This window comes from Lynx rufus, unplaced genomic scaffold (assembly GCF_022079265.1).
Source record: "Lynx rufus isolate CCGP_SWC_20201006 ecotype Redwood Valley unplaced genomic scaffold, mLynRuf1.p SCAF_2, whole genome shotgun sequence".
Taxonomy (NCBI): Eukaryota; Metazoa; Chordata; class Mammalia; order Carnivora; family Felidae; genus Lynx; species Lynx rufus.
Window position 1 is genome coordinate 204958570 of NW_025814834.1, and position 70167 is coordinate 205028736.

Sequence of the window (70167 nt, forward strand, 5' to 3'; positions counted from 1 at the left end):
GGAGAGCCAAGAGAATCCTATCTTGGAAAAGATCAGTTCCACGTGGATCTATCAAGTACCAGGCCAGGAGACTAGGCAATTTGGGTTAGGCTTGGCTCTGCCATTAACCAGCTGTGTGATCTCAAACACAGCTCTTTACCTCTCAAACCTGCTTCTTCGCCTGTGGGCGCTGTTGCAGGGCTCCTGTCCTTCAGTGGTGCCCCCCATACCTGGTGCGGAAACCCTCCCACTCCTCTTTCCCTGTTCTTTTTCTCCCCCTTCACACGGAAGAGAACTTCCATACATCTCCATCGCCCACATACACATCTGCACCCACATATGCAGCCTCCCAGCTTACTACCGTACCCCAGCCACACTGCCGTCCAAATCTAAACCCTCCCACTTAGTCAAGGCTGTTGCTACAGCAAGTGTCTCCCTCACCCACAGCAATTTTTCTCTCTACTGGATTTCCTCAATCACTGGAAAAAAGTTGTTTCTCCCACCTTTGTCCCCTTGGGCAGCAAAACTTGTCAGAGTTGTTTCTATGAGCTGTCTCCAGTCACTGTCCTCCTGCTCTATTTCAGCCCACTCTCCTATCCCCCTCCAGCACCGCCCCAGTCCCGGTCACTAGGGCAACCCAAGTTTCTTGTTTTACCTGATGCGTCAGCAGCACATCCGGCCCTCCTCCACCACACTCTCACCTGACTCCCAGGATACCAAACACTTGCCTTTTCTCCAACTTGCCCGGTCCCTCCTCTTTGGTCTCCTTGGCCAATCAATTCCTTTTCTTTTCCCAGCCGTCCTCATGCTGAAATACCCTGAGGTTCGGTCCCGGGCCTCTTCACACTCACTCTCTTATGATTTCACCCGGTCTTCAGACTGTAAATTCGGGTATCTCTACACTGAACACCCCACGTATCTGCAGCCCGAACTCCAGCCTCCAGGCTGCCTACTCAACATCTCCCTTAGATGATTAATAGCCACCTTGATTAAACACGTCCAAAATGGTACTCCTAGTTTTCTGTCAAATCTACTTTACATACTGTCTCATCTGAATTAACAGCGGCTTCGTATTTCCTAATGCTTAGGCCAGAAATTTTAGTCATTCTTTTCTTTCTTTCATAGCTCTCAAACATTCAAGGAAATCTTAATGTAAAAACAAAACAAAAGTCCTAATGGTTTTCCTTTAAAAAGTATCCATTACCCGACCATTTCTCACCACTTCTAATGCTCCCACCCTATCAGAGCCAACCTGACTGCCTGGATTAAGTTACTAAATTTTCCTGCTTCTGCCCAGGCCCCCCAAATTCCAGTCTCAATGTAGCAGAGTTGTTTTTGATGCTTATTTTGGGGGCGGGGGGGAGAGAGAGAGAGAGACAGAGAGAATGAGCAGGGGAAGGGCAGAGAGGAGGAGACAGAATTTGAAGCAGGCTCCAGGCACAGAGCCTGATGTGGAGCTCAAACTCAGGAACTGTGAGATCACAACCTGGGCCGGAAATCGATGCTTAACTGATGAGCCACCCAGGTGCCCCCCAGCAGTTAGTTTTAAGTGGAAGTCAGATCACGTGATGCCTCTGTTCACAACTCTGGGAAGAGTGATTCGTTTCATTCCCAGTAAAAGCCAGGGTCTTTCTAATGGCCTACAAAGCCCTACACAAACTGCCCCCATGGCCCCCTTAGCTCTCTGACCTCATCCTCTCTCGCTCCGCCATAGCCATACTGGTTGCTGTGCTGCAACCTCCTCCTCCTCCGGCTGATCCCTCTCTGGGAAGCTCTTCCTCAAGGATCCCTTTCGCCAACTCAGCTCCTTCAAGTCTTCTCAAACCTTACTTTTTCAGTGGAGCCTATCAGGACGAGCCCTCCCTACCCCTTACCCTACTCCTTCTTTTCTCCCACAGCCCACATCATCTTCTGGCATATGATTGTTCATTGTCCATCTCCCTCTATTAGAAGGGAAGCTCCATGAGGGCAGCGGTCTTGGTCTTTGTTCACTGATATACCTTAAGTACCTTAACAGTGCTAAGCATCTAGTGGGCACTCAAAAAAGTTATTGAATAAATGATTTTAGCAGGACACATGTTTTTAGACAGTTCACAGGTTTATTTTAGCACATTAAAAAATGTTAATATAATAAACATGTCAAGTCTGTAAGTTCAGTAGTGACAGGTTCTTTTAGGACTTTTAAGGAAAACATCTGGTGAATAATAGTATTTCATAAGTAATCTGAAGGTGATACACAAATTGAGAAACTCTGCCCTCTATACAGCACAAATTCAAATCCTTTGCCACTCTAAAGGGACTTCACAGAGCAGGGGTTGTATCCTACAATCTTAAAATCTGGCTGTGCGTACAAATCATCTAGGAAGCTGACTGAAAATATATTCCTGTGTTCTTTTCTAAGGTTTCTGGGGTTGGGGTCCGGACTCTGTATTTTAAATAAATATTTCACGTGATTTTCCTGTTAACAGTCCAGCATTTGGCAAGGATTAGGTCTCAGGGACTGCTGACTCAGATGATCACTGAGGGCTCTTCTAGCTAAGAAGTTCTGCTTTTATTATTGAGACATGATTGACTACACTGTACAGCAACATTTTTTAAACTGCATATTTAATGGGTTAGAACCAGCATTAGGAAAAAATATATACACACAAAAGACTATAAAATGCAAATGCATGGCCTATGGTAAGGATATTGTTTCATGAACCATTTTTCAATAGTGAGTATGTGCATAATGGTAACATATTTAGTTTTTATGTGGACTGTGGTTTAAAAAAACTTTGAAAGCCACTGCTGTTGAGAACAATGAACCTTAACCTTCCCTGTGTAAGAATGCAAATTTCTGAGCTCCTCTAAGTTCAAGTGTGAGTGGAGCTTAGGAATCTGCATTTTTAACAGGTAACGAATGGAGACGGCCCTAGCCCACACATAGAGCACTGTGCTCTGTGAACTTATCCAGTGCTCTTCAATACTGGGGAGCGGGGTCAGGGAGTAGAATTCCCTCAGGGGGAACAAATCTCAGCCTCTCATTTTTGTAGTGGCCATAAAGGATGATTTGGAAAAGCACAGTTAATATCACTCTACTGTCATATTGGGCAGAAATCTATTTTCCTATTTATAACATTAGAGAGGGCACTGGATTTTTTTCTACCTGAAAAGTGGGGGAAGGAGAAGGAACACGTACTTTTTGCTCACTTAGCAGCAAAGACAGTATCTGTTTGGTTCAAGGTTGTGCTTTACCTAGGTTAGCACTCAGGCACGTTGAATGAATGACGAGAGAGAAAAGTCCTGAACTGAACAGACAGGAAGCTGTAAGTGGTCCCTCTCCAAGTTGCTGTCACTTCCAAAGCCCGGTTCTTTTTTTTTTTTTTTTTTTTAAGATTTTACTTTTTAAAGTAATCTCTGCACCCAACGTGGGGCTCAAACCCACAACTGAGATCAAGAGTCGCCCACTCCACTGACTGGGCCAGCCAGGCATCCCCTCAAAGCCCGGTTCTTCAGATTTTAGGGACTTCTTGAAAGAAGGGGAGTCCAGCAAAAAATCCCCTGAACCCAAGCTTACTCAGTAACTTTGGAGGAAATACCCCCATCCTCATCTTTTTCTTTTTTTCTTTTTTTGTACCAGGAAAGAGTAGCACTCAAACCCCAGAGTAAAACTTACATTTAAGCCTACCATAGCACACAAATGGTTCTATGCAGGACATTTACATACAACAGCTCCTGCTATATGCCAACTGATTTATACATACTACCTTAACTCTTGACAATAACCCTACGAGGCAGGTATTGACTTATTTTACACAAGACCCAAGGCCCAGAAAGGCTGGCTGACTGGCCTAAGGTCTCACCCAGGTAGTAAGTGGCCATGTTGCTATCTGTGCCCAATCCGAGGAACGAGCTGGTCTGGAAGGTTAGACACCGCAAACAGTGAGACACAGTCTCCTGAGAGATTACAGAACATCAGTTACAACATGTCCACACTCCCCATTTTGAGGAACTGTGTTCCTTTAATTGTAACTCAGGGGCACCTGGGTGTTTGTCCCTATAGACTCAACTGCTGACAAGTAAAGACCAACTCCAATTCTGAGTGCTGACCCTCCTTGGGGAACTTGGGGGACACAAGCTAGAATGATGAACAGCATTTTGTAGTCGGTCACCTGAATTTCAGGGAAAAACTGATGGAAGTATATTTCAAGGGGCAGATGTGTGGTTTAGCCTTATTACTTAAGAGCTATGTCTGGAGGAGCTAGAATCTGGACCCTCTTGTCTGAAGACTGGCTCCATCACCACTACTGTGATTCACTTCCCTGTGCTTCTGTCTTAATCATTGTTAACAGCTCACAGAATTATGAAAATGAAACGCACTAATAGATGCTTGTCAGAGAATCCTGACCAACTTCCATGAAAGCATGCCTCTCCCCTGGAGTTTGCTTGGATGACCACTCCCAGAGCAACCACCATCGTAGGACTATCTGCTTTGGCAGTTAGTGGGACTCTCCATGGAATTGAGCCTATGCTATCTGCCAGGGACCTGCAACATACTTGAGATGCTTAAATTCTAAATTGTGTGTGTGTGTGTGTGTGTGTGTTTAATGTTTATTTGAGAAAGAGCAGGAGGAAGGACAGAGAGAAAGAGAGAACGAATCCCAAGTAGGCTCCTTGCTGTGCGCACAGAGCCTGATGTGTCGACCTCATGAACAGTGAGATCATGACCTGAGCCAAAATCAAGTCAGATGCTTAACTGACTGAGCCACTCAGGCATCTCCCCACGCCCCCGAATTCTGTGCTCTTATCCACTATGATATACCATGTAATGTTTGAACAGAACCAATCTTTAAAAGCAAAAAATAGAAATTTGTTGTAGGAAAACACTTTCAGGGGCAGTTACCATGGCATTAAAAGGGTTAGAATTCTTGTTATCAGAGCAGTACATTCAGCAGGGTAACTGAGGGGAGTCTAGAACAGCATTTCTTCTTTAAGTTGTTGAATGCCTTTGCCTCCCAAGCTACTTCAAACTCTAAGTAACTACTGACATTAATCCAAAAGCAAATTAAATCAGTAATGATAAATATAATTACATAACACCTGAAACTCATGTTATATAAGGTCCTCAAGTGATACAATCACAACTGATCACTTTTGTTCAGGTTTGTGAAAACATTAGCCTTCCTGCACCTTGAGCAGAGTGAAGCTCTGTCCTGGTGCCCCCCGGGTGCCTTAAGCTGGATTCCCCTCTGACAACCACACACTGCCGTTTCCATAACAAGCTGCTCTGCAAGTGGTTCTGTACCCCCAGGCACCAGTGAGGTCCCTAGTGACTGGCAGCTTAAACTACCTGTGGTGGTTCCAAGGCCCTGAACTTGCCACTCCCCTAGAAAGCCCGGACTCAGCCACTAGCAGCCTACTCACTGTGGTCTTTACCTACCAGTTGTCCGGAGCACAACCTACATGTGAAGTTGAACAGACTGGGACTAGCAGGTGGTTAAACTGCACAAAAAGGCCAAAGCACAAAATGAGAAGATAAGGGGTCATGCACAAAATCTAGCAGGCCATTCTGTTCTAGAGGGCCAGAGAGCTTGCAATTTGCCTTGTGTCACCTGCCTATGGTCACGATGCTAGCAGGGGAAGCAGAGCAGAAAACAGATCACATTTCTCAACTATACCACAGCATCAGATAACTTGCATCAGATAAGATGCAAGGACCTTACAGATACCACACCGTCAGCCAAAACGAGAGAGAGCCTGTACTGGCGCATGGAGCAGTCTTATGGAACTAACATTCCAATTATTTAGCATTGGCTGTACAGATAAGGCAACATATCCTAGACCTCTAAAAGACGGCATATTACATTAAAATAAAATTTAAAAGGGGGGGCACCTGGGTAGCTCAGTAGGTTAAACATTCGAGTTTGGCTCAGGTCTTGATCTTGCGGTTTGTGGGCTTGAGCCCCACATCAGGCTCTGTGCTGACAGCCTGGAGACTGAGGCCTGCTTCGGATGGTCTCCCTCTCTCTCTGCCCATCGGACACTCAAAAATAAACATGAAAACTTTTTTTGATAAAAAAATAAAGACAGCATATTACAAAGCCAGCATAATCATATGAGAATACACTTGAGAAAAAAAAGCACAAATTAAAATTGTACCTCATTTCCTCTCAATTATGTTAAAAGTTAACATTAGCTATGTTTGCTAGTTTCCAATGGGGGAAGAAAACCTACTGCCCTTAGTCCTGTGATTATCACGTGTTTTTAAGTTATCTGGCAGAAACACAGTCCTGTGGGGATTGGTATTTTCTACCAACCAGCTCAAAAACCGTAACATATCCATATACATACACCATTCTGAAAAATGTTGGTCACATCTTTAAAAAGAACCCTAGACTACTCTTATCTGGATTTTGATCTCTCCCCTTTGGTCATCCTATGTGTAAGAAAATGCCAAGCACTCTGGTACAACTTAAGCAGTTTCCCCGTTTCTGCCCCGATTCCTTTTAAAAGTCTGTCTTGCTGCAGCAATTATAATCTTCAATGGTAGGCTGTGATCTGGCCCTTCACTAGCCTGATCTCATCTGCTTACTACTCACTGCCACTTTTGCTCTCTAATTAGTCTCCTTGCTGCTTCTCAACCACACTCGTACCTTCAAGCCTTTGCACAGCTGGCTGGCCCCATCACCTGCTCAAGTATCAGGGACCACCCTGTATCCATCCACATAGCTACCTGTACAATTATCCTGAATGGTAGAATGTTGGACACCCCTGACCTATAGGCCTAATACCAAGAGCAGCCCTACTTACAGGGATAATTGAAAGGCCTCCCTCATAAATTTTCAAATACCCCAGGATGGGGACAGATTACTGTCCTGGATCGAGAACTCTGTCGTAAACAATAGCTGCAGGAAGAGAACATTCACTCAGCAAAGTAGCATCCAGTATTTCTTGGCCTGGTACTGGGATACAAACAGATGCCTGCTAGAACACAACCTTATTCTGAAGACAACCACAATGTAACATGGGGCAGAGGGCAACCTAATGTCAGTCCATGTTTCCATGGACAGCAGCTGAAGAAATCAGAAAAACCACCACACAGCAAGAACTTCACAAAACTAAATTTATTAAAGAAATTTCCTTAGGTATTATGTCCTCCCTCCCTGTTTTGGCATTAGCATGTGGGTAGTTCCTAGGCTTTAGTGTGCACATACAAATCACCTACAGATCTTGTTAAAAAGCAGATTCTAGGGGCGCCTGGGTGGCACAGTCGGTTAAGCGTCCGACTTCAGCCAGGTCACGATCTCGCGGTCTGGGAGTTCGAGCCCCGCGTCAGGCTCTGGGCTGATGGCTCAGAGCCTGGAGCCTGTTTCCGATTCTGTGTCTCCCTCTCTCTCTGCCCCTCCCCCGTTCATGCTCTGTCTCTCTCTGTCCCAAAAATAAATAAACGTAGAAAAAAAAAAAATTAAAAAAAAAAAAAAGCAGATTCTAATTCAGTAGGTCTGAGGTGAGACCCAAGAGTTTTAACAAACCCCAAGGGAACAGTACCACTTAACAACAAGTGAATAGATGCCAACTCAAACTGTTGTGAATTTGACAACAGTCTGACATCCGTTTGGAAGCCAAGCTTCTAACCAGGACAGGGGGCAAGCTTTCTGAACACCAAAGCTCTAAACTGGTTAGTAAAATCTCCCCACTAGCCCCAGGGCACATGTTCCAGGACTCACCCAGAATACCACTGAGAGCTGGGACTAAAATCCGGTCAGATCACTAAACTCCCAAGGGTCCTTTTTCTACTAGGCCAGGAGCCCAGGCAGTTTCATTTTAAAACGGGAAGTCATGGGGCACGTGGGTCGCTCAGTTGGTTAAGCATCTAACTTTGGCTCAGGTCATGATCTCACAGTTCTTGAGCTCAGGCTCTGCACTCTCTGACCGCCCCTCGCAGGATTCTCTCTCTCAAAAAGTAAAAAAAGGGGCGCCTGGGTGGCGCAGTCGGTTAAGCGTCCGACTTCAGCCAGGTCACGATCTCGTGGTCCGTGAGTTCGAGCCCCGCGTCAGGCTCTGGGCTGATGGCCCAGAGCCTGGAGCCTGTTTCCGATTCTGTGTCTCCCTCTCTCTCTGCCCCTCCCCCGTTCATGCTCTGTCTCTCTCTGTCCCAAAAAATAAATAAACGTTAAAAAAGTTAAAAAAAAAAAAAAAGTAAAAAAAAAAAATAATAACAACAACAAAATAGAATGGGGACTCAACTGAATACACATGGCAGGACCAAATCAAGGATAGGCAGGTTTTACTGCTAAACAGGAACATAAACATAAAAACATACAGATACACGGCAAATGGCTAACAGTAAAGTGCACAAGGACGGTGGTGGCATTAGAGGGCCTTTCATTTTCTACATTCTGTATTTCTGGAACAATCTATCTTTTTACAGTAGGCTCCATGCCCGACATGGGGCTTGAACTCACGACCCTGAGATCAAGGCTTGGTTGCTCTATGACTGAGCCAGCCAGGTGCCCCTCTGAATTGCTTTATTTAAATGAAACAAGCGTTATGCTCTCCATCTCTGTACCATATTACTGACTTCCCATGGCAGCTAGCACCCACGAGCACTAGTTAGCTACATGTTCACCAACAGTTTGTTCTCACATGTGTATTCCAGTTGTAGTTGTTATTCTAATTATAGAAGTTAGGACAAATCAAGTCCTCCCCTATAAAAATAAAGCTGAACCACAAGAATCACTCCTACACAAGTTTCACTGTTTACAAGGTGATAGCCCTAGCCCTAGAGTCAGACTGAAAAGTGAAAGCATACTGATAAATTTTAAGTGAAACAAAAAGTATATGGTAACACGTTTCATGATTCTCCACTTTAAGCAACTGTATCTGATCTCACTAAGATTTTATTATCAGGAATACAAAAATAATTATGTTTTCATAACAACTTAAAAACACCAAATAATCTCTGGGTTTTAAAATAACTACAAACGCAGCTAACAAATTAGAACCATTTAATGGTAGTGAAAAGGTGGCCGGAGAACTGAACTCAATAGTCACAAGTTATTGAACTAAATTAACATGCTCAAAATGTAAACCCTAAATTGAAAATTATGAACCATCAACCAAGTACTGTGTCTAATGGTCAGAGAAATGGTGGCTTTTGAATGTCACTGATTCAGTGACACGGAAAAGATAAGGAAATTCTACTTTCACACCAAAAGAAGAGCAAACTTTGATAAAAGGTAACATTTCTCATATACCAAAACACAAAATTAACCCTTTTTGAGCACGGTGTGCCTGGTACAAGTCTAAGTATTCTAGCCGTATTAAACTTTAATCTTTAACCTCTGAGGGCTATCACTTGCCACCATGATACAATTGAGAAACTGAGGCAGAGATTAACTAGTTTAAGGTAACATAGTGGATAAAAGGGAGGACAGGGAATCACATCCAATTTGGCTCAAAGACCGTTCTCTTCTCTGCTTATATTGCCTTAACAACCCTATACATCCTCATTTTAAAGGAAAACTGAATCTGAACAGTTAAACCAAAATTTAATCCCAAGCATCACACGCCAAAACCTGTGATTTCCTTCAACAGATACAAGTGCTGGTATAATCTCTAGTGAAGAGCAGAATTACTGAATAGAGGGAGCTTCCTGAAACATGGGAGCCCTGCATCCCACCTTTAACCAAGGCTCTATATTCAAACCCCAGCCCCAATCATACCCTCCCCTCTAACATCAGTTTCCACGTGACTACCGTACCACCACCACAGCCTAATAACAAGGGTATGGTGAGCACAGGCAATGCTGCGAAACTCAGGCTTCGATCTGCCAGGAAACACTGGCATCCAGAGGACGACAGGGTTGTTACCAGCTATTCCCATTGAAGCTTTAAGTGGCTTGAGGTCCAGGGACTCGAATATGGCCAGGCTCCTTTCACAGAACACACAACAGTAATATATACATTTCACTGAAAAGTTTTTATTGGCCTTTTGGATAGAAACGGGAATTTATTTGCCAGGAAGGATGATCCCATCATACTGAAAGAGAAGAGATTTTATTTTTTCACAACAGGAGGCAACAGCAAAGATTGCAGCAATGGCTAACGTTTGAGACTCCAAATCTGACACATGAATTCAGTTCTGAATCCCACATCCCTTCTAGACTGAACAGGAAGCTGGCCAGTTTTAACAACTACTACATTGTGCTCAAACTGTGCTTGACCCTGAGAAAAGGGGGCTCCTATTAAAGCCATATTCCTCCCCTTCCAACGACCTGCATTTATGGGGATGGGGAGAAAGCCTGATTCTAGGTGTTCAAACCACCAACCCTGGAAGCCCACGTTTGCCAAGTTGCCCAAATATACTACCTTTAAAGAAACTACCCACCAAATGGTGCTGGATTTTGCACCCCCAAATCCCAACTCCAACACCACATTCCACCACTTCACCTGAGATAAATCAGCTTTACCTTCTGTTGGAACCAGCGCATGGCCTCCTCTTTGCTGATTCTGTGTTTGGCCCCAATGCAGCCTGTCCTGCGCTTCTTGTCTGCGATGCTGAAACCTGGCCTACCCAGCACCTGTCCCAGGAATAACCAACAGTCACCTAGCCAGCTCAGAGTCAAGAGTACACGGACAAGACTCACACATTGGAGACTGATCATCAAGACTCATTTGGTGGCCCCAGCGAATTCTGGAGCAAGAGACCCTCGATCTCAGGGTCTGATAAAACTGTTAGCAGCATCCAGGACAACATACCACACTTTAAATCTGCTTTGGAGGCTGGAACTTGCAAGCACCTCCCACCCTCCCTGCCTGACTTCCAATGGTAGCTAAGGATTCTCCACCATCGCTCCCCAGTCTCCAAAGCACATTTTTAAAAGAACATTAAATTAAAAAAAAAAAAATCTTACTATAATATATACATTATAGAAAATTTCAGATTCTGAGAAGCACAAAGAAATAGTTATTCGTTTTTTCTGCTTCAGTTCAAAAGTGCTTCTTAAAGTCTTGCTTCTCCCAAACTTCCTGTGATCACCAGATTCTCCTTAGCATTTGGATATTCAAATCTAATGCGGGTGCTGCCATTACTCAGGTTCCACACTAGTCAGGACTTCTGGTTTTTGCTATTTAGTTTCACGGTTGGACAAACACACAAATGGTCATTTGTACATTGAAATCCCTATCCTGACTGAGCAAACAGCCACATCACCAAACATGTATCTACGTCCTCTGGATGGAAGCCACCCTACCTTCCCTAAGGGAAGGAGCTGGGAAAGAGCGGCCTTAGTTAGTACAGCCAACCCACACGCCAAATACAGCACCAGAACTCACTCAAATTTTCAATTCAGTGGGTGGAATAGTTCCTTCAGCCTCTAAGTCGTAATGGTGCTTGTTAGATCCTAGACTATAATCTTCACAATAGCAGCATCCCGTCTATCTAGTTCAGTGTTGTATTCCTACACCTGCCACAAATGAGGCACGTCTTCCCAAGGGGGACAACACAAAGCAGACAACACTCAAAGCTTCAATCCAACATCGTAACATCAAGATAGCACATACGAAATAAAGGAGTAGGCAGAGTCTACTCTCCTCACAGACCAGGACGGGAAAAGATTAAATATCCATACCACATAGAAGTCCAGGCCATAGATACCAATGCTTGGGTCATATTTGATCCCCAGATCGATGTGCTCCTGGATCCCAAAACCAAAGTTTCCAGTATCGGAGAAGTTATTTTTTCTTAACTCATACTCTCGCACCTAAGGAGAAAAATGCAATTACACCCTGTGTCAACTCAAATTCTCCCAAAATTACTAGCTTAGTCCACAACACTCAGCACCCCAGAGATACGACTCGATTAACTTGATCATGGATAAAATCTTATTTTCCCACAACACAAATCACGTCACAACTGTAGATTTCGTAGAACTTTCCCAACATGTAAAGGGCACAGAGGAAAACCCAGAGAAATCATTCAGAGATCAGCCTCACCTTTAGACCTTTCTCCAGGATTTCTTCTGCCTTGGCCCCACGGACCGTGCAGTGGACAGCAATCTTTTCATTTCTCCTGATACCAAAGGATCTAACGGTGTATCTAGCTGCAGGTAGGGAGAAACAAGGAGTCAGATATCACACGTCCACCCCACTCACCTCTTCCCCAGAACATCATCTCCAGGTCTAAGAGACATGAAGCATCCATCCACATCCTAAGTGGTGGCATTCTAACTGGTGTCGCCCACATCTGTTTCATCCTTAACACAGAAAATAGATTTTCCAATTCCAAGTCACTCAGTCGTAACTTCAGCAATTAAGAGCTTCCAAGTCATAATGTCGAAGTCTCAGGAGGGGCCAAGTACACGGCCAGAATAGGCCACTAGAAAGGAGTATGACCATTGTGTTCTAAACAAAACATTATTGATAGTAGCTAACATTCTCTAAAGTCTTATTGTAATATCCTCCTATCACAGATGAAGTTCTGGGAGGTTAACGTGCCCCAAATAAGAGGCAGGCTCTGAACCCATGAACTTGCCATATTCCAGTATCCTAAAGCAATGAAACTTCAAAAACAAAAAAATCAACACAATGATAGTATCTACACTGGGCGTGGCAGGCAGCAGGCATTTCACACAATTCATTCACTCTATCCATCACAAGCTTATTAACATCCCCTCAGGCCAATGAGGAAACTGAGACCTAAAAACGCCAAAGTCAGACCAGCAAGTGATGGAGCTACGAGCTGAACCCCATTAGTCTAGGTACACAACTCTGTGTTTTACATTATTTTTTAAAAAGTTTATTTATTTTGAGGGGCGCCTGGGTGGCTCAGTCGGTTAAGCGTCTGACTTCAGCTCAGGTCATCTCACGGTCTGTTGGTTCTAGCCCAGTGTCGGGCTGTGCCGACAGCTCAGAGCCTGGAGCCTGCTTCAGATTCTGTGTCTCCCTCTCTCTCTGCCCCAATCCCGCTTGCACTCTCTCTCTCTCAAAAATAAACATTAAAAACAAACAAAGCTTATTATTTTGAGAGACAGTGCCAGTGAGCACGCGCATAGCAGGGGCGGGGCAGAGAGAGGGAGAGAATCCCAAGCAGCACATGGAGCGCGACGCAGGGCTCGATTTCACGAGATCATGACCTGAGCAGAAATCAAGAGTCCACCACTTAACTCACTGAGCCACCCAGGTGCCCCACACAACTCTGTTCTTAATGTAGCCCCTAAATTCTAAATGTGAATCAAGCCAAATACCATTTACTGCATTCCCAACATTTCCACTCTGCCTGTAAGATCTCTCCCTGGACCAGTCCTAGCTTCATCCCTCCTAACTTAAAAACCTGGTATCCCAACACCAAAACCAATTTTGAAACGAGGATATGTCTGGGGTACTGTAGGAAGCTAATGCTTTTGAGGGATACCAACTGTCACTTGCAAAACGGGGCCCTCAACAGGCTGGAAACCTAATTTATAGGAAACACCCAGGCATACTCGGCCACCGGCCCTCTCCCCTGACTGCCACTGCTCACCTTTGGAGAACACAGGGGTCTGGCCTGTGAGCTGCTCCAGCACCTTGGCTGCCCTGGTCAGTCTGTCTCCACTCTCCCCCACACAGATGTTGAGGCAGAGCTTGCGGATGCGAAGTTCCCGCATGGGGTTCTCCTTTTCACCTTGATCCTGCTGCAACACGGGAAGCGCAGCAGTCAACACACAACCCCGCCACAGCTGCGAGTCCAGCATTTGGATACACAGCATTACCGATCTCTGCTCATCCCCATTCCTAACGGAGGCCCTAAGGGTTCAAAAAAGTCTGGGAGGCACCAAGGCAGGCAGCTCGGGATCTGGTCTCTTCCTCGACGCACGGAACGGGTGAATGGAAACTCAGGACGGGTATCGGGAGTTAAAATTACAGGCAATGGATGAAGCCCAAGGGACTCAACGTGTAAGGTGTCGGAGCGCGTCCCCATTACAAAGCTAATGGGGGAGAAAATCGAATTGAAAAGCTGGGGAAACGGGAGACACGTGGTTGTGCGACGTCCCCGTTCCGTTCCGAAGCAGCCCAGCGGCTGCGGCAGAAGGCGAGCGCCTTCCCCAAGCGGACAAACAGGCTGAGGTTCCCCAGCGCCGGGGAGGTCTCAAGTCCTCAGAACGGGCAACAGGTCCTGACACCGCGTGCCAGCCCCTCCGTTCGCTCCGCTCGCGCTCCCTGCAGCCTACGGGCTATGCTTCTGAGCCCTCCCGGCGCCTGCTCCGAGCCCGCTCCTGAGAGAGCGGAGGGGAGGCGACAGGGTTCAGCTCCGCGCCCTGCGCCCGCATGGCTCTGCCAGTTTCGGCACGGCCAGCACTGCGGGCTCCCTTCTCCTCCGGTCGCGGACCAGGCAGCTCCCGCGGGCTCGGCCGGCCGTGGATGAACGCGGATGAAGGGAAGCAAACCGAGGGCTCAGCTACTCACCGCCATGGTAGAGGACAGGAAGAGAAAGTGGAGCTTCCGGCCCAGGGCCTTATGGGTCAGGAGGCGGGCTCTTTTCCCAGGCCAAAGGGAGAGCTGAGGGGCAGCAGGAGGGGCCCGAGCGACGCGACGCAGCGTCCGGCGAGGCCTGGTGGGAGCTGCCGGCAGCCGCGGGCGACGCCGGCAGGCCCCCGGGACCTGGGTTTTCCAAAAGCGGTTTTTAAAGCTCCCGAACGGACTTTTCATTGAGCTTCCGGTCTCCGTTGACGCTCTTCCCTCCCCCCAGGCTCCGGACCTGGTGGTTCTTGCGTGATGAGACTTCCAGAACTACATGAAATCAATTATGCAAACTGTGAAGTAAAAATTTTATTTTATTCGGTAAAAATGTGAACAAATGGAATGTATACAATTAGAACAGTGGTGGCTTAAGAGTCCTGAGCTGTGGAGACAGGCAGCTGTGCTCCTATCTTGGCTAGCTCATCGCTATGCGACCCAGGGCAGGTTACCAATTAGACCTCTTTCAGCCTCAGTTTCCCTCGGCTTTAAAATGGGTACCTAGGGGCGCCTGGGTGGCTCAGTCGGTTGAGCGTCCGACTTCAGCTCAGGTCATGATCTCGAGGTTCGTAGGTTCGAGCCCCGCGTCGGGCTCTGGGCTGACAGCTCAGAGCCTGGAGCCTGCTTCCGGTTCTGTGTCTCCCTCGCTCTACTCCTCCCCCCCCCCTTCAAAAACAAACGTTAAAAAAAATTAAAAGATAAAATGGGTACCTAGATCATGTGCCGTTGTTGTGAAAATCAAAGGTAATTGCGTAGGGCACGCAGTAAGCTTGCAATACGAGGTTGCTCTTAATATAAACCCACTATAGCCAAGCAAACTTACACACTCCGCCCCCCCAAAATGTGTTAGACACGGTGTATAGTCAAGAGTCAACCTGCAGTCACAAAAAGGGCTTGCAAGATCGGTCTCTGACGAAGGCTCCAATCGCAAACAGTAATAGAGCTTCCTGGTTTACGCTAAATCCTCAATATCGGGACTCAAGGGGCTGCCAGGATCCACAACGGAGGTAGAATCTCGAATCAGTCAGTTTCTTTAACAGGAATAAATGGACAGAAGGCTTTGGTGGCAAAAGAGACAAGCCTATTACTGCTGCCATAATTCCCTTCTCCCACTGCTACAGGGGAGGTAAAATCCCCCAGGCTCTCCTTGTTTTATCCAGTAGGGTCAAAGGGGACTTCTGGGAAGTGGGGTTGAGGGAGGAGAGTAAAAAGACCCCTCGTCCCCCTCCCCCCCATCAGTCACCCCTGCACCCTTGAGCTTCCTCCAAGCACCCACTAGCTAGCTCAGAGCTGAGGCCTCAGTCAAACCTCTCAGAGAGACCAAACCAAGGGAGGGGCGGCTCCAAAACTTGGAATAAAGAGACAAGATAGCTTAATGCAACACATGATCCTGGGTTTTCTTTTGCCGTGAAGCATGTTTTTGGAGTAACTGGTGAAATCTGAGTTAGACCTGCAGATTTCAGAAGTGGGCCCATGTTAATTTAACACCCTCATGCTGATCACTTTACCTTGGTTATATCAGAATATTCTTTTGGATTTGAGAAATACACCTGCAGCATTTGCTGTAAATGGCCATTGTGTCTGCAGATCACTCTCAAATAATTCAGGGAAAAAATGTGGTAAATAGGACTTGGGGATTCTGGGTGAAAGAAACCTGGGGTTTCTTGCAGCTTCGTAGCTCAAATTGTCAAGCTGAAGTTAAAATAACCTGAGGGAGACATGTACCCTGCAGATCTAAAACAGAGCTTGCCCTACAAATCGCAGGGCTCACTCTCCCCCTGCCAACTTTTTTCCAACAGAACTTCCCCAGTTCTGGATGGTGCTATCCCAGGATAGTGCTCACTTGCCTCCAGTGCCCACACCATGTTAATGAGAGTAGCTAATTACCATGCCCAGCAAGCACCAGCTTGCTCAAACTTCAACATCCCTGTGGAGGCCGACATTGTTTTCCCATTTTACAGATGAGCAAGGCACACAGAAGTTTAGTAACTTTTATAGACACTAAAGTCAGGCTGTTTAACACTAGAGTCCTGTTCTAGGAACTGATGAACTTGGCCGGGGCCAAAAGCTGCCCTGGACTTTTCTCTTTACACCTTTTCCTCCCTGTGGCCCCAGCTCTCTGGTTCTTGCACCAGTCAGGCACCAGAAGGAAAGCAAGGGGTAGAGTTAGACTGAGCACCCCACCTGCTTCCTCCTTGCTTGCAACATCAAGGCCAACAGAGGCGGGGGCAAAAAGTCTTGGTGTGCTTTATTCCCATGCCTCAAGCTCCTCAGCAAAAAGAAAACTGCATTAGCAGGGGGCAGGTTTAAGACAGTTAAGGCAAGAGAAGAGTAAGTCCAAGGCTTCTCCTTGAGCCCATTCTTTTCCAGCTGTGGCTCCTCCTGGGCTGCTCCTGGCCTGGAAAGGCCTGAAGTAGCTGTCACCACTCACTTCCTGGCTGCTTTCATGGCAGATTTGGTGACTTTGCCACCAGTTGCTGCTTTTTTCTCCACAGCCTTGATGACCCCAACCGCCACCGTCTGCCTCATGTCACGGACAGCGAAGCGACCTAGGACACAGGACATGAAGAAACAAATGGGGAATGCTACCAAGGCAAGAGCTAGGACACTTGCACGGGAGGCCAAATAAGTAATACCCTAAATTATACATATGAGTGCATTTAATTTTCATGTCTCATAGATCTCCTATCTACTTTATAGTTGGGAAAGCTGGGGGAAAGAAGGAGGTCACTCTGCTGTGATGGTTGAAAACCCAGAAAGTCTCAAACCAACACTTACATTCTTAGCCACTGGACTGTCATCCCATTTCCATAAGTAAAGGTCACAGGGAAAAACTTTGCTTTTGGTGCAACTCACCAACCTACCATACCGATGCTCCAGCTGCCAACCAGCTAGCTCTTTCTCTGTGCCCACCACAACAACCCACAGGACGGATCTCATTTACATTCAACTGTGAATCTGGCAGATGCTTCTCCTAGGGGAGGGGAGTTCTTGAATGCTCTCTGACTTCAAGTGGTGGAGGGAAAGGCTTATGGCATCTGGCTTCAACCTCATAGTATTTTTGGCAGAGATAGGAAGTACTAGACCAGCTTTGTAAGATTCATGTGGCAGCCTCTGTGGCCCGCCTCTAAAATTAGCCTTTTGAAATTCACACTCTGGGAGACCCTGAAGGCCGGGGCTTGTTTGTTTATAAATCTCTATCATCTGTGGGGTGCCTGGGTGGCTCAGTTGGTTGAGCGTCTGACTTCGGCTCAGATCATGATCTCACAGCTCGTGAGTTCGAGCCCCGCATCGGGCTCTGTGCTGACAGCTCAGAGCCTGGAGCCTGCTTCCGATTCTGTGTCTCCCTCTCTCTGCCCCACCCCCCACTTACATTCTGTCTCCCTCTCTCAAAAATAAATAAACGTTTAAAAAAATTAAAAAAAATCTCTATCATCTAGCACAGAATAGGCACTGTACAAAAGTGCCTACCCCCTATACGTTAGAGTTCAGAACATTCTAGGTTAATTGTTCAAACCTAGCCATGTATAATATACTTGGGGAATCTAAGAAACAGACTCCTAGGCTGCAGCCCTGACCAGGTGAATCTATCAGGGCCTGAGCCACTGGGTTTAATAGCGTCCGTCGGTGGTTCTGATTATCCGCCAGGTTTGAAAACCACTGCACTAGAGAAGATGGAAAAAGAAGATCCCTAATAATCTCTGCTTTATTCACCTCCTCTGGATCAGAGTGTCTCAAATCGATATGCATCCCGATTACCTGGGGATATTGTTAAACCGCAGACTTGAGTTCAGCAGGTCTGGGTGGGGCCTGAGGCTCTGCATGTCTAACCACCTCCCAGGGGATGCCCATGCTGCTAGTCCACGGACCCTGCTTTGAGTAACAAGGGCTCTAAAGTGGCCCCTGCCTTGCTGTATGACACTAGACAAAAACCATTTTCCTTTTTTGTTGTTGTTGTTGTTGAGCCCCTCTAACCTGGAACTCAGGTCCTTCTAACCAGGTTCTGCAACCTGGCTTGGATGTGACACATTGGCTAACTGGCTCCCTGGAGCCAGGAGGAGGATGGGGCAGCCCCACTAGCCAGGTGCTGTCAGGACTTACCAAGGGGTGGGTACTCTGAGAAGCTTTCTACACACATGGGCTTTCGTGGGATCATCTGAACAATGGCCGAGTCCCCAGACTTTAGGGCTTTGGGATTATCTTCCAGCTTCTTGCCTGAGCGCCGGTCGATCTTCTCCCTGAGCTCTGCAAACTTACAGGCGATGTGGGCCGTGTGGCAGTCCAGAACTGGTGAGTAGCCAGCCGCAATACTGCCAGGGTGGTTGAGAATGATCACCTGGAACCCAGGGTGGGATGGGAGCCGGGGAGGGGATTAGCCAAGCATCCTCCAAAGGAGGCAGCCCTGACCAGCCAAGGGGTCAGGCCCCTTGGACACATTTTAAGTCATAGTGAGCATTTGAACGTTTATTGAGTATACCAAGTTCTGTGCTAAGTAGATCTCATGCATTCCGATTTAATTTTCACAGCAGAGAGCCTGAGTAACTTACCCATGATGGAACAGCAGGCAAGTGGCAGAGCTGGGGGTGAGTGACACTAAAACCAACACATTTGTACGTTATTTACGTACTACTTTTCCCCACCATTCAGAAGATGGATTATAATAGCAGCTAGCTAACTTGTTAGGTGACCTGTTGGCCCCAGGTCAGCTGTTTTACATATCACCGCCTCATTTAATGTTCCCAAGCTCACTACAAGGTAGCACCAGCCTCCACATGCACAAGTAAGAATGTGCCAGACTTTGCATCTAGAACAGCCTTCACATTCTAACTCTGGGCCAAGGAAACACCTGAGAGCTCTAACGTACAGATTCCCAGGTTCCACCCATGTCTATTGCATCACTTCCCAGAACCACTGAGAAGAGTGTTAGGAATCTGCATTAAAAAGTTATGAGGGGGGGCGCCTGGGTGGCGCAGTCGGTTAAGCGTCCGACTTCAGCCAGGTCACGATCTCGCGCTCCGTGAGTTCGAGCCCCGCGTCAGGCTCTGGGCTGATGGCTCAGAGCCTGGAGCCTGTTTCCGATTCTGTGTCTCCCTCTCTCTCTGCCCTTCCCCCATTCATGCTCTCTCTCTGTCCCAAAAATAAATAAACGTTGAAAAAAAAATTAAAAAAAAAAAAAAAGTTATGAGGGTGGGGGGAGGCGCCTGATGGTTCAGTCAGTTAAGCTTCTGACTTTGGCTCAGGTCATGATCTCACGGTTCGTGGGTTCGTGAGTTTGAGCCCTGCGTCGGGCTCGGTGCTGGTAGCTTGGGGCCTGTAGCCTGCTTCAGATTCTGTTTGCCCCTCCCTCACTTGTGCTCTGTCTCTCAAAAATAAATAATAAAAAAAAAAATTTTAATGTTTATTTTTGAGAGACAGACCGAGAGTGAGTTGGGGAGGGGCAGAGAGAGGGAGACACAGAATCTGAAGCAGGCTCCAGGCTCTGAGCTGTCAGCACAGAGCCGGAGGCGGGGCTCAAACTCATGAACCATGAGATCATGACCTGAGCCAAAGTTGGACACTCAACTGACTGAGCCACCCAGGCACCCCTGGAATCTGCATTTTTTTTTAATGTTTATTTTTGAGAGAGAGTGTGCGCCAAGTGCGCCTGCAAACGCAAGCAGGAGAAGAGCAGAGAGAGAGGACAGAGGATCTGAAGCGGGCACGGATAGCAGTGAGCCGGTGGAGATCATGACTTGAGCTCAAGTCCTAAGCACCAGGCGCTAAGTCCCAGCCACCCAAGCGCCCCAGGAGTCAGCATTTTTTTTTTTTGAGTCAGCATTTTTGTAACACTCCCCAGGTGATTCTAATCCACCTGGTTTGAAAACTGCTTTAAGACATCAAGACCATACTGTGGAAGCTAAGATCAGCAGAGTACATTGTTTAGTTAAAGGGCAAAGTAGCAAATAAGCTGCAATCAGGATCCTAACCCAGACAGTTGGACTGTACCTACACTGCAGGTCAAGAGCCTAGCATGGAGCATATGCTCAGGGCCCACTTCCTGAATGACCCAGTGGGCCATTCTTCTCCTAGGACAGTGTGGCTGTCTCAGGAGGACACCCCTTAAATGGTCCTCCTCACCTGGGAGACGAAGCTCCCCACCTCTGAGGGCGGGTCATTCTTGCTGTCTCCTGCCACATAGCCCCGCCTGATGTCCTTTACCGACACGTTCTTCACATTGAAGCCCACATTGTCACCGGGCAGGGCCTCAGCCAGGGCCTCGTGGTGCATCTCTACAGACTTGACCTCCGTGGTGATATTGCAGGGGGCAAAGGTCACCACCATGCCGGGCCTGAGGAAGCCTGTTTCTACCCGGCCCACGGGCACAGTGCCGATGCCTGGGGGACAGAGCAACCACAGCCGTCGGCAGCCAGACCTCCATGAGCCCCCAACCCCAAGCACCCCCAAGACAGCATGTACTCACCCCCAATCTTATATACGTCCTGCAGAGGCAGCCGCAGGGGCTTGTTCACAGGGCGGGCAGGGGGCATGATGGAGTCTAGCGCTTCTAGCAGGGTCATGCCCACCATGTTTCCTTCCTTCCTGGTGATCTTCCAGCCTCTGAACCAGGACATCTGGAAAAGCCACCAAATGTGCAGCTCACTTAGGCTTGAGGGAGCCTGTCCCAGGTGCCAAACTGGTTTTAACATGAGACTTCAAGCAATTTTTTAATGCATTTTGAGCCTCAGCTTCCTCATCTATGAAACGTATCCCCACCTACCTTGCAGGCTCAAGTAAAACACAAAAGGCCACATGCAATCCACCAAGCACAATGTTCGACATGTACTAAACACCCACTAAGTGGTGGCTATTCCTCTAAATCTTGTTGTTGTTGCCCAACTTGAGCCAATATTTTTAGGAAGCAGAGATTCCTAGAGTCTGATTAGCTCTTGGGTCTCATTCCATCTTGTCATCCCACAGATGGGGAAACAAAGGAGCAGAAAAAACATACAGCAGAATTAAGTAAGCATCAGGAGCGAGAATGAAGATACAACTCAAATACTCTAACACTTACACCTTCTGAACACTAGATATTCCCCAACATCTTAGGCCAGGAGAGCGTTATTGAGTGTGAGGCCTTCTAAAAGGATAACTAAGTATGACAGTACATCGTATGCATGCCTTTTAAGCAGACACTTTATTTACTTCTCTAAAAACCCTCGCCAAAGCTCATCAGAAACGTCATCTTTGCCTGCAGAGATGTATCAGTTAACTGGAAATCCAGGACAGAGGAGGTACAGAAAGAGCCAAGGAGGTTGATGTGAAAGGCCAAGTGAGCAGCCAGCCATCAAGCGGCAGAGCTGATCGGCATGTGGCCTTAGCTCAGGCCTAAGGCAAACTGGTGGAATCCCAGTCACATGTCTCCTTTCCGGTCATAGACCCTTGAGAAAATCCCTAGGCTTTGAAATCTCAGTCTACCATCAGTGTTAAAGCAATGGCAGCCCTTACCTATTGATTAAAGGCAGGACATGGGAGAGGTGCCCTGGCCTTGGAATCACACACAACAATCTCTCAGTCCTTAGTGAGACTCTCAGAAGAGAGAGGAGCAGGGACTGCCGTGGGTGAAAGGGTCGGTAAGGGGGATCAGGGATGGCTTTGGTGGGTAGGGAAGAAGGCTCCAGTCAAGTAAGCCCTCTTCTGTGAGGGAGAAGCAGAGCTATGCAGCACAGAAGCCACACAGAACACGTCTTGCCTAATGGACTAAAAAATGGGTGACTCAAGGAATAAAGCTATAATTTCTATTAATACTCAACTCTAGTAAGCCGGGGGCGTGGGGTGGAAGGGAAGCAGGAAGCTTTGAAGAACTGTAATAAGCATTTTTATATAAATAATTCAAACGTTAAAAAAAAGAACATTTCCTCTTTTTACAGAGGAATAATTGAGGATCAAAAGTAGGTTGCCCAATGCCCAAACAAGAAGTTGATAAGGAGGCCAACGCCCCACTCAAACAGAACCTCATTGTGAGGATAATCTCTTCTATTAGTTTGATGAATTTGGACACTAACTTGGCTCTATGCCAACTCAGAGGCCTGCATAATAAGCCTAGGAGGTCAGCATCACCCCCCATCTTAAAAATGGGAAAACTGATGTCTCCAATGTCACAGGTATTTCTTGAGAGTGGAGGCTAAATCCTAAATGTACTGTCTAGTCCACTGACTGCATGTTTTGTTCTTTTAGCATCTAGAACATACTAGGTGCCCAATAAATGCCCGAAGGGACAAGAAGATAAAATCCCCTTATTTCACTAGCTGAACTATGTGCTAATACTTGGGGAATGGGCACCAAAGCTTTAGGTTTCTGTTCTATGGTCATTTTAGAAGAGCCCGCCTTCACCACCCAATATAGAAGAACTCTCTCATACCATGCCCCCCTCATCCTTAAGTTTTTCTTAGCATTTGTCATCATCCACTATATTACCACCCCCCTGTCTCTCCCACCCAAGACCCAAGACTGCAGTGCCATGAGCAGGGCTGGGTCTCATTCCCCAACACACCCTCAGCACCAAGGACAGTGCCCAGCATGCAAATGTTGAAGTACCATCCAAGTGAACACACTGCCAATGGTAGTTCTAATCTTTCCTAAGGACGGTTGGGCAATATGTGTCAGAAGACTCTAAAATAATGCCTACCCTTTGTTTCAGTAGGAATTTATTCTAATTAAATTATCGAGGACACATGCAAAGATTTATTTACCAAGATGATTATGGTGGTTTTTAACAAAACAAGAAACCATATTCTTGGAAGCTGGTGATCTTGGGCTATTATTTAACTACACTGTGTCCCAGTTTTCTTATTTTCCATGGGAATAAAATGCGTTCTTCATGGGGTTGTGTCCATTAAAGTGTTTAGTCTGGTGTCTGGCACATGGTAATTTCTCAAATACCATTTTCATTTAATAAGGATATGGCTAAACTGTACCTCTGTGATCTGCAATATAAAACACCCATTAAGTATTAAACAGGTTTAAATGGCAAAGGAGATTCTAAACAAAGAGTTTCTAGAAAAATCACATACAGTTTAAGTCCAGCTGTGAATATCTAGAAAGAATTGCATGAAAACCAGGTTATCTATAAGCTATGGGATTGCAGTTTATGCTTCATATCTACATGAAAGGCTCATTATAAAAGTAATGTCTAACATTTTTACAATCAGAAAAAGGTTCTGATATGTACATGTGGAGGAAACGGCTAAGAATCCTCAAGTCAGTTATAGAAAAGGTAGGCTTTAGGCAGTATCAGTGATAGATAGCAGTTAGCATTTGAGTTAGCATTTGAGCACCAACTGTACGCATGAACCCATGTGGAGTCTGTCACCTAATTCTCACAGTCCCATGAAAGGAGTCCTTAGGCAGAGAGTATTAATTCCTCTCTTACCCCTTTACTCTGGGTGAGGGAGAAAGCTGGGGCTTGAACCCAGGTCTGATGCCAGAGCTAGACTTCCTTTGTAGGGAGACACTCATTTAAGAATTTTGAACTCTGTTAGGTTCCAGGATCCATGAACACAGTGACCATATCTTAGACACATTTATATTGCCCCCACACTTCCTAATCTGCCTTGAGAGGTAGCTTAGATGCCATAGGCATGGACTAGAATTCTAGACTCTGCTGGCACTGCTTAACAGAACTTTCTGCAAAGGTGGAAATATTCTGTAACTTCCCTGTCCAATATGGTAGCCCCATATGTTTGTTGGGCACTTGAAATGTAGCTAATACAACTAAGGAACTGAAATGATTTCATTTGGCTTAACTTTAATAATTTAATAGCCACATGTAACTACTACATTGTGCAATGCAACTCTGTGCTTACTCGTTGTATAGTCTTGAGTAATCTCTGTTTATCTGTAAAATGGGGATCAAATTATGTAACCCTTGGGGAAGGAGACCCTGCACAGTGATTGGCCCATAAGCGTGCTAAAAATGCTGGTAATTCTAGGAGAAGCTCAAAGATTTGAGTGGGAATGTTGCATTGAATTGGCCCTGTCCCAGTCAGCTCTCACCTTGTTGCTGGGTTCTATCATGTTGTCTCCATGCCAGCCGGAGATGGGCACAAAGGCAACAGCCTCAGAGTTGTAACCGATCTTCTTGATATAGGCCTTCACCTCCTTGCTGATCTCCTCAAAGCGTGCACTACTGTAAGGAGGCTCCGTGATGTCCATCTTATTGACTGCCACGATGAGCTGCTTCACACCCAGCGTATAGGCCAGCAGTACATGCTCACGGGTCTGCCCATTCTTAGAGATGCCAGACTCAAACTCACCTACACCACTTGCCACAATCAGCACAGCGCAGTCTGCCTGGCCCAAGTGACAGGGGCAAGAAGGCCCAGCTCAAATTTGGCCTGGGACACCCACTGCCCACCCCCAAAGCAGAGCCAAGACAACTCTAGTGGTACCTGTGAGGTGCCTGTGATCATGTTCTTGATGAAGTCACGGTGACCTGGGGCATCGATGATGGTGATGTAGTATTTTTTGGTCTCAAACTTCCACAGGGAGATGTCAATGGTGATGCCACGTTCCCGCTCTGCCTTCAGCTTGTCCAGTACCCAGGCGTACTTGAAGGAACCTTTGCCCACCTGGTCCAGGAATAGGAGGGAAGACCCCAGGGTCACCCCTGTATCCAAAGCTGCCCATGAACCAAGAAAGAAGTTCCCAAACGAGTTGAGAGTGAGAGGGATGGTAACAGGGCAGTCAGTGTATGGAGATGCCTTTGAATCTTTCAAACAATAGAATTTATTACTTATATAATTTTTTCTTTCAGAGCATGTTTTAAAGTCAGAGTGATGCAGGGCCAAATGACAGAGTGCCTAGGCAGGCATATGGACCACTGGCACATGGTCAGCAAGCCCTCAATCAGTAGTAGCAAACACCTAAGTAATTCTGAGCATGGGCTCAGTGCTGTTTTAAGCATTTAACATGGGTTATCTCATTTAATCTCCCAACAACTCAGTGAAGTTTTATTATCTTCATCTTGCAGATACAGTAACAGAGAAATTAACTGACTGGCCCAAGATCATATAATTAATAAACAGCAGAGTCAGGATTTGAACCCAAAGCATCAGACTCCAGTTCAAACTCTCAACCACTACCTTATGTTAAAGGTTAAACCAGTATCTATGGCTGATAATTACTCGTGACACCCTGGAAAAGTTGAGCTTCGTTCAGCACTGGTGAAAATGAGACTACCTAAAGGTGGTAGCATATTCAAGTTAGCATGCTTGTTCAGGGAATACTCTACCGCTTGCCAGCTCACGGGACCTGGGCATCTGTTCATTTTAGCTCTAATTAGAGGGCAGAGTGGAGAACAAGAAAGACCAGAGACCAGGTGGCACCCCCCAGGAACACTAACTAGGTTATTAAAAGATAGAATTAGAACCCAGGTGTCCTAACTTTTGTCACTGTAGGAACGTCTATAAAATCCATTGTAGTTAAGAACATTTATTAGATAAGCAGCTATCAAAGAGTGGTCCGGAGACCCTGATACCTTTTAGAGTTTGCAAGGCCAAAACTGTTATTTATAATATGAAGACATTATTTGCCTCCCCCGCCCTCACTCTCTCACCATTGTGTAGTCTTTTCTAGAGGTTACATGACATGTGAAATCACAACAGACTGATTGCAGGTGAGAATCCAGCTGTCTTCTATTAAGCCAGGAGTTAAAGCTATCAGCAAAAATGTAAAACAGTGCCACCCTCCCAACATTTTCTGTTTTGGAAAATAGTTAAGTATCACACTTACTCTGTATGAAAAATATGTTAACATATTAAGAGTTTATTACTATTATTTTTAAGTGAATTAAGCATTTTTTGAGAGAGCGCACATGCACGCAAATGGGGGAGAGGAGCAGAGGGAGAGAGAATCCCAAGCAGGCTCCACACTCAGCTTGCAGCCCTACACAGGACTCGATCCCACAACCCTGGGATCACGACCTGAGTGGAAATTAAGAGTCAGACACTCAACCGACTGAGCCACCCCGGGCACCCCAATGGATTAAGCATTTTTAAAACCTCACTTTCAAATTTGAATATCATAAATATATAATTCACATAAACTCTTTTGGGTGGCTTTAAGAATGTAAAGAGTTCTTGAGACCAGAAAGTTTGAGAACCACTGCATCAGACCATTTGTTTTTTTCTATAACCCTGGTTATGCTTCTGTCATATTGACTGTGGACCAGTCTCTTTCTCAAAGTTCTCAAACTTTCCTTAGCAGCCCCTGGCACATAAGCGCTCCCACATCCAACTATACCCAAGGAAGCCAACATTAGGAAAATAGCTGGTGGCACTGATTTATGACCTATTGCTTTCTCTTTTCCATCTGTTTATACCTTTACAGCAGCTGGTTCTACAGACTATTCCCATCTTGTTGGATGCTTTTTCAACTCTAAGGTTTTCCACCCACCTCCCTGGGTCTCCCTTCTCATTCCCCTGCATGGGCTCTTTCTCCACCCATCCCAGGACTCTGTCCCACATCCTTTCCCACAGCGTGTACCCAGCTCACTCCCGTGGTTTGGTCTCCAACCTGGGTTTCTGTCTTGAGCTCTGGACTCCAATACTCAGCTGCCCTCCTGGACATCAGCACAGAAAGCCCTGTGGACACCTCAAATTTCACACATCTAGAGCAGACTCCAGACCAGCTCTGCTCCCGATATTCACCGATCTTCCAGTTTCCAAAGTGAGAAACTTGGGGCTCACCCTCAGCTCTTCTTCCTCCCTTACCCCCTTCCCTACAGCTAACTCCTAAGTTCTGTGGATTTCCCAACTCCAAGTCCCTGGACTCCATCCATTACTCTTCATGCCATGCCCACTGCTGCCGCCTGAGCCCAGGCCACCATCTTTGCTCCTGTGGGTCAGGAGCAACAACCTCCCAACTGGCTTCCCAGCCCCCACCGTTGGGCCCTTGGGCCTGTTGTCCCTGTGTTGCAGCCAGTGTGATTCTTCTGAAAAGATACTGTCTGATTCTTGTCACTCGCGTGCTTGAAACCCTTTAGTGGCTGCAGGGAAAGTGGCCAGGCTCTTTACCAGGGCACTCAAGGCCTACTACACCTGCTGTTCCAATCTCCTGGTGGCTCACGGACACCTGCCCCATTTCCTCAAGGCTCAGAGGAGGTTTCTTCCTCGGGGAAGCCTTCAGGGCCTCTCAGGACGCGTTCATTGTTCCTGACTGGGCTTCCTACAGCACCCATGCTGTTGCAGAGCTTATCGTGTAACAGGAGGGTGTGTGACCAGGAGTTTCTAGGGGGCAGTGCTTGCCAAGTTCAGCATTGTATCCAGGGCCCTAAGGTCCTGGCAAATAAATCCTTTCCCCTCTTAAATGGCAGCTTTACCTTCTGAGAGACAGCGTGGCATCTGAGTCACACTGACATTTAAACCTTGGTGCCATCCCCAGGCAAGCACTGTCACCCTTTGGAGCCTCATTTGTCTCCCCTGGAAAATGGCAGCCACATTTTCCAGGCATGGCATGATTGAGCAGGAAAGCGCCTACCAGCCCACAAGAGGCATCCCTCCCAGGGAAACCAAGGCTGGAAAGGAGGGCAGGGAGGCTCAGATAGAGCAGCCTCACCTCCGCGGCCTCCTTCTCAAACCTGTCGATGGTCCTCTTGTCGATGCCCCCACATTTGTAGATGAGATGCCCCGTTGTGGTGGACTTGCCCGAATCCACATGGCCGATGACCACAATGTTGATGTGGGTCTTCTCTTTGCCCATGCTGGGAGCTGCTCAGAGAGAGGGGAGGTGTGCTCAGTGCATGAACTAACTGCCTCCTGCCCCAAACTCAACTTCCTTGGGACCGGGGCAGCTCAGCTGGCCGAGGGTGAGGTAGAAGAGGAAATCAGTTCGCCGAGGGGGCAGAGAAGGGGCCTTTCCCACACCTCACACCTGAGGATGCTCTGGTCTCTCCCCCAGCCCCAAGGAGGACGTGCCTACCTCCAGAGCCCGGAGGAGCCCCTGGTACCTCCTCACACCTAGAACAGACCAACAGGCACTGGGCCCCACCTCCTTTTACGGAGGACTTCTCAGGCCCGCCCCGGAAATCCCGTGTCCCTATTGGCTGGCCGGGATGTGTGGGAAAAACACACACCCATCTCACAGGGTGTGGGCTCTCCCTCTCCAGGTTGGGAGAGGAGCACCCAAAGGAAGCTCCTCTGGGCTTTGAGATGCTGATTGATACCCCCTTCCCACCACCTCTAGGACGCTAAAAGTGGGCCAAGGGTCAAAGGCAGCCCTGGGGTGGGAGGTGGTCCCTGGGTAATCAGGCCTGTGTGTTTGGGGGGCCGGGGAGCGTGCATAGGAAAGGGTGGGGAAGAGAAGGATCAAGTGGCTGGAGCTCTAATGTTTTACCTATCTGCCTCCTGGATCTTCTTGGGCCTCAAGAACCACATGGATTAAAAAAAAAAATTTTTTTTTTTAATTTTAAGTAGGCTCCGCACCCAATGTGGGGCTTGAACTCATGACCCTGAGATTAAGAGTCGTAGGTTCAGGGCACCTGGGTGGCTCAGTGGGTTAAGCATCCGACTTTGGCTCAGGTCATGATCTCGAGGTTCGTGAGTTTGAGCCCCGTGTCAGGCTCTGCGCTGATGGTGTGGAGCCTGCTTGGGATTCCCCATCTCCCTCTCTCTCGGTCTCTCTCTGCCGTTCCCCCAACTCTCACATTCTCTCTCTCTCTCTCTCTCTCTCAAATAAATAAACTTAAAAACATTTTTAAAAAGAGTCACATGTCCGACCAACTGAGCCAGCCAGGTGCCCCTCTTAGGACAAACCACATGGATTTATCCCCGCCTCCGGCAGCCTGCACACAGCCTGACTTGTGGCAAACCCTGAGTGTGGTGAACGAACGCAGAATGGCCACTACCTTTAGGCCCTGAGCCCTGTACGCACCATCACTCTTATGCTACTGCTATTTCTGCCTGGGACATGAGGAAAATGAGGCTCAGGAGCCGGATCCCTTGGGAGAAAGTAGCAGAACTCAAATTGACCCCAGAATCTCAGCCAGAGTCCAGCACTGCCTCTCAGTGAACTCGTGCCTGAATCACTCCCTGCTCATTTCTGTGGTCCCAGCACTGGGTCGCTGGATGAATATTTAGGGTAGGACATGGGAAGAAGATGAGCGAGAGGGGCCAGTCTCCCACACAGAAGGGCTGGCCCCAGAACTGAAGATCAAGCTACCAGACTGTAGTCTGAGGCCGGGACAGTGCTGGCATCCTCCAGAACTTCTGGAGCCACCCGTACATCAGTTCCTGAGGAGTAGGCTCTGTGCCTGGAGACCAGTTAGATGCAGGGAAACGTGGCAGAAAGACCAGGCTCCCGAGAAGGCCAACCTAATAGGATTAGAGTCTTGGCTCTGCCCCTCTCCCCCAGTGGTCCCTTAGTCCCTCTGAGCCTGGGTGTCCACTTACCTCTGAGTGTTGTGGTCTTTCAGGATCAGCTCCCACACTCAAATCCTGATGATGCTGATGACTGGTCCTTTAAAAAAACTTATGACAAAGTAAAAACACATGGGGACGCTCTAACCACACGCCACAGATTAACCTGTTCTTACAACCAGGGCAGCTGGGAGCCTGGGGACAGCTGGAGGGTATTCTTACTGGCCCCTCATCTTTGGATACAGGTGGTGGTAGAGAAATGATTTGCGAGTGGTTGGATCGTGTAGCTAATTTCGCCTCCATCTAAGCCTGGCTTTCCGCTAGTTATGTGGCATCTTGGTGTGTTAGCAGTTTCTTAGCTGTGAGTCCCATGAGTTCGTAAAAGGCAAAGTGAAGCCCGTGGGATGGTTGTGTGTATCACCCCTCCCGGGACTCTCAGTTCCTGCTTCTGAGGATCTGTGGAGCATTGGGAAGGACACTGGCTTTGGAATCCAAAGACCAGGCAAGTCTCAGCTCTGCCTTTTGGTGGCTTGCTCACCCTTCCTCCACCTCCTCTTCATCTTCACCGGGGCTGACCTTACTCTCCCTCTCTTCTTGCAGGACGGAGGGGAGCTTCCTCCTCATGGGCGGCAGCAGGACGTGCCAGGAGACCAGCAGGTCCCTCAGCAGCCCCACCAGTGCATCGCCCAGGCAGCTCTCAATGTGTGGAGGGGCGCTCAGGAGCCAGGTCTGAGGGACTATCCGGTCTAGACACCCTACAGAGTCACCAGGGTTCTAGAGGCAAAGGTAAAAGGAAGGAATGAGTCGGGGGAGAAGGGAGGGTTCTAAGGGACCCTGAGCCATATAGAGACAACTTAGAAGAAGGCTTTGGAGCCAGAGAGACCTGAGTGGGAATCCTGGCTCCAGCCCTTACTCGGTGGGCAATGTGGAGCAAGTTGGTTGCCTCTCTGAGCCTCGTGTGAAATGCAGATAATAATCCCAGCTCACATATATTGAGCACCTATCACATCCAGGTCTGTGCTGAGCCCTTTACATGCATTTTTCCACTTGCCCCTAGAAAACACCCTCTGAGGTAGGTAGTAATATTAATAACGGATCAGGGGATAAAGTCACAAAGGGTGGAGACATGATTGGCCCAGGCATTCTGAGAACACTTGAAATTATTATTTCACAAGGTTATTGGGAGATTAAATGGTATAATTTACATTTGTTAATTATGTTCACCAATTTTATAGGCAAAAAGGAGAGAGCTTAAAGCAATTTTGTTTTACATTTCCATAATTACCAAATACTTTTACAAAGTAATGGTCTTCTCTATATATTTGCTTGCATGGATTATCTATTTTTATCTTCTGATTCTTCATCTAGTGGGGATTTGTTGTCTACTCCTTTCCTGAGTGATCAGAAGGCTTCAAGCTGTAGGACTGTCCTGTTCAATACGGTAGTCACTATCCATATGTGGTGACTTAAATTTAGATTAATTAAAATTAGGCAAAATTTAAAATTTCTCAACTAAAATGGCCATATGCGAAGTGCTTAAGAGCCTCCATATTGAACAGCATGGATGTGAAACATTTCCATCATCACAAAAAGTTCTATCGGAGAGCACTGCTCTCAGAGAAATCAAGTCTGGCCTTCTGAAACCTTGAGATTGAACCATGAAGCCAGGAGCTCTGGTTCCAGGGCAGTCACTGATTGGCTCGAGTGCCTCTCAGAAAAACACATACCTCTGGACCCCATTCCTTCCCTATAAAATGTGGGAAGAGGTTAGACTAAGTAATACATGAATGTCTTTTTTTTTTTTTTGAGAGAGAGAGAGAGAGAGAGAGAGAGAACACTAGTGGGGGATAGGGGCAGGGGAGAGAGAGAGAGAGAGAGAGAGAGAGAGAGAGAAGGAGAGAGAATCCTAAGCAGGCTCCACATTCAGCTTGGAGCCTGACATGGGGCTCGATCCCATGACCCTGGGATCATGACCTGGTCGAAATCAAGAGCTGGATGTTCAACTGACTGAGCCCCCCAGGTATCCCTGCATGAATGTCTTTTAAGCTCTGACCTTCTGGGCTCAATTCTGGGAGCTCTGGATTCAATTTCTGGTCATCTCTACACTAATCCCTTTGAGAACTCAAGCTTCTCAGTTGGCCCAGTCTTTCCCTGCAACAGAAGAACTTTGATGAACTCATTGGCCCTCTGGCAGTTACTTACTGCGTATTTCTGAAGGGACAGCATCTGCTTGGATGTGGCCAAATCTGGGCCAATCAAAATCTCTCTATCCGGATCCTGGCTTGGGGATTTAGGGTCACTTAGTGAGTCTCTGCACATGGTAAAGACTGTAACTGGGAGAGGCAGTTGGTGGTGGCTACAATGGTGGAGAAAGCCAGTCTAGAGAGAGAGAGAGAGAGAGAGAGAGAGAGAGAAAGAAGGAATCAGGGAGACAGAATGAGAGAGAGACAGAAACACAGCACACCTTCAGGGAGAAACAGGGAGAAGAATCCCCATTTCAAGCTCTTAGAATCTTTTTTTTTTAATGTTTATTTTTATTTTTGAGACAGAGAGAGACAGAGCATGAGTGGGAGTGGGGCAGAGAGAGAGGGAGACACAGAATCCGAAGCAGGCTCCAGGTTCTGAGCTGTCAGCACAGAGCCCGACACGGGGCTCGAACCCACAGACCGTGAGATCATGACCTGAGCTGAAGCCGGACGCCCAACCAACTGAGCCACCCAGGCGCCCTCAAGCTCTTAGAATCTTTGAGACACTCCTGAGTCTTTGTCATAAATTTCCCCCACTTCCTTCTTTGCTAATTAAGCTCCAGTTAATTTCTATTGCTTGTCACCAAAGGTTCCTATCCCATGGAGTTGAAGGCAAACGGGTTTGGTATATTATTGTTCCAAAAAGTTGAAAGAGTTTTCAGCTGAAAAAAAGGGAAAGCTAAACAAAAAATACATCCACACACAGGCCAAGAACAAACTGAGAGGAAAACACTCATCAGTTGTTAGTTTGACAGGTGTTTCTTGAGCGCCTATGCTGTGTCCAACGCCTTATATACTTTATCTAATCTTCACAAAAATCCTTGAGAGGTAACACTTTCCCCATTTCAAAGGGAGTTGAGACACAGCGAGGTTAAGGGACTCATGCAAGGACACACAACCAGTCAATGGCAGAGACACGGTGCATCAGGGCTTGGCGAAATGACAGTGGGTTGTGTCTTACCTGCATAAGCACAGCTTGTGAGTGAGGACGTTTCCTGGGTGGGGACCCACTTGGCCCAGAGAGTAAAGCAAGCCAGAAAGATCACACGAGGTATGACTCAGTTTTTCTGGCTACAAAGAACACAGCAACCTTTCCACAGTTGGAAGTAGGGAAGGGTAGATCAGAGAGCAAAATCCTCCCAAACAAAAAGCACTTGTAGTCTCAGTATCTCTTATTTTCCATCTTGTTAAGATTTCTTGTATAAAAAGCCTTCCCAGATTGGGTAAAAATTATTCTTAATTCTGTGGAAAACGTTAGAGGGGGTAGGAGAGGGAGAATCAATCCCCAAACCCATTCTGGAATTAAGAGTTTACTTTGCAATTCCATCACATTCATATACAAAGATTTGTTACAGATCCATAAGAAGAGGCCCTACCAACACGCATATAGGCACATTGCCAATAAACCAAGAAAAAATATTAAACATTTTGAGGAATCAAAGAAAATCAAATTGAAGTAACGTACTGTTTTTTACCTTCGAGGTTTTCAAGCATGGAAAAACTATAAAAAACGTTGGGGAGATGTGGGAAAATGGGCACTTTCTTTTTTTTTTAAGTTTTATATTTTAAATAATTTTAATAAATTTTAAATTTAAAAAAATGTTTTAATTTTAATAATTTTTAAAATCTCTACCCCCAACGTGGGGCATGAACTCATGGCCCTGAGATCAAGAGTCACGTGCTCCCCCAGCTAAGCCAGCCAGGTGCCCCAAAATGGGCACTTTTCATACTTTGTTAGTGGGCGTTTCAGTCAATATAAACTTTCTCCAGGGCATTTTGGAAATCTGAATCTAAAGCATTGAAATGTGTATCCTTTTCGCTCAATTTGATTCTAGGGATTTATCAAAAGGAGGTACAATTTTGGGAGCATTCTTTCTAGAATTATTTATGACAGTGAGGGCCTCTGGGGTGGGCTGAGGCTGCCACAGTGCTGAGGACCCTCACAGGGTTTAGGGCAGCTGCTGCTGTTCAACTGAAGGAGAAATAGTTCCACAGATTAGCAGCTGGTATCAGCATTCTGCATATCTGTACTGCTGGTTTTAAGCACACACACGCACAAAAATTCAAGTAATCTCTTTGCCCACGATGAGGCTTGAGGTCATGACCCCAAGATCAAGAGTCACATGTTCTACAGACTGAGCCAGCCGGGTGCCCCTAAAATATTGTGTGGTTTTTCTTAATCTAATAATTTATTATTTTTTTATAATTTCCATCCAAGTTAGTTAGCATATACTGCAACAATGATTTCAGGAGTAGATTCCTTAAGCCCCTTACCCATTTAGCCCATCTCCCCTCCCACGACCCCTCCAGCAGCCCTCTGTTTGTTCTCTATATTTGAGAGTCTCTTATGTTTTGTCCCCCTCCCCGTTTTTGTATTATTTTTGCTTCCCTTCCCTTATGCTCATCTGTTTTGTCTCTTAAAGTCTTCATGTGAGTGAAGTCATTTGTCTTTCTCTGACTAATTTCGCTTAGCATAATACCCTCTAGTTCCATCCATGAAGTTGCAAATGGCAAGATTTCATTCTTTTTGATTGCCGAGTAATACTCCATTGTATATATATCCCACATCTTCTTTATCCATTCATCTGTCGACGGACATTTGGGCTCTTTCCATACTTTGCCTATTGTTGACAGTACGGCTATAAACATGGGGGTGCATGTGTCCCTTCGAAACAGCACACCTGTATCCCTTGGATAAATGCCTAGTAGTGCAACTGCTGAATCATAGGGTAGTTCTATGTTTAGTTTTTTGAGGAACCTCCATAGTGTTTTCCAGAGTGGCTGCACCAGTTTGCATTCCCACCAACAATGCAAAAAAGATCCTCTTTCACCGCATCCTCGCCAATATCTGTTGTTGCCTGAGTTGTTAACCTAAAAAATTGTTTTTTAGGTTAAATGTTTAAAGGTGGCTTCTGCTTCCTCATAAAGTTGGAGCTGGGAGCTGGGATTTTGTTTCTCACTTTTCTGGTTCAGCACGGGTCTTGGGGCAGGTTTATGTCATTACTCTAATGGGAAATGGAATATACATGTGTTCTTGGGTGTTAAGGATTTCTCAGTTTTAGTTTCCAACACGGTAAATACTGAAAGAAATAACTCACATTAAAAAAAGATCCGTAGGGTCTTCAAAAATGATAAAGAGCGTACAGGGTCCTAGGAGTGCCTGGGTGGCTCAGTCGGTTGAACATCTGACTCTTGATTTCCACGCAGGTCACGATCTCACGGTTCATGAGTTTCAGGCCCGCTTTGGGCTCTGTGGTGATGGTGCGGAGCCTCCTTGGGATTCTCTCTTTTCCTCTGTCTCTACCCCTCCCTTGCTTGTTCTCTCTCTGTCTCTAAAAATAACGAAATCAATTTGAAAGGAAGGAAGGAAGGAAGGAAGGAAGGAAGGGAAAAAGAGTGTACAGGTTTCCTGAGACCAAAACGTTTGAGAACTGCTAATCCAAACAGACAGACATCAGGACCATTTTCAAGATAAAAAAAAAAAAAAAAAGTGGGGCGTGTGGATTGCCCAGGATCATCCACTAATGAAGAGTCTCCCTTTCCCACTACTTGCCAGGGAGACACTCTCTTTCAATACAGTGTGATGGCTGGTGTCTGTGTGTCTCCTGGTGGGGACGCAGGCACCTGCTGTGAGTGTCCTAGCACCAGGCCTAGGGCCCCGCCCTCACTGGGAGAGCAATGGATGTTTGTTGACTGAGTAAATGAATGACCCATTCCCAGAAGACACCGTTGAAATTCTCCCTGGGAAGGAGGTAGTGCAAAGTCAACCCTTGGCCCTGCTCTTTGGCCTCCAGCCTCCTGGAAGGGCTGCCAGGAACGAGCAGCAAGGGACAGGAAAGATGTTCTCCGGTAGCTGGAGAAGGTATGTCCCAACCACACAGGGCCACAAAGCCCATGAACGGAACCTCAGCAGTGGGGAGCTGTGTTCGTCAGCACAGGCCTGCCATGGCAGCACCACAGGCTTACACGACAGAAGTCTCTTTTCTTATAGTTCTGGAGGCCAGCAGCCCAAGACCAAGATCAAGGTGGCAACAGATTCCGTTTCTGGTGATGGCCTCTTCCTGGCTTGCGGATGGCCACCTTCTTCCTGGGTCCTCAGGTGGCATTATTTCCTCTATGCCCTAGCTGGGCAGGGGGTGGGGGCAAACTCACTGGTGTCTCTTCTCATAAGGACACCCGTCCAATCAGATCAGGGCCCCACCCTATGACCTCATTTCATCTGCATTACCTCTTAGAGGCCCTATTTCCTAATACAGTCACATCGGGGCTTAGGGCATTACCACATGAATTTGGGGGGGAACACAGTTCATTCCATTGCAGGTGCCATTGGGAGGTGACTGGGACGGTCAAGGTGGCCTGTAGGGAGCGCTCTCTCTGGCTGCAAAGGGAAGGATGGGCCGGAGCAGGCAAGACCGGAAGCTGTTTGAATGGCTGCTGTTGTCCAGGGGTGAGAAATGCTGCCTAAACCAGAGGCATGGCGTTCGGGGCAGAGAAGGGGCAGAGAAAGGGCAGCCGTGTACGAGTTCGAATTCACAGGACTCGATGTAGGCGACTCGGGGGAGGGAGAGGTTGCAAAATGGCAGCCAGGTCTCCAGCTTGGGTGTTGGGTGATTGCAAGGCTGGCTTCAGAGGCGTGTGACCATCCCACACTCAGAAGGGCCCAGTTCTTGTTTCAGGCCCTGCTGTCACTGTCCTGAAGTTATTAATAATTTTTATAGAAGCTCCGAGCCCTGCATTTCCATTTTGCACCGGGCCCTGGGAATTAGGTAGCCTGTCCGTGTGGTTGGGAGTTCACGGATCAAGAAGGGGAATCTGGAGAAGGCAGAAGCTTGAAGAGAGTTCAGAGCGAGCCCCCTGTTGTGCCAACGTTCAGAAGCTTTCCGGTCTTTTCTACAGGCCTCTTTTTCTTGGGCAGCAGGGAAAAGGGGCCACATCCCCCGGGGGGCTTTCTCCCTTAGAGACCTTTCTCCTGAGGGGTTGCCTGACCAGGAGGGGCCCTTCTTCTCACCCTCCATCTCTGAGGCCTGTTACCCTCCGATCCAGGGTGCTCCAGGCTCTCCATTCTTCCTCACAAACCCCCGCTTCTCCAAGATCCCTGGGCCAGAGCAGGGGGGAGCTGGCCTCTGGTGGTCCCAGGAGGATGTCCAGCCTGTACCCTCTCTCCTGCCAAGAAACCTTTCCTATTTCACAACCACCAAAGCAGCAGTTGAGGGCAAGGGCTTTAGATCCTCAGGTGGGTACAAATCAGGTGCTGAATGTATTCCCTTCAGGACTTTTTAAGGCCTCAGCTGCCTTATCTGTGGGGTGACCACATTCTTCATTAACCCTTCTAAGAAATAAAGGGGAGCGTGAGCCTGACATACACACTCATTATACTGGGACAGTGGGCACAAACTGAGACCGTCCCTGGCAAATCGGGACATACAGCTCCCCGACTTATCCATAAAGTCGGATTAAGTGGAACCACACACAGAAAGCAGGGGGCACAAAGGAAGTGCTCGGGGGACAGCACCTATTGCCATGAATACCCTCTGCATTCACCCTCGACCCACGTCTGAATCTCGGTCACCCACCAGTCAATCACTGACACCCAGCGCGTGTCAGGTGTCCAGCGTTGGTGGCCCTGATAAAGATGGACGGCCGTTCACCTATTCAGCCAACGTGTCGTGAGCAGCTCATCTGGGCCAGGCCCTGGGCCAGGTTCCAGGGACCCACAGATAAGTGACACTGCTTGCCTTTCTGGGGCTTGTGGTCGTATAGGCTGTGGTGGGTTGCATAGGGTCCTCCCCGAAATTCATATCCACTCAGAATATGACCTTATTTGGGTCTTTGCAGTTGTAATTAAGGATGGAGATGAGATCATACTGGGTGACGGTGGGCCCTAAATCCAAAGAGAACGTCCTCATAGGAGACAGGACACAGAGGGACATCGAGGGAACAGCCTTGTGGAGGCAGAAGAGACTGGAGGGCTGTCACACTCCCAGAACGCCAAGGATTTTGCCCGTGGCCACCAGCAGAAAGGAGAAAGGCATGGGATGGATTCTCCCTTTGAGCCTTCAGAAGGAACCAACCCATGCCGGCATTTTGATTTCAGACTTCCGGCCTCCAGAACTGTAAGAATATAAATTTCTGTTGTTTTAAAGCCACCAAGTTTGTAGCAATTTGTTACTGCAGCCCAAAGAAAGTAACACATAGAGGATACAGGTGCTAGGACATTGATAAACAGAGAATTCTCAAACAGCAGCTACCTCTGGGGGAAGAGATGACTGGGAGGCCAGAGAAGGGGGCTTCTGGGGACTGGTCATGTTCGTTTCTCCATCAGGTTATGCAGACGTGTTCACTTTGTGACAACATATTCAGCTGTACGCTTAGGATTTGTCGGGTTTTTCCCCATTAAAAAAAATTTATTTAGAGAGAGAGAGAGCACACAGGAGGGGCGGAGAGAGGGGGAGAGAGAGAGAATCCCCCTCCAGCGGTGAGATCACGACCTGAGCCAAAATCAAGAGTCCGACGCCAACTGAGCCACCCAGGCGCTTTGTGTGCTTTTATGTGTGTTCTATCTCGAGAAAAGGTTAAAAAGATAACGTGCACAGATACATAATGATAGCTTGTAATAAGTGCTTTGAAACACTTTGAAACAAAACCCAGGGTTATTGGAGACATTGGGTCTCTTCCCATGTTTCTTGCTTCTGGACGCTCCTGGGGGTTAATATAAAACTGTGAACTTTGCCTTTAAGTCTGAAGGAGGGAGATTCTGTGCAAAGAATTCAACGTTATTAATTCAGTATGTGCTGGCTAATCCATTAAATTCCTTGTCCACTTCTGGGAGTCCATCTGAAAAAGGGAAATTGGCTTGTTGCTTTTATTTTTAAAGTCACCGCTTTATACATATCCATAATAGTGACAGCAGTAACAGTAACAGCAGCTAGCATTTAGCAAGCACTTACTTTGCTTCAGCCACTTAACAGAAATTATTTCGTCTAACCCTCACTAGAGTCCTCTGAGGTAGTTTATGTCAATTATACTCCAGTTTACAGAAAAGAAAGTAGCGGTTCAGAGAGGTTAAGGAATTTACCTAAGTCCACACAGCCAGTTTTTAAAACATTGCCCTGTAGAAAGAAGGAGTCGTGGGGATGAAAGGTACAGCCTGGGGAATATAGTCAGCGGAATTGCAATAGTGTCGTATGGTGACAGACGGTAGCTACATTTGTGGTGAGCGTAGCATAAGCTATAGACTCGTGGAATCTCTGTGTCGTGCACTTGAAACTATGTAACATTGTGTGTCTGTTGTGCACTTGAAACTATGTAACATTGTGTGTCGGCTATATGTCGATAGAGATGTAATTTGAAAAAAGTACAAACCACATTTATCTACATTTTTATGATTAAAGAAATTATAACACAAGAATTTGGGGGATACAGAACTGTGCAAAAAAGAAAGTACAGGTCACCAAACCAGAGAAACAGGAACAAAACCAAAACACATTGCCCTGGAGTGCCACCATTAGCTCCCCCGTGAAAAAACCCTGATTCCTGGAAACAGCCACACCGCCTCCTCGTCTTTACCCTCCAGTTTGATCAAATGATCGCTTCCCTGAACCTACTGTGGCACCTTGCCTTTGAACCTGCTGCTCCTTCTCTCTGGAATCTTCTTTCTCCCTCTTTGCCTGTCAAACTCCTATTCATCCTTCAAGACCCTGCTCGGCTCACAAATATTCATTCTCTTTCAGCCAAACATTCTGCTTTTGGTCATCTATTCCAAGGTTTGATTTTCCCTCCTCTGTGCCTGGTAGAAACACTGCCATGGAACCTATCGCCTGCTAGTGTGGATTTTCTCTTTTTTTTTTTCAGTGTGGATTTTCTTAGGGCGTCTATCCCCAACCAGACTGGGAGCCCTTTGTTGCCCCCTTTTCTATCCCAGCACAGGGCCTGGCAGCAACGAGTGATCAGAAAATGCTGAATGGCACAAACTGCAGCGAGGCAAATATGGTGACCCTTCCCAATGACAGAGTGACACGGAAACCGCTTACAACTCGACCATACAAGTGTGCGGCAGAGTGGTTAGGGACGTCCAGCTCGAATCCCAGCTCCACCCCTTACTCGCTGGGCACCCTGCCGTGCCTCAGACTCCCTGTCTTTGTTGTAAAACAAACGCAAGGACACGGGGAGGATTAGGTGACTGGGTACAGGTAAGGTGCTAACAATGGTATCTGGCTTATAGTAAGTGCTCAGTGAATGTGAGATGTTAATGTCAGCGAGGGATGAAATACGAAGGATGGTGCTTCCCTATTTAGTGTCAGTAGGGGCGGCATCTACTGTTTATTGGACACCTAACGATGTTCCAGAACTTTATGTAATCTTCACAGCAAACTCTGAAATCGGTACTGTTATTACCCCCTTTCCGTATGAGGAGGTTGAGGCTCACGTGCCTCTTAGAGGTAAACAGCAGGGTCTGTCTAACACCCTCCCACGCCCTCTTCCCCCACTGTCACTATTCCAAGCCCTGCTTCTGGATGAGGCTTGCAAACGCAGAGGAGTTTCCTATTTCCGTTACCGTTACCGCTGTTCCCAGGGATGCTGAGGGAACAGTCTCGGGGGGGGGGGTACCTGGCCAGGTGCCTGGTGGGGTGGTCGGGCTCGGCTGCCCCAGGATGGTTTACTTAGCCCCCTTGATTCCTGGAGAAGGAGGGTGTGGGCAAAGAGGAAACCAACAACCTGGGGCAGTGGTTGGGGAGGGCAGGGGACACGCTGCCTGTCTTCTCCAGCCTCGTCCTCCTTCCTTCCTGTCCCCTGGGCCTGGCCTCAGTGCCCACCTCCCAGGACAACCAGGAGAAGGGGTCAGAGAACCAGACTTACCTGATTTCTGGCTGGGCCAGAGCAGCGGGGGGAGAAGCCACCTCGATCAGCCTCTCTGGGGTCAGCTTCCCAGGGCAGGTGAGTCCTCAGCTGAGTCGAGAAGGGTGACTAGGAGTCAACCCAGAAGTGTGGGGGGACAAGAAACCTGTCAGGCTCCTCATGGCTGTCGCCAAGACATGGCAAGAGACTCTCAGACCCTCTCCCTCCCCGTGACACATGCACATCCATACACTCGGTGACAAGACCCCCCAGCAGCAGGACCCCTTTGCTTCCTCCCCACACCCAGCCTGATGTCTGTCCCAATAACTTGTTTTGCCCCCTTCTCTCCACTTTCCGTCATTCCCTTTCTCCTGGGAGTCTTGCTTCCTGGGTTTAGACTCCAGCTTCATATCTGCTTGCGTGTGACCTTGAGCACATTAGTCAAACTCCCTGATATTGTCCCTCAGTTGTACATGAGGGTAATAATCCTTCCTGTCTGTCGGGGTCATTGAGGGGGTTAAGGGTCATCTCCCCATAAAGCACCTACCTCAGTGCCTGTCCCTGAATAGTGGCAGCTTAGGATCTTGGCTGTCATTATCCACCATCTTGGCCTTTCTCTGGCCCCATCCTCTGCCCTCTGCAGGTGCCTTGCCTCTCTCCCAGCTCCTGGTCCCCCCTGCTACCTGGACCTCCTTTCTTTTCTTCCCCTCCCTCCTTTCTGAACCCGAGACTCAATATCTGACGGGTTCGGGAAGGAGAAAGGGCAGTCATTTCTCCAAAGAGAAACGCTGCCTGGCTTAGGTTCCCTAGTGGAGAGGGGATGGGACTTCCTCTGCCCAGCCTGAGAACCCAGCATCATTCCGGCAGATCCCGGAGTAACTCTGCCAGCGGAAACACCCGCCTGCACAAAGACGCACCTTGGTAGGTCAGGCCAGGACCTGAAGCTGTTTTCCCGTAAGTAAGGCCGCAAGGGAGGGGATTGACCTTGAGGTCCCTGGGTGCCCTCAGTCCACCCTGGGGGCAGACAGGATGTGGAGAGCTTCTCATGAACATGGATGGATTTGAATCCTGGGTCCTCTGCTACTCCGTCACTTTCTCCTCTCTAAGCCCTGGTCTCCTCACTGGTAAACTGAGGCCAGACAATAATCCCCGCCTACTAGCCTCTCAGGGCTGGTGGAAGGAAACTGTTGAGAGAATCGCGCCAAGTTGGGGAATGAGCACCTGCCAATCTGGGCCAGCAGATGGCGCCATTGTAGCGCCAGGGTCTCAGCCCCAGGTCTCCCTACATTGGTTCCACGTTCCAGCCCCACTTCCTGCCTCTTCTTGGATGGGGACATTTGTTGTATGTGGCCAAACTTGGTCCAGAGTGTTAATTAAAAACCAAAATTTTGGGACCAAGAGGCCTGGACTGAACTGATTCTACTTCTTTAGTAAAGGCAATGTCTCTTTGGGTAACTTGCTTAACCTCTCGGAACCTCAGTTTCCACAAATAGAAAATGTGGATGGCATCTCACTTCTGGGGTTGTCAGGAGGATTGATTCAACCTAGGATGCAGTGGGTCAGTGCTCAATAGCCTGGTTATTCGTGCAACTGGCCTGTGAGCAAGGCACATGTCCTTCTGTTCCCTCACAAGTTGCCCAAATTCAGCCACACCATGTTACCCCCCCTCCACACCCACCATCCAGTTCTGTTACCAGACCTTCCCTCCTGTCCTCTGCCTTCCCTCTGGGATGTTCGCCCCCTCCCTGTTTCATGACATTTTGAGACTTTTTTTTTCTAATTGCATTTTTGAACTTTATTGAGATCTAATTTATGTCATAAAAATTTACTCAGGTTAAGTGTACAGTTCAATGATTTTCAGCAAATTTACGAAGTTGTGCTCAAGACTCGATTTTCAAAATCCTATATCTCAAATGTGCCTCTCTCCCGAGTCCCAGGCCCTTTATCCGATGCCCCTTGGACATTGCCACAAAGCTATCCCCCACCTCACTCACTCAATACATCCCGGACCAAACTCATCATTGTCTCCTCTCCCTTCCTCTCCCTGCCTTTCCCACCTCCCTCGGTTACCAATTTCATTTTTTTCCCTCTATGTTCTCAGCACTTTGCTCAGAACCTGGCACTTAGTAGCTGCTCAGTAAAAGTTTGCTCTGCGCATGAAAAAATAAACAGCATCATCCTGTTACCCAAGTTTGATTGCTCACCCCTCACACCCCACCTCCCAACCACCCTGTTGACTGTATCTTGGAACTGTCTGGAGTCCACTCCTGCCGCCCAGCGCCCTTCTGCTCCAAGTGTCTCCCCCTCTGGAATCCTCCCCCCCATCGGTTCCCCCTGTGTGGTCACACAGAGAGATTTCTCCAAAAAGCACATCTGACCTCATCACCTCTTCCCTAAGAACGTGCTACCCATTCCACCACAGCCGAGTCCAGATCCCCTAACCTGTCACGGGCAGCGCGTCAGTGTTTGGTGAGCCCAACTCTCTAGCCTCGGTCTCATCCCTCCCCCTTCTCTGACTCTCCCAGGCTCTAGTCACCGCAAACCACAAGAGCAGTAATGACACTGTGGTGAGAAGGTGGGACTGGAGTCAGCCTGGCTGGAGTTCACAGGCCAGGGGCGATGCCTCTTTGAGCCTCAGTTTTCTCCTCTGTAAAATGGGCGTTGTAATCGCACCGACGTCCTAGGGTTGTTGTGGGGATTAAAGGAGGCGCTGAAGGTAAAGCACTTGGAATAGGGCCTAGCACAGGCCAGGACTCAACATACCTTAGTTTCATTTCTCTGAGGGCTCCGCAAGCACACGGAAACTCCCAGAGTTCAGCGGCCGAGACTCTTTCCCCTTCGTCTCCACCAGGGGGTGCTGCAACCCATTCCACAGCCCCGGAGAGATGGGCTCCCTCTGGGAGGACTGCCCCAAAGCCCCTCAAGTCAGCTTTGGTCAGACCTTCCTCCCTCACAGAGCTTATCACACAAGAACCCCTTCTGAAGCCACCTCAGTTTGGGCGAATGCAACGCCAGGTCTCCAAAGAGCTCCCAAATCTCCCCCCATCTCCGCATCCCCCTGCCAGCCCCTTCCATCGGCCACGTTATGCCCACCCTTCTTCCACTCTGCCCCTTCGGCATTCTTTCCAGAATGAACAGCCGTTCTCACTGCCCCTCCCCTGCAACCGGTCCCTGTTTCCACCGTCAGGCAGACCCAGAGGGCTCTGCCCCTCCCCCAGCCGGTAAGGGGCCGCAACCCTTCTGCCCACCGGGTTCCAGCCACACTGCCTTAGGAGCACTCTTCCCCCTCCGCTCCTCGGGCCCTCTGTCCCCACCCCATCACCCCTTATTAAACCGCTTCAGATCTTGCCCGCCTCAGAGACATCATCCCTGACCCTCCCACCACCATTAAATCAAGATCTCCCATGACATGCCTCCATAGTACTCTGCTTCCTCCTCTTAACCCTTACCACAGTTTGTAATTACATATTTGAGTGCCTGTTGGATGAACATCTGCCTCCCCGCTTCCTTTGGAAGCTTCCTGAGAGCAGAGGCTGTCTTGTTCCATCGTGTCCCTAGCGGCCCCGTAAGTACCAGGGGGACGGCTGAATGGAGTTTGCCTGTTTCCTTATGCGTCCCCTCTGCTCCCTTGTCAGGTTCCCGAGGGGGAGGACGGTCATCCAGGTCTGTATTTCCAGGCAGACCCCTCACTCCCCCTTGGCATCACATGGGTGAATGATTACACCTTCTTCTGGTCTTCCTAAGGTTGGTATTTTAACTACGCTTAAAAAGGCTATGATGCATTGCAATAAAATAGTAATAATAATACCCACAGTGCGTATCGGAACTGGCTGTCACTACCCAATTATTCCCCCCCGGGGGAGCACATTCTCTGACTGCGAGCATCTCCGCAGGCCTTTGTGTCAGAGCATCTCCGCAGGCCTTTGTGTCGTGAGCTTTCCCAGCCCTGGTCAACCCTGCGCTTCCTTCCGCAGGGCAGCGTCACTCTCTTCTGGCGTTTAGAAGAGAAAGTGGAGGTTTAGGGAGATTAAACGGCGTGCCCAGAGGAGGCTGAGCTGGGGCTCAAACCCAGGCCTCCGTGTTCCAGCCCTGTTAATTTCCACTCAGTAACTCCCTAGCCTGTCCCCGCCCCATCTCCTGGAGGGCAGATACACGAGTCCTTGTCCCACTGTCCCCGGTGCTAGTGGAGGGGGGAGCGCTCGCAATGGCTTTTGAATGAATGAATGAATGAGAAACGAATGCTTCCTTGGCTACTGGGGCCAGACCCCAGGACACCCTCCCCACTTCCAGAGGCCACCCAGGGATGCTTCCTCCAGTCGGAGCTCTAGCCCAGAACCCAGGAGGGAAGGGTGAAAAAGGGCCTGGATAAGAGGAAGAAGAGTCACATACAGCAGCACCTCCTGAGTACAGCACTTGCAAAAAGCCCTCACACTCGCTGCCTCTTACTGAGATCTCAAAGGAGCTGTGCAAGTAGCAGGACAAATAAACAAACAAGAAAAAGAGAAAGAAAAGCTCGTTGTTGTTTTTTTTCCTTTTTGCAAAGCCAGCGTGTGTTCTCTGTAAATAATTTAGAACTGCACTGCCCAATGCAGTAAGTAACCACTCGGTACATACGGCCATTCAAATCTATATTAAATACAATCAAGTAAAATGTAAAATTCGATTCCTCAGGCTCACTAGCCACATTGATTTTATTTTTTTAATTTTATTAATGTTTATTTATTTTTGACACAGACACACACACACAGGCAGAGTGGGAGTGGGGGAGGGGCAGAGAACGAGGGAGACACAGAATCCGAACCAGGTCCAGGCTCTGAGTCGTCAGCACAGAGTCCGACGTGGGGCTCCAACTCAGGAACAGTGAGATCAGACCTGAGCCAAAGAAGTCGGACACTGAGCCACCCAGGCGCCCCTCACTAGCCACATTGGGCTCATGGCTACTATACTGGGCAGTATAGATCCAGAGCATTTCCATCACTGCAGAATGTTCTATGGGACAAAACTGATTTATGACATACAAATAAGCAAAAGGAAGGGGGAAAACACCTGCAATTCCGTTTCCCAAAGAAAACTACTGCTAACATTTTGGTGTGGATATTTCCAGTTTTTCCTATGGGCGGGCATTATATATATTGTTTATTTGTTTTTTCAAAAAGGGGCTAATGTTGTACAAACTGTTTTATGGCCTGTTTTTTATTTTATTTTTACTTATCAAAGTACTACAAACATCTTTTCTATAACACCTTTTTAAACAGTAGCACAGTGTTTGTATGACTACCATAATTAATTTGCCCAATTCTCTATTCCCAGGTGCCTGCAGTCTCTCCTTGTCCTTTTTTTTTTAATCTATCAGAGCAACTATTCTTTTTTTTTTTTTTAAGTTATTTAAAAAAAAATAACTGGGTGGCTCTGTCCAAAGAGTGTGCCACTCTTGACATCAGGATTGTGAGTGCAAGCCCCACGTTGGGGAGAAAGATTACTACAACAACAACAACTTACTTAAACATTTTGTGTACAAAGAGCTATATTTTATTTTGAAGTCACTTAATTATTTTTGTAAAAGTGGTAGGGGTTCATTATAAGCAATTAAATTAAATACATGATATACAAAGGAGGGGGAAAAATTCCCCAAATCACTCTACTCAAAATAACCGCATTTTCTTTCAACTTTATATTGTAAGATTTTTTTTCAAACATACAGAAAGGTTGAAAGAGTAGCATAGTAAACACCCAGACGCCCATCACCTCAATTCAGCAATCGAAACCACCACCCCACTTTAAACATGTTGGGGCCCTATTTCCGAACATCTTTCTGGATCTAAACACATATAAATGTGTCTAATATAAGAATCTCATTACACTTGCCACGTTGTTCTGCAATCTGGTTTTTTAAAAAGCTTTTCATTTTTAATAATATATTGCAAATATCTTTTCAAGTTCCACTAAATATTCTTGCACAACATCATGTTTAATGGCCCCTTAGTATCAGTTATGTGGATCTATTATACTTTTCATAACCAATCTCCTCTGGTTGGCCATTGGGGTTTCTAATCTTTCACTATCATGAAAGAAAAAAAAAGTTCAGCGAGTATCCCTGTGGCTTTTTGCCTTTGGGTGGTAATCTCCTGGGGGGTAAATTCCTAGTCTGAAGATTCAGGAGCAAAAGGACAAACCTTCCAGAAAGGTTGTGCCAACTTATACCTCCCACTGATAATGCATGAGACTCTCCAGTGACCACATCCTCACCCATACTTTGACCCTTAGGGCAAATGTGTATTTCAGTTTTTTTTTTTTTTTTTCATCTCTGTCTCTCTCCAGAGATGAGCTTTTTTTTTTAATGTTTGTTTATTTTTGAGAGAGAGAGAGCGCCTGCTCACAAGTCGGGGGTGGGCAGAGAGAGAGAGAGGGAGGGAGACACAGAATCCAAAGCAGACTCCAGGCTCTGAGCTGTCAGCACAGAGCCTGACGTGGGGCTTGAACCCACAAACCATGAGATCATGACATGAGCCAAAGTCGGAGCTTAACCGACTTGGCCACCCAGGTGCCCCCCTTTTAAAAAAATTTTTTAAATATTTACTTATTTTTAACAGAGAGAGAGAGACAGAGACAGAGACAGAGTGCGAGTGGGGGAGGGGCAGAGAGAGAGAGACACACACACACACACACACAGAAAAATACTCCATAAAATGTTTGTTGAATGAGCAAATGTTGAAAATCCTTTAGGGAAGATGCCACAGTGGACACCAACAGATAACTTCTCAGTTATTCAAACACTTTCATGCATTTAGTGTATATTCACCCAGCACCTACTGTGAACCAGGCCCTGTTCTGGATAACACAACAGAGGATGAAATAAAGTCCCTGCCTTTGTGGAGCTGACATTCTAGTGGGGGAGACATACGATAAACAAATAAACACTATGCTTGGAATGTCCCTTTGGTGGTGATGAAGGCCAGGAAGAAAAGTAAAGCAGGCGAGGGGGCTAGCGAGTGGCAGAGGTGAGGGAGAGAGGATGGGGTGCAATTCTATGTGGGGTGGCCAGGGAGAGTCTCCTTAATGATGAGCAGAAGTGAACCCTGTAGACGGATGCAGAGTAGTCTCCTTTAGGCGGAGAGGACAGCAAGTGCAAAAGCCCTGTGGTATGATTGCCCGTGGCTGCTCCAAGATCAGTAGGGAAGCCGGAGCAGCTGAAGTGAGGCAGGGGGGAAGGCAAGCGGAGACCAGGTGGGGGCGTGGAAAGGTGTCAAGATGTGCTCCAAGAGACAAGGGAGGCCCTGGAGTGTTTGAAAAGAGGAAGGAAGTGATTTGACTCATTTTTTTAAAAAATAATTTTTATTTACTTATTTTTAAAATTTACATCCACATTAGTGAGCATATAGTGCAACAATGATTTCCAGCGATTCATCCCCTCTGTACAACCCCCAGCGCTCATCCCAACAAGTGTCTTCCTTACTGCCCCTTGCCCATTTAGCCCATCCCCCCTCCCACAGCCCCTCCAGCAACGCTCCGTTTGTCCTCTATATTTAAGGTTGATTCATGTTCTTAAAAGATCCTGCTGGCTCCTACGTGGAGAATAGAAGGTGGAGGGAGGAGCCAGGGCAGAAGAAGGGAGTCCTACCAAGAGGTTTCCGTGGAAATCGAGGCAAGAAAACATGGTGCCTCAGGAGTAGTGTGGAGATGGTGGGGGTCAGATTCTGGACACCTTTCGGGGGTGGGGCCGGAGGTATCTGTGCTGGGTCAGGTGTGAGTGTAAGAGAGAGGAGTCAGGGATGACCCCAGTCGTAGCCTGAGCCATTTGCGAAGATGGGAAGACCAAGGGAGGATCAGGTTTGGGGATAAAAGTGAAGACTTCGGTGGAGTTTCTTGCCGAACAGCTGAGCAGAGATGTATGATTCTAGAGTTGAGAGGGAAGGTCTAGGTTGGGGAAGCAAATCTATAGTCAGCAGCATGTAAGAAGGAGGTAAAGCCTTGGGACCGGAGGGGAGCACCCCGGAGTGAGCTGGGGAGAAAAGGGGTCCCTTGGGTGCCTAGGTGGCTCAGTCAGTTAAGCATCCAACTCTTGATCTCACCTCAGGTCTTGATCTCAGGGTTGTGAGTTCAAGCCCCACATTGGGCTCCATGCTGGGCGTGGAACCTACTTAAAAAAAAAAAAAAAAAAGGGAGGTCCCTGGAGGTGTGAGGGGAACCGAAAGAGTAAAGTCCAGGAAGATTCAGGGAGGATGTATTCAAGTAGGAGGACTCAGTCACCTGATCACACGCTGATGATGAGGACCAGGCATTGACCATTGCAACAGTGGGTCGCGCGGGTTCTTTGTCTGGGATTGTTACAGATAGCTGTGGCTTCCGCTGACCACCCGATGGAAAGGTTGGCTTGCATTTAAGGCCACCCAGTATAAAACACGCTTGAACGCCAGGATCACACTAGGCATTGGTGAAAGCCCGCGCGCTGCTGGGTGTGGGGGAACTGGGATCGATCGGGAGCAGGCCCCATTAGGTCATATCCCCATCAAGGTGTGAGTGCTCGCAGGGCGGGATGGGAGCGTAACTCCGTAGCAATGGTTTGTGCACATGGCGCTCTCTCTTCTCCTTCTGTGTGTGTGTGTGTGTGTGTGTTTAAATGTAAGTTAAATGCACCACAGGGGCGCCTGGGTGGCTCAGTCCATTAAGTCTCTGACTTTGGCTCAGGGCATGATCTCACGGTTTGTGAGTTCGAGCCCCATGTCAGGCTCTGTGCTGACAGCTCAGAGCCTGGAGCCTGCTTCGGATTCTGTCTCACTCTGTCTCTGCCCTTCGCCTGTTCATACTCTGTCTCTATCTCTGTCTCTCTCTCTCTCTCTGAAAAATAAATAAACATTTAAAAAAATTAAAAAAAAAACGTTAAATGCACCATAATGAGGACTCCGCTGTAAATGTCACAGCTGGACCCTCAGGCCTCCTGGCTCCAGGCCACTTTTCTGTCTCCCGTGCTACTCTCTCTCTCATCACGAGTCAGTAGGGAACACCAAAATTGCAGGGAAGAGAGTAACCGAGGCTGAAAGGAGGAAGAGAGAGTCTAAATCACAGAATTCTAGGACCTCAGAGCCTGGCAGGTGTCCACAGGTCGTCTGGCACAACACCCTTATTGTACAAGTTTATTTTACAACACTATTATTTTATTTCATTTATTATTTTTTTATAATTAAAAAACTAAAAACAAAACTTTTAATGTTTATTTTTGAGAAAGAGAGAGCGCATGAGTGGGGGAGGGGCAGACAGAGAGGGAGACCCAGAACCCGAAGCGGCCTCCAGGCTCCGACGCGGGGCTCGAACTCACAAACCCTGAGATCATGACCCGAGCCAAAGTTGGCCGCTTAACCCACTGAGCCTCCCAGGCGTCCCTTATTTTATTTATTATGATTTTTTAAATATTATTTCATTTTATTTTTCAGCTCAGGGTAGAGAAGTGCAGTGACTCACCCAAGGTCACGCAGCAGAACCCCCGTCGTCTCCCTCCTATCTTCATCTTCAAAGCAGCTGGCCTGCACTGGCTACTCTGTGCCACCAAGCTGCCTCTCTCTTCACCCTCACAGCCTCTCTGAGGTGGCCCCTCTCATTTCAGAGGTGGGCAAACATCACAGAGCAGGTGAGCCTGCAACCGGGGGACCGTCCTCCCACCCCCTCTGTAAAAATCTTGGCCGGAGACCTGACGGGGGCCGCTAACCCCACGATACAAGGCGGAAGGGGGCTCCCCTTGAAACCTGAGAGTAGTAAACTTAAGACCAGTAAAAGGAAGTTTTGCTTTGCACAGAGGGGGTGCTGGCTAAAAATACTAGTGGCTACAAGAAGTATTTAGATGAATTCATAGATAGTTGATCTTCACACAGCAGTTGGAGTGACCTTTTAACAACATAAATCGTATCACAACACTTTGCTGTTCAAAACCTCCCTCTACACTTCGAGCAAAATCCAGACTCTTCCCCCCACCCCGGGGTGGCTTCCCCACCTTCCTCTCGTGCCCCTCAGCTCCCTGCTTACTTGGCTCCGTTCAAGCTGTTCTCCTTGTGGTCTCTTGGGCAGGCCAAGTGCATCCTGCATCAGGGCGTTTGTTTGCACATGCCCTTCCCTCCCTGGACTACTCTCCTCTAGGCTCTTTGCCTGGGCGGCTCCTTCTCATCCCCCAGGCCTCTAAGTGTCACCTCCTCCAGGGGGCTTTCCCTGCATGACCATCCCACTGAGTCAGTGCCTGCTCACTCTGTCTTGTTACCTGGTGGTTTTCCTCTTTGCCCTCATCATGAGACACATTCTATTATTTCTTTATTTACTTGTTTTGTGCCCATTTCCTTCAATGGAACGGCCAGTTCCATGAGGGCAATATCCCCATGTCTCCAGAACAAGTACCTTTCGGGCAGGGTGCTTGGCGTGTGCTAGTTATTTATTTGGGATTACCTGTGCTGGACACAGTCCTAAAGCTTTTATTTAAGTTCACTCAGTCAGTCCCCACACATCAACCCTGTAGGAGAGGTACAGTTAGTATTATCCTTATTTTATAGGTGAAGAAATTAAGGAACAGATTGGTTAGAAATTTACCCAAGGTCACAGCTAGTGAGTGGCAGAGAAAAGATTCAAATTCAGGCAGAGACTATACAACTCTCTGCTCCCTCTCCAATATTTATTGAGAAGATCGCCAGTAGACATTTCATGAATGAACGAATGAACGAGAGGCAAAGAGATTGGTACACAGGGCCCTGCAATCAGGGAGATGTGGGTGTGGGACCCAGCTCTGTCCTCTGTGAACTTGGGTCACGGATCCTCACTCTATTACGAAACAAAAGCACGGGCGCCCGGCTGGCCCAGTCGGTAGGGCATGCAACTCTTGACCTCAGGGTCGTGAGTTTGAGCCCCACATTAGGCATGGAGATTACTTAAAAAAGAGAGAGAGAGAGAAAGAGAAACAAAAAACCTCCCTGAGAATGCCTCAAAGTAGTAAGAAAAAACTAACAACCTGACAGAAAAAGGGACGAAAGGCTTGAATGAGCAATTTCCCGAAAAAGAAACCAGAATGCAAAATGAACAAAGAAAAAGATGCTTCATCTGATTAGGGAAGTGCAAGTGAAGACTGACGTTAGGAACGGCAGAGGAGTCTGATAATACTAAGTACTGGTGAGGATGTGCACCAACTGGAACTTTCCTCACTGCGGCAGAGGAAGGGCAAGTGCTCACAGTGCCTTGGGAGAACAGTTCGCCAGCAGTTGTAAGGCTGGTTCTGTGCATACTTGATGACCCACGATTTACTTATCTACCTACCTATTTGCTGATTTGAGAGAGCGAGCACGTGAGCAAGGAGAGGGGCAGAGGGACAGAGACTCTCAAGCAGGCTCCGTGCTCAGCGTGGAGCCTGACGTGGGGCTCGATCCCACGACACTGGGGTCATGACCTGAGCTGAACCAGACACTCACCGACTGAGCCACCCAGGAGCCCCGATGACCCGTGACTTAAATCTCAGATATGTCGCTTACAGAAACCCATGCGTGTCTCCACCAAGAGACATTCACAAGAGCAATCATGGCAGCAAAAACGAGAAACAACCTACATCCCCTTTGACTAGCGAACGGATAAAGTCACTGAGGTCTACACAGACCACAGAGCACTAGACGGCTGAGAAAAATGAATGCATGCCGGCTACAATGCAGACATATATTTAGAAACACGGTGATACATGAAAAAAATCAAGCCGAAGAGACACGCCCATCCATTATACTATTTACATAAAGGTATCAAAGCAAACAAAGCAAATATGTTGTGTAGGGTCCATCCCCATATGGTGACACTATTTTTTTCCCAAAGCAAATGAGTGGTGACCACAAAATTCCATACTGTGTCCACCTCTGGAGAGAGGCAGGGAACAGAATTAGGAGGCCCCCAGGGGGCTTCAGTGGTGCTGGCGAAGTTCTAGTTCCTGAGTTGGGGCAGTGGGTCCACAGATGCTGGTAGTCATAAGCCAGACACTCATCACACATTCTTTGTAGTCATCAAATATTACATCATTTACAAAATTGAGAACTTCTGTAGTTCCCAGGCTTGTTCTAAGGATCAACTGGGAGTGTGGATAGAGTTGTTCATTCATTCAACAAGCACCCGCCATATGCCAGGGACCCTCTTAGACACGAGGGAAGATGGAAAAAAAGAGAACAGGATGCATTTGGGAGGAGGTGGCTCAAGACAGAGCCGCGAAGGGCACCAGCTCTTTGGAGCCAGAGAGACCCGGGTATGGATCCCAGCTACTAGTTGTGTGGCCTTGGACAAGCTACCCAACCTCTCTCTCCCTCGATCTTCTCATCTGTAAATCAGAAATGACACCCTTGGCAATGCTATGAGGCTGGGACACAGCTCTAAAGATAGCTGGGCGGGGCGCCTGGGTGGCTCAGTGGGTTGAGTGTCCGACTTCAGCTCAGGGCATGATCTCGAGGTTGGTGAGTTCGAGCCCCGCGTCATTGGGCTCGTTGCTGTCAGCACAGAGCCCACTTCAGATCCTTTGACCCGCCCTCTCTCTGCCTCTCCCGTACTCATGTGTGCACACGTGTGCTCTCGCTCTCAAAAATAAATAAACATTAAAAAATTTTAAAAAATAATAGAGATAGCTAGGTTGCCATCATACTAAGCATTTAGCAAGAGCTCAGTAAATGTCGCCGTTTGTACAAAGCGCTGAGGAGGTGGGGTGGAGAGGAGGGTGTGGCTCTGCCCGGGTGAGTGTTGAATGGGAGAAGTTTGGATTGTGTATTGAGGGCTCTGAGGGGTCACTGAAGGTTTGAAGCAAGGTTTGAAGATCTGAAGACAGGATTCGTGTCTCAGACAGATCCATCTGGCTGACGTGAGGGGCAAGACCGGAGCCAGGAAGTGTGTTTAAGAGGCTATTTAAATAATCCAGGTGAGAGATTATGGAGTCCTGAACTAGCAGGTCTGGAGTGCACAGGGACAGGGGGAGTGAGTGGACAAGACAGACTCCAGGACAGTTGGGAAGATAAAACTGATTGGACTACAAGACCAATTTGTGGGGACAAAGGAGCAGAAACCACCTGGGACAATATCCAGGTGTGATGCCCTGAGACAGGAACCCAGGAGAAGCAGGCTGGGTCGGGGAGCAAGATGAGGAGTTCAGAGTTGGTTGAGTTGGTTTGGGGTGCACATGGGGCCACTAAGAGATGCCAGGAAGTGCTGCCTTCACACCTCGGGAGCTCAGGCAGAGCTCCCAGGTAACCGGGAGGGGGTGAAGTTGTCCGGGAAGGGATGGAGGGTGTGAGTAGAGTGCAAGGTGCCCGTGATCCCAGGGGCAGGAGGAGGAGGAGCTGGGGAGGGAGCTGCACCAGAGCTGATGCCGAGGCGGGAGCACAAGAGGAATGTGGGGTCTTCCTGAAGTTGAGGGAGGTGAGAGCGTGAAGAAGGGTGTGGCACACCCCAGAGTCACAAGTCAGAGAGGCGCAGAAGAAGCCGCCAGATCTAGCCATGAGGGGTTGTCAGTGCCCCGGGCAGGATCATTTTCCCGGCCTGGTAGGACTCAACTTTGGAGAAGGTCCACAGTGAAGGGCTTTTCTTTCCCAGTGTACCTAGAGTGAATTGTGACCTTCCGATGTCTCCTCTCTAGCTCCGATTCACCCTACACCCACCCCCTCAGTCCTACTCATCATGTTGGTTCAGTGTTTATTCCTGGTGGGACTGTAAACTTCAGCAAAAACCACCAGAAATCCTGCTAAGCATATTAGTGCATTTGAGCCTGTTTCCGTCCGAGAGGTTTGTATTATTTTCTTTTTTAAAGTTTTTTTTTTTTTAATTTTTTTTTTCAACGTTTATTTATTTTTCGGACAGAGAGAGACAGAGCATGAACGGGCGAGGGGCAGAGAGAGAGGGAGACACAGAATTGGAAACAGGCTCCAGGCTCTGAGCCATCAGCCCAGAGCCTGACGCGGGGCTCGAACTCACGGACCGTGAGATCGTGACCTGGCTGAAGTCGGACGCTTAACCGACTGCGCCACCCAGGCGCCCCAAAAGTTTTTTTTTTTAAGTTTATTTACTTATTTTGAGAGAGAGAGAACGTGCATGCACATGATCTGGGGAGGGGCACAGAGCGAGGGAGAGACAGAGAATCCCAAGCAGGCTCTGCAGCGCCTAAGAGGAGCCTGAGGTGGGGCCTCACCAACCTTGAGGTCATGATCTGGGCCGAAATCAAGAGCCCAGGGCTTAACCAGCTGAGCCACCCAGGCAACCCCGTCCATATTATTTTCGTAGCCACTCAACAGATGAGCAGAGGCCCCGAGGTCAGGGACTCACTTGGCGCGTACTGGGGACAGGATCCATCCCTGACTTGTGGGTGGCAGTCAAGACAGACAAACCCCCATCATGTGAAACTACAACATCTGAAGTGTGGCTCTCGGACTGTAGCCTACTTACAAATCACCGGAGACTGGTATGAATTCACAGACTCTTGGGTCCTAACCGTAGAGATTCTGATTCAGCAGGTGCAAAGCAGCGTCTGGGGACCCGCCTGGTTAACCAGCACCCCAGGTGATTCTCCTGCAGGTGATGGAGAAACATGAACCTCATCGTGCGCTGCACACATGGTGTGATGGCAGGCAGCAGCGTGGTCCTGGACCCTGAAGCTGCCGGTTTCTGGCCATCAGTTAGGGCTCTGGCTGCAGCTGGGAGCTGGGCCGGGGCTGGGGGAGGCAGAGGGTGGTAATAAAGAAACAACAGGAAGCTCAGCTTTTATTAGCGCTGGGTAGTCGCAGCTGCAGGTGAGTAATCTGATTTCTGCGGCGTCCTGTTTTCTCCGCTGCCTGGCGGTTCCTCGACACCCACTCACCTGCCACCAGCCACGGGAGAAAGGGCGGGCGGGAGGATGGGCGTGGGGCGCCACCCGCCCGGGTCCCCTCGCCCGCGCCCACGCGGGCACAGCCGCCGCGCCGAGGCCACCGGGGCGCACCTGGCGCGCTGCGCTGCGGGAAGCGGGGCTCCGCGCGGGGCGGCGCGCGGAGGTGGCGCGCACGCGCACTCGCGGGCCCGGCGCCCCGCGGAGTTTGGCTGCGGGGCCGCGGGCGTGGTGCCCTCTCCCGGCTCTGCCGGTCTCGGGAAAGAGGTGTGAACGGTATACACTCCAAAGCGCTGGGCCAATACGTGTGTGTGGGGGGGGGGGGGCGCTCAGGAAGACCTAAGGCAAGGCAAGGCTCTCAACCGGTCCGTGCCTCAGTTTCCTCCTTTGCAAAATGAGAACGATTAACTCTTCATCGTGAGCCCGTTAATGCTAGCGAAGTGCCCCCAACGCTCGTGCACAGTAAGGGCAGGCGCGGTCACGGTAGTCATGATGGTTGCTATTAGCCCGGCCCGGAAGCCGCGTTCTCCCTCCTCATCCAGGTACGCTGGCCTTCTGTGCCTGGCAGCCCCCATCTGGGAAATGCGGAGGTTGGGGAGGGCTTGGATCAGAAAAGTCTGAGGGGCTGAGAGAGTCAGGGGCTTTCCCAAGACCGGGGTTTGGTTCCATCCCTACCTGATGCGAGTTTTCCACTTGTGATGTGGGGTTGATAACACCTTCCCTGACAATCCATAGAAATGGATGCAAGGACCAAACGAGGAACCCAGAAACGCTTTGCCAGCTATGCAGTGCTGTCCACGTGCAGAGAACCGAAATTATTCTTTTTTTTCCAGGTGCCTCTTTGTCCTCAAGGGTCAAAGATTCATCAAGAACCTAACTAGTTTTAGCCGGTGAGTTTCCGAGCCCCATGAGAAGGACCACTTGGCATTCACTTTCTCTGGAGAAGCCCACCACATCCGGCCTCGTTGGCATAAGGGTGGAGAGATCGATCCTATCCTCAGGGGGGCTCACCGTCCAGTTAGCCAAGAGGCAACGGTGTGGTGGGAGCACTGAGGGGTTGGGGAGTGCACTCCCTAGGGGTAGGGTAGGAGGATACAGGGAGGAGGACTTCTTTGAGGAATGGTTGGAGTTCAGGTGGGGAGAAGGGGACACACATTCTGGGCAGAGACAGTTCTAGCAGAAGAGTCTGGGGACAAGAAAGTATGTAGTGCGTTCAGGGAAAGGGCATGAAATGTGTCTGAGATGCAGGGTGGGAAGAGAGGGGTGCGGGAGGGAGGAAACAGGGCAGGGCTTTCAGTCCACCATAGGGAGTGTGACTTCTCCTGAGGTTGATGGGGAACCCTGCAGGGTTCGAAGCAGGGGAGCGATGTCATCAGGTGTGGGTTCTAGAGAGATCGCTGTGGCAGTAGGTAGAGAGGACAGATAAAAGGAAGGAAAAAGAGAGGACTGATTGAAGTTGTCGCAGTGAGTTGAAGGTGGTCTAAACCAAGGCAATGGCAAGGGAGCAGGAGAGGGGGACAGATGGGAGAGAGCTTTCTGAAACAGAATAGCAGTACTTACAGTAGAACAGTTTGAGGGAGAGAAGGTAAGGACAACTGAATTTTCTGGCTCTGGAACCTGAGGTAGACAGTGACAGCATTAACTGGGATGGGGGACCCAGGAAAGGAGCAGGGTGAGGTCACCTTCAGGGTACCTGTCAGACATCCATTTCTTCAAGAGCTCTCTGTGCTAGGCCCCCGGATGTGGGAGTAGATAAGACCCAACCTCATCCACAGGAGGCTAGAGGGAGAGAGAAGAGAGAATATTGTATTAGGAAGCTTCGGTTGTAAGTGACAGAAACTCAGTTCAAACCAGGCTAAGGGGGCGGGGGGGGGGAATTGAAAAGGAAAAGGAGAGATCGAGAATTTAGTGGCTCCTTTACCTTGGAGTTTCAAGGGCATGTCAACTTCAGGCGTTGCTGGATCCAGGGTTCCTAATAGGGTGGAGAGGAAGCTTCTACCCTCAGGGGGCTCCTTGTGTTATCTCCCCTCCACCCCATCAGTCAGTTCTGTTTGTTTCCACCTGTCTTTAAGAATGGGCCTCTTTCTAGCCCACGGCAGACGGGCCCTCTCCAGTCCCAGGAAGGATGCTCACATGTCCACACACTGTCAGCTCACACTTCAGAAGGAAAGGCCAGTGGCCCTACTGGCTGTGTGGACGGACAGTCCCAGGAAGGGCTCTGATTGACCCAGTGGGCATCACACGCCCAGCCCCCGCCCAGTCACTGTACCAAGGAGAATGTGGCACTGTGGTTGGCCTCCTTGCCCTTCCCAGCTTGTAGGGCCCTGTGATGGACATCCCGCCGGCCCCCATGGACAGGAAATGAGAAGGACTGGGAATACGCCAGATCGGCACGACAAACTACATCCCTGCCTCCGTTCAGCCCGAGGCTTGAGGGCAGAACCCTGGGGAACACCGATGTTGAACAGACCTTGGGAAGGAGACTGAGGAGTATGAGAGGGGTTCTGGGTCTTCAAGGCAGGAGAGAAGTTCTGCAAGGAAGGAACAGGCAGAGGCAAATTCTGGAAGGGGCAACAGGCTCCTACTGTTCTGGGCTCCACCCACCCAAGCGGAAAGGCTCTCCCCCCCCCCATTCAGCCAATACAGGTGCTACCCCCTGCCCCCAGCAGAGCCTGTTTCCCTATTTGGGAAATGAGGACTCCAACAGAACACTCCCCCCAGCCGTGGCTGAGGGGCATGGGTGAGCTGGTGCTGAGAAATGCTTACCTCGGTGCCTGGCACCTGGTAAGGGCTCAATAAATGGGAGCCACGTAAGGTGCTGGTGGAAGATACGGCGGTAATAAAGGCACGCAGATTCCTGCTGTCCTGGGAGGGCGGAAAGTACAGCTAATAAATTCAGCATCACTGAGATACCATTCATTCATTCAGTCAGTCTTTAATGGAACACCTGCTGTATACCGGTCCCTATGCGAGACACAGCAGATGGCAAGAAGGCTAGAACGCAAGAGCCTGAGGTAGTGTGGGACAGACACAGCTAATAGTTAGGCTGTAAGGTCATGAGCACCATAGGGACTGGGCTGTGGGAGCCCAGAGAAACTCGGTCCTGTGGAGGCATGAGGGCAGCGCCCCAAGAAGGCAGAATTTGACCTGGGTCTGAAGGACCCTGGTGAAGGACGGAAACAGCTGACATTTCACGAGTGCTCATAGTGGGTCGGGCACTAAGTGTGCCAAACATCTATTTCCACGCATGAGGTAGGGAGTGTTGTCCCTGTTACGTGGATGGGGGCGGGGGGCCCAGGCTTGCTCAGAGTCCCTTGCTTGTAAGTGGGGGCACCGGGCCTGGCCCAGGGGCCTGACCCCACTGGATGGAGGAGAGAGGAGAGATAGGAGGTCAGGCAGAGGGGAAAAAGACAGTGCGACCCAACCGTCCGGGAGGGAGAGAGGGAGCCAGGATTCCCGCACAGGGAACATCACGCCTCTGAGAGTGTGGGGCAGGGACAGTAGAACAAACGTAAGGTGGGAGCCGTGACCTCCAGCAAGTGTGGCGCCTCCTGGAACCTACCTCTCCTTATTTGTAAAATGGGGATAAGGAAGTCTGTTATCTTCATCCCCATTTTACAGATGAGGAAACTGATTGTTAGATCGAGACCGTCTGGCTGCAGGGCCCACATGCTAAGCCACAACACCGTGGTTCTGTTGGAGCCGATGAGCTGTGAGAGTTCACTGCAAACCCTCCTCTCTGCCTCAAGGGTAGCCATGAAGAGCACCCCAAGGGAAGTGGGGAGCCTCCACAGGAAGAGCCCTCAGAGGACCCCAGAAGACAGTCCTGTGCTCTTATGCAGAAATCCGATCTCTTAAGGCCCTTAGAGACTATTTCATTCATGCATTGGGGGGATGACGCATGTAACTTACAAATAGGGAAACAGCCCAGAAAGAGGGAAGTGACTGGTCCAAGGCCACACAACGAGCTGGTCGCGGAGAGCCATCTAGAACGCAGGTTGCCTGACACCTGGTCCTGTGCTCTTTCTCCATTCCAAAGTCCTCTCGTCACAAATGACCTCTCCTCTGCCTACAGGGCGGCAATCTCTCCCAGTGCTGAACACCCAGTGCGGACCAGGCACTTCATCTGCCTGTCTCTGGTCTTCCAGACTACCCTGTGAAGTATTATCCACGGCAGCCAGGAGACCCAGAAGTACGCACAGATAAGACCTGGTTTACTGATAGCACATTACAAAGCGTACCAAGTAATCGTCCATCCAGACTCTCCCGCCCTATAAATCATACAATCCGATTTCACAGAAGAGAGAACTGAGGTTCAGAGATGGGAAACGTCTGCCTCAGGGGCTCCCAGCTAGGAAGCAACAGGGTGAGGACTAGTGTGCGGGCATTTCTGACTCCAAAGCTAGGGTGTCTTGTCCCCGCCCCAATCTGCTGTCAGGCAAAAGATGGCAGGACTTGCCGAGGGAGCTGAAGGGTGACGGCTGGAGGGGCCGATCCCCAATGATGAGCGAGGTAACAGTTCTCACAGTGGCTAAACAAAGAGCCCTTGCAGTCCGGCTGCCTGGGTTCGAGTCTTGTTCTGTCCCTTCTTAGTTCTGTGCCCTCGGGCAAGCCACTGGTCCTCCCTGAGCCTCAGTTTCCTCGTCTGTAAAATGGGGATGGTAATAATGTTGCCCACCTCGTTGTGTTGTTGGAGGGTTAAATTAGAAGCGTGTGGCACACAGCAAGCACAGTGAAAGTCTTGCCTCTTATTTGCTGGCACCTTGTATGACATTTGCTAGAGGCCTCCTGTCTCGTCTACGATTAATACTGCCTTTATAGCACTGCGTGTTCCGGAGCCTGGCCACCTGGGCTCTGCCACTTGCTAGCTGTGTGGTCTAGAGCTTAGAGGGAGACTGAAGGTCAGGCTCATGAAGTTTAAGCCTTGGGTCGCTCCCTTGCGAGGCCTTGTGCATCATTTTGTATTCATAATTTCCTATTATTTTTCTTAACGGGGTTCCCCAGTGTGGTATACGCTCTACTCACATCCTGCAAAATGTGGATCCGCCCCTGTGTGCGCAACACGCTCGGCCTCTCCGGTGCCTCAGTTTTCTCATCTGTTAAGTGGAAAGAGTGTTACGGTGCCGATGAAGTGAATGAATACGTTTGGGACGCTTGAAAAGTGCCTGGCACGTTGTTAATTCCCCGAAAGCTGTCGGCTTCTCAAGTAAATCTCCAGCTAGTGGATATGCTAAGTGCTAGTAAATGTGCTTCGTGGTTTACATTGGTCACGTTATTTAATTATGCTTAATTGTCACAACAACCCCTCCCATTTTACAGGTGAGAACACAGAGGCTCGGAGAGGTGAGGTCACAGAGCTTGGAAGCCACATGGGTCTGATGCCAGGGCCATGCCCCTTAACTATTGCCCTGATACCTCCCTGTTTATGAGGGGCGCCTGGCAGCTGAACCTGAAGGACTCGGGTCACACCGCAGCCAGGCACTGCCTGTCAGGCCACTTGCAGGGAATCCATGAGGCCCCTGCCGGGGAAGAGCTCCCCGTCCCCCCCAAGTCCAGCTGGGCCCCCGTGGCTCTGCCACACCTAGTGCCCTCGTCCCTCCTGCCCCCTAGAGCTTCCTCTTGAGCCCCTGTCACCAGAGGCCCTGGCCCAGGTGGGGCGGGGGCCAACGGGTGACAATGACCGATTTAGAAAGTAAAGTTGCTTCTCAAACAAATAAGAAAGAAGAGGAAAGAAAGAAATGGCCTGCCCGCTTCCTGCCCCACTCTCTCTCCCAGCACCTGGGGCCCAGCTGTGAGCTTTTCACTGCTTGTTTGTTCATCCTGCTCGAGGAGCCTCTTCTTAAAGCTCCAGGCCCCCTCCACGGGGGCGGCGGGATGACTGTGGAGCCAATGGAAATAAGCACCCTCCATGATTGTTGTATTGTCGCCGTCTAGAGTATTGTTTTGGACAACAATACCAATAATCATAACAATCTGGGTTTCCTGCAGTTGGCAGAGGGGGGGTTATCGGCTTCGACTTGGGTGTGGCCGTCCTGGCTGCGATTTCTGAGGTGTGAAGGCCTGCGCAGGTCATTAGCTCTCTCTGGGCCTCCGTTTCCTTGCCTGCAAAGTGGGAATGGGGGCATGGTGAGCGCCGGAGGAGGCAAGCAAGAGCGCGTACCACGCAGGGCACGGCCGCTGCTGAGTCGGTTACCAAAGCCAGGGTCACCCAAGAGCACGACTTTAAGAGCCTCCCCAGACGTGGTGGGAAAACTCGGTGGACTAGGAGGGGGTGATAACGCCTGTTGTGTTCCAGCCTCCGTTGTAAGGGCTTTATGTACAACAACTCACTTCATCCTCACCACACCGCGTGCGTGCATACTGTCAGATGAAGACACCCAAGAGTGATTTGCCCAAGGTCAGTGCATCCGGCAGGTGCAGAGCCAGGCCGAACCCAGCCTGTCCCGCTCCAAAACCGGCGCTCTTCTTAGGGGCATACGCTGCCCTGGGGGCAGGTCTGACTGCATAGGGTCTGCTTTGCTGCATCACCGTGGACAAGCCCTTTCCTTCTCAGCCTCAGTTCTCGATCTGCAAGCTGAACAGCCCACGGTACCTGACTCCAGACAGCATACAGCCCGCAGGGAAAGTCATGGTCAGATTTCGTGACAGTGTAGAGAAAGACAATGGATGAACATATCAGGGGCTCTGGAAGCCACGGCTGCCGCTGCCATAATTATTATTAGTTTTAGAGTCACAGGCGAGAGTCAGCCTAGAGGATGCTGAGGGCCCTGCCCAGCTCTGCAAATCTAAATCCTGTGGTTGCAGCTGGGGAGTGACTCTAGGAGGCACCTGGTGAGAGGTGGCTCTACCCGTTGGGGCTAAAATAATCCCTGAGGCTGCCGCCATGCAATCTGTCACTCACCTGTCCTAATTAATGGCAAACTCACCAACCCTGCCCCTCCGCCTCACTCCCATCCCCCACGAGCTGTGTGGCCCTGGAGAAATCACTCGACCTCTCTGAGACAGGAAAAGGACATGACCCTGCAGAATTTTGATGGATTAGAGATAATGCAGACAGAGTACTCAGCACAGTGCCTGATGTGTGGTTGAGAAGAGGTGATGAGAACCTGAGTTTGGGGGCCGACCCATGTTCCATTCCCGGCTACACCATTTCCTATTGTGTACCCTCAGGCAAGTTCCTTGCACTCTCTGAGCCTGGAAAATGGGTTAGCACAGCACCCGGCATACAGTAGTTGTTTACCTAACGATTGTGGTTGGTGGTGACCGTGTCTGGCCCTCTATAAAGATGTCCAGAGGCCTTCAAAGATCCCAGGGGTATAATGTTCTCCACAGTGCTGGGTTTCTCTGTTTGCCCCTCTAGAACTCCCCTCTGCCCTTCTCCATCCTGTTCTGTGCCCTGGCAGGTGAACTCTTGGGTGCCATCAATGGCCTCTTTTGCCCTCTGGTTCTGGTTGGGTGGGGCAGGAAGGCAGAGGGCAGGTGGAGAATGGGGCAGAGTGATTCCCCCAGCCCCTTGCTACAGGGTTGCACGGGTTGGCTGTGTCCCTCACCCAAAGGCTCTGGCTCCTGGTAGGCGACCCCGTGCATCCATCTCTGGCCCTGAGTCCGGGTCGCTTCTCCCTCTTCACCCTTCAGGCCGTGGGTGGTAACGGCTCCCCACTGTGGCCAGCCCTGGGATACTGCACCATCCCTCCCCGTCTCCCTGAATCCTGCCTGCGTCTTTGGTAATAGTCTCTTGATTAAACCCTCTTCAAACTTCTCAACTTGAGTGTACCGTCTGTTTCCTGCCAAGGCCCTGCTCATGGTTTTAGTGTGACATGTATCCTGTCGCATTCGTCAAGGACTCCAGGTATGGTAGAATACAAAACTTCACCCTGGTTTCACGTGTACATACGTATCCACTTGAGTAACTTTGGCTGAGTATCTGCTGTGTGCCAGGCCCCGTACAGGCAGCTGGGAGCAGAGATAACCGAGCTAGAGCTCCTGACGCCAAGGAGTTCATGGACTAGATGGGGAGACAGACGCCTAAACAGACAACCACAGTATTTGCTAAGAAGCCGTTATAGAAGCGTGTTCAAACCCTGAGGCAAGAGAAACCCTCAAACTCTGAGGGAGGCTGGGAAGGCTGCATAGCAGAGGGACCTCCTCAAAGGTAAAAAAAAATTCTTAATAACATATTTTATCTAACCCAATATTTCAAGGTATTATCAATGTATAATATCACTTAAAAGTGATACAGAAATCCTTAAGAATTGTAACATTTTTTCCCCTAAGTCTTAAACAGCCCAGTGCGTCTTTTACATGCACGGAACGTCTCCGCTCGGCCGGTCCCCATTTCAGGGGCTCCGGAGCCACAGGGGGCTCTTTCCCCCCACTTTACAGAGGAGGAAGCAGAGACTCAGGAGTTAAGTCACTTGTCCGAGGTCCCACTCCCCGATGGCGGCATGATGTGAACCCACGTCTCTGTAGCTCCAAAGCCTGTCTCTTCCCGCTGCCCTGTTCTGTCTCTGGGCCAACCCCTGCTCCCCAGAGTGAAGACTTGGCCGAGGGCTAAAAAGTTAAAACTTCACCTGAGGTGAACTTCACCTCTGACCCCAAATCCTGTAATATTTCTACGTCGGTTGAGTCCATGGGACAGAGTGGGGGAGGGTAACCCACCAAACTGGGTTCTGACCCCTGTTCGGTCTAGGCTCCCTGGGAGGGCGTGAAGATAGGCTGGCAGGAGAGAACTGGGGACCACTGGTGAGTTGTAAGAGTCTCTTGCCGGGGGAGCTGTTAATGGCTGGAAGGCACGGCCTGCGTTGGACGGGAGGTCTGCAGAGGTAACAGACTAGGCGCACCGGACGGTGCCAGCAGGTCAACTTGGCATCTTCTCCTCCACCACACTCAGCGGTTCCTCCCTAGGCAAAACACCGTATCATCCAGAAACACCCACTCCTGAGTACGTAGGGTCACAGTGAATAAGTCACTGTCATTTTCACACCGATGCGGGGGAAATTTCGATGGGATGAAAAGGTAAGGCCTTCTTCTTCTTTTTTTTTTTTTTAATATTTATTTATTTTTGAGAGACAGAGACAGAGCGTGAGTCGGGGAGAGGCAGAGAGAGAGGGAGACACAGAATCCGAAGCAGGATCCAGGCTCCGAGCTGTCAGCACAGGGCCCGACGCGGGACTCGAACCCACGAACTGTGAGATCATGACCTGAGCCCAAGTCGGATGCTTAACCGACTGAGCCACCCGGGCAGCCCGGTAAGGCCTTGTGATGGGCAGCTTATCCAGGCTCTCGTGTGGAGAGAGTCCTGGGAGGATTCTTAGACCCACGTCCGTGCTTTGGAGGAGAAACCAGAGCCATGGAACGTTGGCTGCAAGTAGGGGAGGTCCCTGGCAAGCCCGGGGTGTGTGTGATGCTAAAAACCATGATCAGTAGCTGAGTATTCAACACCCACCAATTCACTTTCATCAGCTGTCCACCTGCCGGTAGAATCATCATCCAACCATCCATCCGTCCACTGTCCACTCCTCCAGCATCCATCTCCCAATTCCCTCATTCCCCCCTCTCCCCATTCACTCACTTCCCCCCAGTCCTGTCGCCGCCCCCCCCCCATCCCTCACCACTGACTCTGCACCTGGTCCGGTGCTGGGTGCTCAGTGTGCAACGAGTAAGACTGCGATCTTCCTTCAAACCCAGTGAGGCAGGCAGACGCTTCGTCTACGCGAGGGAGGTGAATGTGGTGGCGGAGGGTTCTAGGACGTCTGAGATTTCAGACCTGGAAGACCTAGACAGGCATCAGAGTTAGTCCCGCGATGCTAAGTCTGGGAAACCGAGGTCTAGAGAGGAGATAAGACATGCCAAGTCACAGAGTCATGGGGGGGCGGGGGTGAGCTCAGGTCTCACTCCCATTTCCCTGTTCTTTCCGCCAGACTCTAGGCCCCACTTCCCCATCCATACTCAGCAACACTGGAGGCCAGACGCTCTCAACCCCTTAGTGCCTGGCACGGCCCTGGGCCTGGGGAAGGGGACCTTCCCTGTTGCCACGGCACGCCTGCCCTGTCCCCACGGACAATCAGATTGGTAGAGCTTTCTCGTGCTCTTCCCATCGTCCCACGGAAAACCCACCACAGTTCCGGAGGACTGGCATCACCACCCCTTTTTACAGAAAAGGGGCTCAGAGGGGGGAAGGGGCCTGCCTAGAGTCACACAGCTCGAGTGCAGCGGAGCCAGCGTCCTGACTCACCATTCTGAACCTGATCTGAGACACCAGGCGGCACCTCACATAGCCTTTGAATGTTCTGGCCCCAGCCCGATGTTGTGCCATTGAAGTCAGGGGCTGCTGACAGGTAGGTTCGGCAGGGACGGGAACGTTGGGGGAAGGACCCTGAAAAGGAAACCCCGGAGGTTGTTTTCACCTGGAAGGGCTCCGCCCCGCCCAGCAATGGAAAATGTGTGTCAGAGGAAGCCGCTGGCTGGGGATGGGGTAGGTGTGCGTGGGTGAGCATTTGGAGGGGCACAACGGGGGAGGGGCAGGATGTGCTGGGGTTGGTGGGCAAGGTCGGGGTGCCGGAGCGGGGCGCGGGCTCTGCCCTCTGCCCACTGCCTTTTTCTCTCTGGTTCTCGCTTTCTTTCTCATGCTCTCAGAACTAACAATACAACTTTCACTTCCAGACAGATGGGCCGACTGTCCTATGAAAGCTGTCCCCACGCCCTACCTCCCAGATCCCCTTGGCCAATTCGCTCTGCTCGGTAGTTACCGCAGCAAGCATTTATTGAGCACCTGCTGCATGCTCAGATGCAGGGATGCAGGATGGCCTCTTCCCTGCCCAGAGAAGTGCACAACCTGGTGAAGACAGAAATATGACGAGACAGGTACAATACGTGGGTGACACAATCCCCTGGGATGGGGGGTGGGGGGGCGGTGGGCAGAGAGGCCTTCTGGGAGACAGCACCCCAAGCATAAGGGAGGTAATATAACTGCTCCTCCGTGTGCCAGATCAAAAGACTAAACCCTTTCAAGGCTTTTATGGCTTTCCATTCTCTGAAATAGGAACGGCTAGTATTCCCGTTTTACACGTGAGAAAGTTGAGGCGTTGAGACAAAAAGTTGCCCAAGGTGCCACTGCCGGACGCTGGGCAATGGGGGAGCCGGGATTCAAAACCAGGCACTCTGCTCTTACCTACTCTACTGAAGACAGGGAAGGGGGAACAGGTGGTGGTGGAGGCGGGGGGGGGGGGGATAATAAGAGGAAGGGCCCGAGGAAATGGTGTATCGTGCTGATAGCAGAGGGCAAAGGGCAGAGATGAGTGGCTGGGAGCATGTGGGGCCCAGGCAAGGAGTCTGTCCAAGCGTTGCCCGGGCACTGGGGAGCTGTGGACACGTTTTGAACAAAGGAGTGGCATGGGCGTGTCTGTTCTAGAAAGGCCCCCGCCTTTCAAGTGGTGATCAGTGGGGGCAGTGGCCGAAGTTAAATGTGATTGATTTCAGCGTGTTATTCGTTCCCTAGGGCCATTGTGACAAGGTACCGCAAAGCCGGGGTTAAGATAACACAGACTTATTCACTCTCTGTTTTGGAGGTTCGAGGATTGAAATCGAGGTACCATCAGGGTCACCTTGTCTAAGACTCTGGGTAGAAAACTTCCTTGCCTCCACTAGCTTCTGGTGGCCATCAGTTGGTGGCATTCCGTGGTGGTCAGCTCTATCACCCCCATCTCTGCCTCTGTCAACAACAGTGTTCCCCTTGTGTGGTTCTCTCCTCTTCTTAGGAGGACACCAGTCAGATTGGACTAAGGGCCAACCCTGCTCCAATACGACCTCATCTTAAGTAATTCCTCTGCAGCAACCTTCTTCCGAAATAAGATCACATTCTGGGGTGCTGAGAGTTGAGGCTTCAACATAACTTTTGGGGGGACGTAACCCAACCTATAACAGATGTCCTTAAAGTGCTTGTCATATAGTTAAATATCAAATCTGGGGGGAAAAAATCCTATGCACATCTCACGTCACAGTTTGAGATTTAGGAAATCTGGCCTCAGCATGTCTGTCCCCCACACTAATACTTTGCCCTAGTGAGTACTAAATAAATGTTTGGGAAATACTTGACTTGTGGTCCCCTAAGGCTCCCAGGTCTTTCCTTAACAAGTTAGAGAAATAGAATAAAAGTCCCCAGAGAACAAAGTCAGGCTGCCCTCTGTCCTGGATTCCTGGCAGGCAGCAGCCCCACTGACCTGGGCACCCCCTTCCCTGCCTGCCTGGGCACCAGCTTGGGGAAATAGCCAGTCATGAGAAGGATGGAAAGGAGAGGCCTCAGCTCCCTTCCTCTCCGGATTAAGCAGACTCACTGTTCTCAGTCCTCTCCCTTGCCTCCCTATCCAAACAGGCTCAGACTACTCCATTCAGACAAGTATCCCTGCATTACTCTTGCTTCCCTGGCCCGGTTCAGGCCTTTCCCTTTACCACTGGGACTATTGTCCCCAATCTTCGAACTGATTTCTCTGCTGCCGGCACCAATCGGGTCATCCTAAATATGAATCTGATGACTTCTCTCACTGCTCTAAAACCTTCAGTGGCTCCCTATTGCTCTCAGAACAAAGTCCGGATGATTCCCTAGCTTACCATTTCAGACTTTGGACATGTTCGTCCCCAGGTAGCTATCCAGGCTCGTTCTTCACTATCTCCCTAAGTGTGCACTATCCTACAGGCAGGGGAGGTTCCAGAATTTCCATCTAAAAGAGACGGGGGGGGGGGTCGCATTCTGGTTGGCAGGGGACACCATGGAGGCTTGTCTTTATAAGCAGGAATGCCCGAGCATGACGGTGCTTTCCTGTTTTCGGCATCTGCTCCTTGGGGTACACTGTCCCCTCTACAGGGAATCATCTCCCTACATCCCAGTTTTTCAACATGTGACTCAAAGGACCTCTTCACCCTGATCACATAACCAAAAGGACTTCTCCCCGATCTGCATACAGGGTATTTTGGTAGAACTTCATTATGAAGTTTATTCCAGTGCACCTTGTCCTGGCCACAGGTTGCACCTCCCTGCCCTTAGAGCTAGGTTCTAGCCCCAGGCCTGGGCTGAACAGAAGGAAGGGCAGGTGAGAAAAATGCCAGGGTAGAGACCTGGCTGCTGAAACACTTTGTCAGTGTTTGGCTGCATGACTGTAGGCCAGTCACCTCCCTTCCCTGGGTCCTTCTCAGGTCCTTCTCTGTAGGGTGGGGGGTGGGGGGAGGCATTCAAGGAGGGTGAAAGCATGAGCTAAGTTTCTCCCTCCACCCCAGGTCTGACCGGACCTCGGTTCTATGAACAGAAGCTTTTGGGGGTCCTTTATTTTGTATTAATTTACATATATTTGCATACGTGCTATAAGAGGCACTGACTACATTTCATTCATAGAAAGAACTGACGTCATCTAATTGATGTCCAGGGACGGAAAAAAAACCCCACTGGCTCATGGTTGTATCCAAATCTTACCAGTCAGAGGTCTTTAGTGATTAACCCTCCCACACCCTCCAGAGGAGTAACTGAGGCTCAGAAAGGGAAAGTGACGAGGCAAATGACACACAGTGAGTGTCAGGCTTCCTCCAGGCTTCCCAGAGTCCTCTGCCAGGGGATTGCCCCAGGCACCGGGTTCCTCTCTCCATGCAGGGTGCAGGGTCGAGGGGTGTGAGGGGAGGCTAGGTTTTCTCTGTAGGCCCTTCTCTGCACCCCAGAATAACAAAGCCTGCTAGCTTAACAGCCTCCGCAACCACCACAGGAAACCAAATTGTAGTAGAAAGTCAGATGGGAGTGGAAAATCTTCTCAGAGATGTGAGATCGTTGCTTTCACCTGTTCTAAAAATAACTCGGTTTATTAGAGATTGATAGATGACAAGATAACCCACAAGCTATTCCGCTGAGGCGGGGGAGAGGAGAGAGTTCCACCTGTTTGAACAGAAGGGGAGTTTGGGGGGTGCTGTGGGGGATTGGCGAGATGGCTGGACCCTTCGAACTCAGTGTTCAGTGAAAGTTAGTTAGGGGGGTGGGCAGGTGCCCCTCGGAACACCAGGGCCAGGACGGAGGACACTGCCTTCAAGGACCCTAGTCCAAGGAGCAGGGAGACAGATAACAAAAGTTGACAAATAAAATAATTGCAAACCGGGAAAAGTGCTCCAAGAGAAACAAACAGTAGGGAGATGAAGAGGAACGGGCCAGACCGAAATGGTCAGGGAGACCTCCGGAAGGAGGGGGCCCCGAAGCTGGGACTGGACAGTGAGAAGGAATGAGCACAGCAAAGAATGGGGGGGAAGGGCGTCTCCAGGAGCGAGACCAGCATGTACAAAGGCCCAGAGGTAGAAAGGAGCTTGGCGGATCTGGAAGCTGGAAGACCAGTGCCGGGCAGAGAGGGAAGGGGTGTGGACTTGTAGGAGGG

At 49.2% G+C, this 70167-nt stretch overlaps 2 protein-coding genes and 3 long non-coding RNA genes across 6 annotated transcripts in view; 2 read left to right on the forward strand and 3 right to left on the reverse strand.

Annotated features, from left to right (window-relative positions):
- Positions 1-9923: 9923 nt before the first annotated feature.
- Positions 9924-14417, reverse strand: RPL11 (ribosomal protein L11). The gene is made up of 6 exons (XM_047085075.1): positions 14406-14417; positions 13483-13633; positions 11958-12064; positions 11594-11725; positions 10433-10543; positions 9924-10002 (listed from the first exon to the last, which is right to left on the reverse strand). Exons 1-6 carry the CDS (start codon positions 14409-14411, stop codon positions 9973-9975), a joined length of 537 nt encoding a protein of 178 aa, XP_046941031.1. The 5' UTR covers positions 14412-14417; the 3' UTR covers positions 9924-9972.
- Positions 14418-16620: 2203 nt separating this feature from the next.
- On the reverse strand, positions 16621-28193 carry LOC124515320 (elongation factor 1-alpha, somatic form-like). The gene is made up of 7 exons (XM_047084120.1): positions 28050-28193; positions 24884-25063; positions 24489-24785; positions 20917-21067; positions 20574-20830; positions 18558-18792; positions 16621-17005 (listed from the first exon to the last, which is right to left on the reverse strand). Exons 1-7 carry the CDS (start codon positions 28191-28193, stop codon positions 16884-16886), a joined length of 1386 nt encoding a protein of 461 aa, XP_046940076.1. The 3' UTR covers positions 16621-16883.
- A 27415-nt stretch (positions 28194-55608) lies between these two features.
- On the forward strand, positions 55609-64854 carry LOC124515063 (uncharacterized). Of its 2 annotated transcripts, XR_006962729.1 has the most exons (4): positions 55609-55694; positions 56602-56658; positions 59844-63617; positions 63707-64854. It is a non-coding gene; the product is annotated as an uncharacterized LOC124515063 (long non-coding RNA). The 2 variants fall into 2 exon arrangements; XR_006962728.1 differs by having other exon boundaries at positions 59844-64854.
- LOC124515062 (uncharacterized) lies at positions 55953-65466 on the reverse strand. Its single transcript, XR_006962727.1, has 5 exons — positions 65394-65466; positions 58535-58633; positions 58239-58299; positions 57690-57740; positions 55953-57547 (listed from the first exon to the last, which is right to left on the reverse strand). It is a non-coding gene; the product is annotated as an uncharacterized LOC124515062 (long non-coding RNA).
- LOC124515064 (uncharacterized) overlaps positions 64941-70167 on the forward strand; it is a 7732-nt gene continuing 2505 nt past the window's right edge. The window contains exons 1-2 of the long non-coding RNA XR_006962730.1: positions 64941-66242; positions 66431-66631. This is a non-coding gene — a long non-coding RNA (uncharacterized LOC124515064). The remainder of the gene's footprint in view (positions 66243-66430; positions 66632-70167) is intronic.

Bases quoted from the DNA above. Each gene is read 5' to 3' on its own strand.
- RPL11 (XM_047085075.1), bottom strand. The intron at 12,065-13,482 runs GTGAGCAGTGGC...CCCTACCTGCAG, and splicing joins GACCCCTGTGTTCTCCAAAG to CTAGATACACCGTTAGATCC. The intron at 11,726-11,957 runs GTGAGGCTGATC...TTTTCTCCTTAG, and splicing joins TCCTGGAGAAAGGTCTAAAG to GTGCGAGAGTATGAGTTAAG.
- LOC124515320 (XM_047084120.1), bottom strand. From the start codon at position 28,193: ATGGGCAAAGAGAAGACCCACATCAACATTGTGGTCATCGGCCATGTG. The intron at 18,793-20,573 runs GTGAGGAGGACC...CCTGGGTTCCAG, and splicing joins TGGGGAGCTTCGTCTCCCAG to GTGATCATTCTCAACCACCC. The intron at 17,006-18,557 runs GTAAGTCCTGAC...CCTGTGTCCTAG, and splicing joins CTCAGAGTACCCACCCCTTG to GTCGCTTCGCTGTCCGTGAC.